The 62,648-nt window shown below is 45.9% G+C and overlaps 2 protein-coding genes across 6 annotated transcripts; both read left to right on the top strand.

The window, feature by feature from the left end:
* The first annotated feature begins 3,246 nt into the window (after positions 1-3,246).
* Positions 3,247-4,105, top strand: MTLN (mitoregulin). The gene is made up of 2 exons (XM_040994081.1): positions 3,247-3,528; positions 4,011-4,105. Exon 1 carries the CDS (start codon positions 3,279-3,281, stop codon positions 3,447-3,449), a length of 171 nt encoding a protein of 56 aa, XP_040850015.1. The 5' UTR covers positions 3,247-3,278; the 3' UTR covers positions 3,450-3,528; positions 4,011-4,105.
* A 4,041-nt stretch (positions 4,106-8,146) lies between these two features.
* Positions 8,147-60,288, top strand: NPHP1 (nephrocystin 1). 5 transcript variants are annotated; one of them, XM_040994078.1, is made up of 20 exons: positions 8,147-8,215; positions 11,666-11,739; positions 16,978-17,038; positions 18,227-18,346; positions 24,611-24,808; positions 26,036-26,141; positions 27,585-27,684; positions 28,041-28,083; positions 29,333-29,417; positions 31,475-31,569; positions 32,588-32,716; positions 40,233-40,307; positions 42,606-42,716; positions 44,265-44,347; positions 45,876-45,952; positions 47,133-47,232; positions 52,232-52,344; positions 54,977-55,050; positions 58,116-58,160; positions 59,624-60,288. In XM_040994078.1, exons 1-20 carry the CDS (start codon positions 8,147-8,149, stop codon positions 59,894-59,896), a joined length of 2,031 nt encoding a protein of 676 aa, XP_040850012.1. In that variant the 3' UTR covers positions 59,897-60,288. The 5 variants fall into 5 exon arrangements, with proteins under 5 accessions (XP_040850012.1, XP_040850011.1, XP_040850010.1 ...); XM_040994077.1 differs by having other exon boundaries at positions 29,330-29,417; XM_040994076.1 differs by having other exon boundaries at positions 18,227-18,351; positions 24,592-24,808; positions 26,036-26,137; positions 27,572-27,684.
* Positions 60,289-62,648: the final 2,360 nt, after the last annotated feature.

Here is a 62,648-nt window from a genome sequence, read left to right as displayed (position 1 = left end):
GTGACTCTCCACCAAACACCAAGATGTGGCTTCTCTGGCTGGCGCCATTTTGGGTACGGCATGTGGCCAGTACGTACAGAGGCGGCTGGCAACAGAATGTGGACTGGGTCTACAGTATGCCAGACTGCAATAGATTCCACTATCTACTGGTGCTCACAAGAGCCAGAGGGGGTGTAGGATAGGCTATGTTAGGCCCCAGCACTGGCTGAACCACGTGATAGTCAGACCAGGCAGGGCTGGTCTGTAGCACCCAGTGGTAAGAGCTGGAATGAATGTGAGCCAATCAGGCAAGGCCACTGTACCTATAGGGACAGCAAGTGGGCCAAGCCAGGTTGGGCTAAGAACCTACCAGTGTGCGTGATCTCTGATACAGTAGCCTGAGAAACTCCTCTGTTTATCATCTCACACAGGAAAATATTGCCCTCTGGCCCTGGATAGCCAGGATTTCCTTTGTTCCATTGAACACAAATCCACTGCAGCACCCAAGAAATAGAACCGATAATGCTGTTGGACCCACAGGCCCAGAGGAATGGTGAGGTTGGAAGAACAGTTACTGGGCCCCTTCTCATGTTGACACAATTGCCTTCAAAGAGAAATAATTTTCAATCAAGAAACATGACCAATACAAGGCAACCCTGAAGGCAAAGGTCTGCATTAGCGGATGTAAGAGCATCTTACATTCACTTTCCTTCCTCCTTCTAATAGCCTGAAGGGGCTCCCTCTGGATGCAACCAACCAGAAGCAGAGTACAAAGCAGCCCTGTGATGTGATCGCCTGGGTCAGCCTCCCTGGGCCGGGCAGAATGGACGCAGGTGGAGAACACACAGACAAGTTTTAGACACGTTTAACTTTAGACATTCATGTGCAAGTGTCTGGTAGGCAGCTGGATATTTTTCTTACTGCTTAAAAGAGAAGTTGGGGGAAATGTAGACTTGGAAGAACAGAGTGAAATGCACAAAGGGAGAAGAAATGGGACAGGAAACGTGATAAAGCATAGGAATGGCAGATGATGATGAGAGAGAGATAGAGATCAGAAAAGGAGAAAAGACACATGTAGGAAAGCAAAATAACAGCAACGTTCCAATCTTGTGTGCTTGTGCTCACCTCTGCCTGAAAACCAAACTGCATCCAGAAACTAAAGCTTAGAAGTTGTAAAGAACGGAGACAACGCAGGAGATTCCTGACCCCAGGAACTTTAGAAAACGGGCCCTGAGGCAGCCCAGCCATGTAGCCAACAGTAAATCTAGGGGAGGATGAAACACTTACCTGGCAAGGACTTTAGCTGCTAGGCTACCGTGCCAGGCAGAAGCATGTAGTGCATCATTCAAAAGACACTCTTGTAATCAGTTAATCCATTATACTTGATTAGTCAGTCTCAATTCAAATGCAAATCTCCCCGTTAAGATATCATTATCAGGTGCACTAAAATATGTCATTGAAGCTGTTCGTGTAGGAAAAAGATTACCAAGCTTCCTGTTGGGGCACACTGCTTCTTTAAACTTTAGACCCCTGCCTCCCCTAGCCCCTGGCAGCTCTCCTCACCCACTGGACAAGGCTTCCCCCTTAGGAGAAAGCTGTCTCCACAGTCTCTGACTGCTCTGCGTGCCTAATGAGTCCGACATTTAAGGCTCCAGCGTAGATGACCCAGCTTATTTTTAGTCCAAAGGCTAGAATTTCAAATGAGGTTCAAATTTGTGACAACGGCTGCAGCCTACGTGAACAGCCTCAGGCTGCCCTCAAAATGGCCTCTGCAGTGTCTGAGAGGTATGAAGTCAGCCCAAATCCCTTACTTAGCAGATGGGAAAACTGAGGTTACCGACGACACTTAGTCTCAGATTGTCCTAATTTTATCTGTCAAGATTCTGTGTGTCTGTCTACCCGGAAGCTTTCCCTGACTGCTCCTCACTGTTGCCAACACCGAAGATGGACCAAGTATCTGCTATACGCAGGCCTCTGTTCTGAGCACTGGGGATTCCTCGGGAAACACGGGAGACCCCAATCCCCATCCTTAAGTAGTTTACCTTCCAGCAGGCAGGGAAACTAACCAACAACGACAGCCTTGATGCTGGGGAACAGAGCAGGCCCATGGGGACTGGGGAGTCTGATGGTTGAGATGCTGGAGCCAGGCAGTAAAGCACCTGCTTCCAGGCCTGGCCTGAGCTCCTGCTTCTCACTTCCTGCCAATGCAGAGGAGGAGGCAGCTGTGACAGTTCTAGAAGCTGGGTCCTGTCAGTCGCATGGGAGTCCTGGATTCCATTCTCTGCTCCTGACTTTGCCCTGGCCTGGTCTCCACTACTGTGGGCACATAAGGGATAAACCAGTGGGTTTTTATTTCTCAAGCAATCAGATGGTCTTCCTTGAGCAAGTGAGAGTCTGGGTTGTCCATTACGGGTAGCCCCCAGTCCCACATGAGGCTGTTGTATCCAAGGGACCAAATGTTTCATTAAAAAATAATAATAATAATAATAGTAATGATAATGGGGCCTGGCATGGTAGCCTAGAGGCTGAAGTGCTCACCTTGCATGCTATGGGATCCATATGGGTGCAGGTTAGTCTCCTGTCTGCTCCACTTCCCATCCAGCTCTCTGCTTGTGGCCTGGGAAAGCAGTCGAGGATGGCCCAAAGCCTTGGGACCCTGCACCTGCATGGGAGAACTGGAAGAGCTCCGGGATCCTGGCTTTGGATTGACACAGCACCGGCGGTTGCAGTCACTTGGTGAGTGAATCATCGGATGGAAGATCTTCCTCTCTGTCTCTCCTCCTCTCTGTATATCTGACTTTACAATAAAAATAAATCTTAAAAAATCTAAAGCTGATTACACGTTGAAATAACACCCTGGAGGATATATGTTGAAGTAAGAAAAACATAGTAGAGCAGTAACAATTTCATCTGTTTCTATTTGTTTACTTTTAAAAAAAAAGTTATCAGAAAAATTTAAAGTTACACAGGCTGGCAGCCTGTTCAAAGAAATGGTAATATTGGTTAATAACAAAAGGCAATATCTGATTAACGTGAAACAACAAATACTGTTCGGTTGGAGAGAGGCGGGTGGCCCAAAGCCTTCCTCGGTCCAGCCAAAAGCTGGGAGAATTTTCAGAAGGCCGGAATGAGTCACCACCAGTGGGTTCCCAGCGGACCCGCGGGAGGCCTAGGGCGATCCCGGAGGGCCACGCCCCCTGACTTCCTCTCGGTCCGCCGCGCCCGAGAACGCCCCGCGCCTTTTGACCCCGGCGCGGCGCCGTACCCGGAACGCGCTAGCTGCTCCTCGGGCGGGCGCGATGGCGAATGTGTCCGAGAGGACGCTGCAGGTGTCGGTGCTGGTGGCCTTCGCCTCGGGAGTGCTGGTGGGCTGGCAGGCGAACCGGCTGCGGAGACGCTACCTGGACTGGAGGAAGCGGCGGCTGCAGGACAAGCTGGCGGTGATGCAGAAGAAGCTGGACCTGGCCTGACCGCTGCGTCGGAGCGCACGACCGAGCCACGCTTGCTCTCCCTCCCCACCTGCCGCGCCGGGGTCCTCCGGGAGTCTCGGTGAGCCCTTGGGCAGGGTCTGATGGAGGCTCTGGTCACACAAGGAAAGGGAAGTCTGGTGTTCCGGGGTAGCCTGTACTTGGGCTGCCGCTTAGCTCACGGCAGGTGTTCACTGGGAATGGCTTAGCATGCCCTGATATCGTTAAGCTTGGAGATGAAAATATTACGGAAGGAGTGAGATCGAATAAAACAAGCAGGGGAGGTTGTTTCTGCCTCCTCCCTCCGGTCCCCATCCTGGTTTCGGATGACGCCCTTGGCATGGAGATTTGCCAACGCGAATCCGAGTTTTTAAGTGGTAGAGGCCCGGAAAGAGCAAAGGGCAGGCGGGGGCTTGGACTCTGGGGCCTTACATCCCAGCCCGTGTTCCATCAGTTTCCAGCGCCTCCCTTTTTCTTGTCCAAGACACCAGATCTTGGAGTTCGGGACACCGTAGCGTCGTCCTGCCGTTCTAATTCTTTCCCCTTCTTCTTTGTTTCCAACAGCTTCTGCAGGTGGACATAAAGCACTGGAGGGAAAGACTTTTCTTCTTGCACTTTATGAACCCATTTTATTTTTAAAATAAAATATTTTAAGCATCCTTGAATCTACTTTCAAAGAGGGAAAGAAGTATCTTTGCCTTAGCAGTTCATTATCCTCAAGAGATCTGGAGTGCCAGAATCAGTCCTTTCTTGCTTTTTGAAAATTTCCCTCGTTTTGGAAGCTCTACTGGTTGCTTGGTTACAGCTCTCAGCCAAACTGAGGTAAGGAAGAGTGAGGGCTGATTCCAGTTCCAGAGTGTATCAGATATAACCTCACATTTGCAAAATTCTTCTTTGTGTCATGGAGTATACTAAGAAGTGGAAACCCTCCTGAGCATACCTAGAGGATGATCCCAACCATATCTACAATTTAAGAGAGAGCTTTTTCTAGCACACTGTGCTTGCTCATTCCTGTAACAGTTTTGTGACGTTGTAGCTCAGCTTCATGGTAACCAAGATTTCCCAGGAAAGCTTGTCCCCCTGCTTTCTCTAGGGCGCTCCATAAAGTTTGGGGCTTCCAGCTCCAGTTCAGAGTGGCTGTGGTATTCCAGGATCAGAGTGCTGCCTTAAGATCAGCTCAGCACTGGCTGTTGTGGCCACTTGGGGAGTGAAGTGGCAGATGGAAGATCTTTCTGTCTCTCCTTCTCTCTGTACATCTGTGGTTCCAATAAGAAGAAATAAATTTTTAAAAACAAGACTGCATCCCGTCCAGGCTGCAGTTTGAGGAGCTTCTGGGTCCCCAGGAAGAGCTGAAGGCTGACACACTGTTGGCTGTTGGCACTGCTGGCACTGTTCTTTCCCCACCCCACACATACAAGTTGTTGGAATGTACCTGGCTCATCTTAGTGATGACCAGTTCTGTGGCCCTGGGTCTGTTCCTGATCTTTCCAGCACTGATCGCCTTTTCCCCCATTCCCTGTGAGCATTGCTCTGACCCTCTCACCTCTCCTGTTCCACAGCTGGACTGCCCTTCCTTAGGGCGTGCGGGGCTCACTCCCAGTCCTGCCCACCTAGGGGCTTTTCAGGCACTAAGTGCTACTCCCAGTTCTTTCCTTGGTGGCTCTGTTTGACCTCATCTGTCACCTTTTGTCTTCCATCTTTGTCATGCCAAAAGGTGGTAGTCAAAATATTAACCTTTTGCTGCACCAAAGATCATCTCACAGGCCTGGTACAATGGCGCAGTGGCTAAATCTTCACCTTGCATGTGCTGGGATCCCATATGGGCACAGTTAGTGTCCTGGATGCTCCACTTCCCATCTATCTCTCCGCTTATGGCCTGGGAAAGCTGTAAAGGATGGCCCAAAGCCTTGGGATCCTGCACCCACATGGGAGACCCAGAAGAAGCTGGTTCTGGCTTTGGATCAGCTCAGCTTGATGGGAAATGGAGTAGCCAGGACACAAACCAGTACCCAAATGGGATGTCGGCACCGGCAGGTGGAACGTTAGCCTGTTGAGTCAACCGTGCCAGCCCAGATACTTGTTGTCCACAGCTAAGCCCTCTTGATGGCCTCATCTGCCATAGAGGTGCTCCCTGGAGGCCACAGTTGTCTTACTGCCTAGTTCACCCAACTGGCCCTCCAGCGGCAGACACTGTCTGAGTTTAGGCACTTGCCCTTCACTGCTGCTCCTGCTCTGCTGGGCCACCAAGCTCAACTTGCTTGTGTGACCTGTTCTGGTTTTTTGTTTGTTTGTTTGTTTTTTTAAGCAGTGCTTCTCTGTGTTCCTCGAACACCCAGCTGACATCTTTCTTTCCTAGTAGATTGCTGTCAGTCATATGAAAAGATGAAGGCCATTAGGTGGTTTTTCAATTTGAAGTTAGACCTACGTTTAAGTGCATGAAGATTTCATCAAATGGTGGCTTGTTTATTATGCAATCTTTTTGTTTTTATTTTACTTAACAAATGTGGTCACTTCTAAGTACTGATTTATTCATCCATTTAAAAATATAACCATTTCCTCATTTGTTGCTAAAAACATTAACATTTTTAGAAATAGCTTATTTAAAAGGCAAAGATAGGAATCGTTGCCCCTGTTGGTCCACTTCCCTCAGGTGTCTGTGACAGTTCCAGGAGTTCTGGGACTCAGTTGGGTCTGCCCTGTGGGTGGCAGGAGCCCAGTGACTTGAGTTATCACTGCTGCCTCCCATGGTGCACCTCACAGGAAGTTAGAACCAGATGTGAAGCTTGGACTTGAACCCAGGCCCCTCACTTTAGGGGACACTGGGAATCCCTCACTGGGAGCCCTACTAGCATCTTCACTGCTGCCCCAAACACACCCTTGTTGCCCATATTTTCTAATGGAAACACTATGTCTGGTAAGGCAAGTGGATTTTTTAAGTATCATGAGTTATACTAGAAAATTTGAATTAAAGACATGAGCTACAACAAAACAATTTCAACAGTTACTAAGGACACAGAATGAAAACTCGTACACTACTGATAGTAGAAACTGGTGCAGCCCCTTTTAGGACCCTGGCATTATTGATTAAAGCTGAACATAAAACACCCGGAATGAACAATCCACAGTCACAGACAACGTACACAGATTTCGCACAATGTTGTATTGCTAGTCGACTCACTGTATCCCAACAGTGAGTCGGAGGCAAACTCTTAGAAGCCTGGGAGTCTGTTCACCAGCCTGCACTGTCCTGTACTACTGCAAGTGGACGAGGGTAGCAGCCCCAAATGGAATGGCCACTGTCAGGGGTGTTTAAGCTCATGCTGGCAAGAAAAACTACCCAATCAACTAAGCTAAAATTAGCATGGGCACAAAAGACTATCCAATCAACTAGGTTAACACTGGAACAGTGTGACAAAAAGAGGAACTGTCAGGAATTCTTGTTGGGCATGCTTTGCTCCCAGGGCTGCTCTGGGAGTCTTATCAGAGGCTTGGGAACACCCAAGCTCTGAACTGGCCAACTGGCTGGTAAAGGTGACAGACTAAAGACCTGTGATTTATTCTGGCTGAGAGGGGAAACTTTGTAGCTGCATGCTAATCAGGATAAGGGGAAGGTCTGCCACCTGCAACCCAAGTGCCAGGCACCACCAGGAGAAACAATGACTGTAGATGGTGCTACTGTGTCTGTAATGTCTGCTTCTCAGGGAGGCCTGTGTCAAACAATGTGTCTTTCAGACTCTGAAAGAAATGTAAGATCCCATACTGAAATATTTTCTTGAGATACACGTTCTCATCCTTGCAAAGGGACTTCTCTAGAACTTAAGGTTGTGCCCAGCATCAAGTTATGCACACATCAGAATATTCTGGGGGGGTCCAGCTGGACTGCCAGCAGTTTCTAGCACCTGGGTTGCCAAAGGTGAATGAAGTCTGCATGCTGCATGGTTGCATCATGTGGTCCAAAACAGGCAACACAGGGTAATGCTGGTTAGGAGTCAGGTCAGGGGTGGAGGAGGGAGATGAGAGGGAGCTGAGGTCTAGAGTAGATGGAAAGGAAGATGAGGTGCAAGTACATGGTTTCTTAGTCTAGGTCCTGGTACAAGGCAGTGGTGTTTGCATGAGCGGGTGAATATTATATGTAGTTTTTTAAAAAAGGGACAAGCCGAACTAGCCGTTGGAATCCATCATTTGGAAGGGGAGCTGGGGTCATTGTCTCTCTGGTATGGTGGGGTGTGGGACTTGGGCTGACAGATGCAGTCCCACTTGGGGGAAATGCTCCAAGCTCAGGGAGACTGGATGGCAGCTTGTTACCCACGGGCCTTACGGACAGAGTTCAGGGTGGATAACGTGCGAATACAGAATGAAATAAAACTTCAGCAGTACCCCAAATGGCAATCAAAAACGGCGTTTTAAAATGAGAGTGTGCAACCCGCGAAGGCCTTGCAGTTTAAGATGCTCGAATGTTAAGTGAAGATTACTTTATAACCAAAGTGTTATCAGGAAACAGGTGCAATTACGGACGGTGTCAACGGGAAAGCCGTGGTAACGCTGATGGTGGCCCCCAATCCTTCGGAATCTGGGAGAAAAGGGGCAGCGAGCTGGAGCTGCCAGGGTCAGCTCTGGCGCGCGGCGGTGGCGTCACCTTCCCGCGCCGCCGCCTGCGTTTCCCTGGCGACCGGCGGGCGCTGGACTCGGCGGCCAGCACCATGCTGGCCAGGCGTCCGCGCGACCCCCTCCAGGCCCTGCGGCGCCGCAACCGGGAGCTGAAGCAGCAGGTATGGGTGGGCTGTGCAGAGGGGCCTGGGCCGGCCGGAGCGGGCGAGCAGGGCGGTCTCCTCACCCTACTCCCAGCTGAATTCCCGGAGACGGCCCCCATCCCACTGTCCACTTCCCGGCGCCAGACCCCGAACGTGACCCAGTCCCCAGCCCCGGGCGAAAACCGGGACCGGGCAGGATGCGGCTGCAGCGCCCTAGCGTCTCACGACTATGAACTCACGGCCCGACCTAAACTTTCCAAGTTTGCACCCCAGCTCTGCGCTCGGGGCCGCTCCACTCCTCCCGGGAGAGCTGCCGCGTTCCAAGCTAGCCAGATAGGGGGACAGGAACGGCCTCCTTGAGATCAGAGGCTGTGACCCGAAGACAAAATAGAAGTGCCTCAACAGCGCCCGAACATCCTTAACATGGGTCAGGAAAATGCAAAGGAGATAGCTAACCCAAAAGCTTTTTAAGTCACTAGATTTGGTGATGGGAAGGCAGGAACGCACGCTTGGTCACTCTTGTGGAAAGCAGTTTGACACCATGTAGCAAATATGCACACTGTAGTGTCGGGCAGTCACACACTTTGGAATCTGCTATCATAATAATTAAAAGAAAAAAAAAAGACTGAGATTGATCTAGAAAAGTATGTGTCATATTCTTATAAGCAAAAACCCAGTTACGACTTAAATGAGCAGTAAGAGGACAACAGGTGAGTAAGTGACGGGATATAGTAATATTGTGATTGAAATCTTGTTATACTTTTGTGTATTAGGGAAAGCATAATGGTACAATGTTAGGAATACAAAAATGGGCCCCTCGTGGTAGCCTAGTGGCTAAAGTCCTTGCCTTGAACGTGCCCGGATCTCATATGGACACTGGTTCTAATCCTGGCAGCTGCACTTCCCATCCAACTCCCTGCTTATGGCCTGGGAAAGCAATCGAGGACGGCCCAAAGCCTTGGGACCCTGCACCCCTGGCTTCGGATCAAGCCCCGGTTGTTGCACTCACTTGGAGAGTGAATCATCAGACGGAAGATCTTCCTCTCTGTATATCTGACTTTCCAATAAAAATAAATAAATATTTTTTGAAAATGGAATATACAGCATTTCAATAACGTTTTCTCCTACGTGTAACCATGATAACATGATATGGAAGCAGACATGCAAAAAATAATCTCTTACTGTGGCATAATGTTGATTATTATGCCTTTTGTTGTATACTTTTTAATGTCCTCAAAATTTTCAATTCACTGAATTCACATTATTTTTTAAAGATTTACTTTAAAAAATAGAAAGAGTTATAGATTGAAGAAGAGACAGAGACACCTGCTGGTTTCACTCCTCAAATGGCCACCATAGCCAGTGCTGAGCCAATCTGAAGCCAGGAGCCAGGTGCTTCTTCTGGGTCTCCAACTTGGATGCTGGGTCCCAAAGCCTTGAACCATCCTCTGCTGCTTTCCCAGTCCATAAGCAGGGAGCTGGACCAGCACCCAAATGGGATACTTGTGCTGCAATAGAGGGGGATACTTGTGCTGCAGTAGAGGTTTCACCTAGTACACCACAGTGCTGGGCCCCCATGCATATTATTTTCAAAAATCAGAAAAAGATAGACATAAACCTGTTAATTGTTGGCCTATTTACTGACATTTTAATTTCACTTTTCCTTTTTTTCTCTCTGTGTAATCTATTACCAAATATTTCTTTTTGGGAAATAAACTTACAGTCTTTGGCTGATAAGGGATTTATTGGTGCTCATGTTTTATCCAGTTTGGGGATCTTGCTTAAATTTAAATTGTAAATTAAATTATAATGGTGTCACAGAAGCAAATAGTCTTCTGGTAGAAATAAATGTAAACTTTGCTGGGGCATTGATTTATGTTGAACTCCAAATATGGTTTTGTATACAATTTTTAAAATGTGCTTTTATTTGGAAAACAGATTTATATGTAGAAAGACAGAAAGATCTTTCATCTGTTGGTTTACTCCCCAAATGGTTGCAACAGTCAGAGCTGAGCTGACCCAGGAATTTCCTCTGGCTTTCCCACTCGAATGCAGGTTCCCAAGTAGTTGAACCATCCTCCTAGGCGCTTACATCATCCTCTACTGACTGCTTTCCCGGCCCATACGCAGGGGAGCTGGATAGGAAGTGGAACTACTGGAAGTAGAATCAGTACCCCATGGGATGCTGGTGCTGCAGGCAGAAGATTAGCCTGTTGAGCCACTGTGCTGGCCCCACTTGTATGCAGTTTTTAAATTAGTGGGACACTGGAGGAACTAGGAAAAGTTTCATAAATAAGCTATAAAAGTGATTATTACCTATCCAAAATGATTCAACCTGGAGACAGGTTGGCTCTGAAGTCCTTGGATACCTGGCCTACCTGGAAAGAGCTGACTGTGAGCTGCCTCTTCCGTGACCGGCAGAGAGCCAGAGCCAGCAGCAGAACAAGCCTGCGTGACGGTGTCCAGGCCCCACGGATCCTCTGTCATCCAGACCACGCCTCTGATGGCTGGCTCTGCCACTGGGAGTGGCAATTTTTGGAATTTGTCAGTAACACATGAATGCCCAACAGTGACAGTAAGAAAGAAGTTAAGGAAACTTTATTTCTCTTTTCTTCCATTCTGATTTCAGGTAATCCATACAAAAGTGGCCTAAAAAAGTACACGAGTACTTCCAAAAGCTCATGGAAAATGGAAATAGGAATTTATTTTGTGCAAAAAATGTTTTTGAACTCCATGTGCTGCTTTTTTCCCCCGTAATATTCATGTTTTCCTAGACATTTTGGAGAGTCCTTGTATGGCTGGGTTTCAAGTACGCCTCTCCTGTGGGTGGGCTGACAGAGTGACACACAGCGCTTCTGGTAGAGTCCTAAACAGTCATGGCACATGTAACAGTGCGTACTACGCGATAATATGGAATCGACTGATGATACACGTCAGGATATGGACATTTCTCGACAAGATGCAGTAGGGAAGGGTTAGGCGAGAGAACCTGATGTGTGAGTCCATTTGTGTAAAAGCCAAAGAGCAGGCAGAACTCAGCTGTGGTGGGAAGAAGAGTCAGATAGGCTTGTCTCTGCAGGAGGAGGAGGAGGTTCCCGGAACTTTCTATGGCAATTCAGTTTTCTACATCTTGATAGGAGTGTGGGTTATACAGGTTTTGTGTTTGTCAAAATGTACACTTCAGATTTATATATTTCATTGTATGTAATTTTAATATGAAATATTGAACTCTAGTGACACTCTTGGTACATTATTTAGAGGGAAATGTATATAAAAAAATTAAGCTAAATGAATGGACAGTTGAAATAAGTGCAGTGAAAGGATAAAGTAGCATTCCGGTATTGGGAACAAGGGATTCACTGTGAAGCTCTTCCAGTTGCATTGTCTGTGTTCAGGTGTCCATTTTGTTTCCTAAGGCTATGTGGTGTTTACCGGTGTGACATTTTAAACTGTTTCTGTTTGTTGTAGGTTGATAGTTTGCTTTCTGAGAGTCAGTTGAAAGGAGCAGTAGAACCCAGTAAAAGGAGAGATATTTACCAAAGGTAAGCCGTGCTCTAGTACATGGGCTTTCTGGGGACTGCACCCACATATCCAGGAAGCGTATTTAAGGTGCAGGAATCGGGGCCTGCAGACGCGTTGCTCGCTCTAACCCTCCCGCTTTCCCTCCCTTCCTCCCCTCCTCCCCGGGCTTTTCTTTCTTTCTTGTTTTTATTAAGACAGTCTCCAAAGGGAAAAAATAGTGCTAGGTGATACTATTGAGGTTAAAGTCAATTTAGTTTTCCAAAATGTACTTTAAAATAATTCTTGCAGTTATTTGTATCTGCCTGAGGTAATTACTGGGGCTGAATAAAGACTTGTAAACATTAAAAAGGAGGGAAGGCAACTTCCCTTTATTCTGTATGTTCAAGCATTATACTCTATACTCAACTCCTTTCCTTCATTTTCAGTCACACTGTGAGCTGCTTATGCTAACACAGATGAGAGAATAAAGGCTCTCAGTGCTGTTACTAAGTCTGACATTGTTTGTTGTAGATATTAAAGTAGGAAGACAGTAAACGTATTTTTAGGCAGCTAAGATACACTGAATTTGATCGTGCAAGGGAAGGCACCTGCAGGCTTAGTGGAGGTGTGGGGTTTGGGCTGTTGGAATCAAATGGGGGTGTAACTTGGTTCTAGAGGAAAGCAGCTGAGACAGGCACCGGGGCACAGCTTAGTGTGAACACCAGTGGCTTGAGCAGGATTAACGCGTAGCTCAGGGCAATGAGCTGGCCAGAGAAGTGCCGGTAAGCAGTTAGTCCTTGCTTGCTGGGAGGAGTGACTTTTTATTCTGCTGAAATGGGGAATTATTTTCTAGACGAGGAAGTGATACTTACTGTGTTTCTATTTTCATATGTATTTTTTTTTTACATCCCTGGAAAAGTTTAAAATTAAAAAGACATAACGAGCTAAATTGAATTATACTATTCTTGCTTTTACATTAGGCTTTGTACAACTTTAAGATAATCTTGTATTTGGGATATTGAAAGAACTTATAACATAGAAAGGAATGTGAAATTTTTGATAAAAATATACTAGATTATTTGAAATTTTTTAATTTTTTAAAAGATTAATTTCTTTTTATTGGAAAGGCAGATTTACAGAGAGGAGACAGAGAGAAAGATTTTCCATCCGCCAATTCACTCCCCAAGTGGCTGTAACAGGCACAGATAAGCCGATCTGAAGCCAAGAGCCAGGAGCTTCTTTTGGGTCATCCACATGGGTGCAGGGTCCCAAGGACTTGAGCTATCCTCTGCTGCTTTTCCAGTCCATAAGCAGGGAGCTGGGTGGGAAGCAGAGCAGCTGGGACATGAACCGGTGCCCATATGGGACACAAGTGCTTGGAGGTGGAGGATTAGCCAGTTAAGCTAGCATGTCAGGCTCCAGAAAAGTTTTTGCTTCAGTCAGACATTCAAAAATGCTTAAAAGCAATATAAAATAGAAGTGAATTTTGAAATCTCAAATGGAATCCAATTTATAATTTTAGCACTTGTTGTTTAAGGAATTCTTGTTAAATGAGTCAATAAGAGAGAATGTAAAGATGGCTGCACTTGCTTTAGTAGTTTTAAAAATGGTGCAAAATTTGTGGTCTGTATTTGAAATTACATTATTTTAACTTTACAGAGAATCTTCATATTAAAAAGATTCCCTCAAGGTCATTTAAAACAAGTCACGTTGACATCTGCAAGTATGAAAATACCGTTTTGCCCTTACACTTGATTAGTAGTTAGCTGGATATAGAATTAAAAGTAGTTTGTACCAAAGCTTTTGAAGACATTGGTCATATTCTTTTCATATGGTAATCCTGATAAATCTATTGTCATTCATTTCTAATTGGCTATTTTTGGACTTTATAGCTTTTTGTTTGTTTTTGAAAAGGCTTACTTATGTATTTGAAAGGCAGAATTAAGCAGAGAGGGAGAAGACAAAAAGACAGACATCTTTCATCCATTGGTGACTCCCTAGATGGCCTGGCCGCAGCAGCCTAACTAGATGCAGGGGCGCTAGTATTTGGGCCGTCCTCTACTACTTTTCCAGGCACATTAGCAGGGAGCTGGATGCAAAGTGGAGCAGCCAGGATTCGAACCAGCCCACATACGGGTTGCTGGCACCACTGGCCACAGTCCCAGTCCCAACTTTGGTGTGTTGAAATTTCACTGCAGTATGTTTAGGTGTCATTTTTGTCTGATCTACACCCAGTGGGTTTTTTCAGTTTGAAAAGTCTCTGGGAGATCTTATTTTACTAAGGGATATATTGCTTGCTTCGACAGTGCCCTGGACTGTCCCTCTGATCTCTGAGCTTCCCCCGGGAAGGGTTGTTGTTTCTCCTTGTTCACACCTGGGGGAGCCTCTGACTTCCTCACCTGGCTTTGCTGAGGGCTGTCCTTGCTTTAGTAGCCATGTCACAGTGTCCAGCTTCTGCTTCTCCAGTGAATTGTCCTGCAGACCATCGCCTTCCTCTGATTCCTTCCTTCCTACTTGCTTGGCTGCAGTTTCGGGTGGTTTTTTGCTTCTCAGAATTATCTTGGTTTCCTCTGGACTTGGATTCTTTTTTTAAAAAGCAGAATTAGAGGGAGAGAGGGAGAGACAGAAAGATCTTCCTTCTGCTAGTTCAGCCCCCAAATCACTGTGAGGGTTTGTGCTGGGCCAAAGCCAGGAGCTAGGAACTTCATCCAGGATTTTACAAAGGTGCAAGGGCCTACATCCTTACGCCATCTTCTGCGGCTTTTCTGGAAGCAGTAGAAGGGAGCTGAATCAGAAGCAGACCAACCACGGCTTGACTGGGCACCCATATGGTCACTGGCGTAGCAAGTGGTGACTGAACTGCTGTGCCATGTCGTCCTCTCAGATTCCTTTCAATTGACTAGTGCACTTACTTATTGACTGCTTTAAATTTTGTTGTTAGTGTCAGCTGGTTCTATTTCTTGTGTATTTGGTATTTGTTTTAGAATGAGGTGTGGGCTTGATAGTTCTAGAGAGCTCTAGTGGATTCTCTTATTGTATAAATGGTGTCTTTTCTATTAGTACTACTCCAGCAATGGGAAGTTGGTTCTCTGTATGTGAGCAGGTCCTTCCAGGGGCTGGGAGCCAGCCAGCCTTCAGTCTGATGAGTCTCTGGTACCATCCTGAGAGAGGGTAGCAATTAACCTTGGTGTGTGGTTTCTCCAAAATCACTCAGTTTTCGAGTAAAAAACTATCTAGAAGAGGGCATGGAGAAGGATGAGGTGAAAGAAAAAGGAGCTAACTGGCTTAGGGTTTCTCTAAATACACTTTTTTTAAAAGGCATGAGATCTATTACAAAAGGTCTTGGGTGACTTTAGTCTGAATTCCTCTTCAAAGTTTAGATGTATGATACACAAGGCAATCAAAGACAATTGACATATAAGGGAAACTTTTAAAATTAAACTTCAAAATTAAAGTCTGGCTAGATGGACTTTAACTCTGTCCTTCTGACTGACTCAAAGTCCTGGCGCTTCCCATCGGGTGGCTCACGTCCCTCCTCTCAGTGTGTGTGTTTCCACCCTTCGTCCGTGTGGTCATCTCTCGCTGGCCGCTTGTCCTTCATGCATTCTTCTCGGTGCTCGGGGTTTATTGCCTTCTACATATTTAGTCATTGTGTGGGATTTCAGCAGACAGTGAAGATGGGTGTGTGCTTAGTTTTTATCTTGAGCCAGGAATCGTGAAATTTAGAACCATTTGATGGTTTTAATAATCGTATGAATGTATTAGCGTGTCTTGTGTTACTGTAATGAATTAGCTGAGGCTGGGTAATCCTATAAAGAAAAGTTCTGGGGATTCCAGAGCCTGCGTCAGAGGATCCCAAGAAGACAAGACATGAGGAGTGTGCATGTCGCTCTTTGGTCTCTTTCCTTCTTACGAGGTCCCCAGTATTTAGCTGTGACCTTCACTCCCAAAGACACCACCTGCAGACACCAAAGTCAGTGGAACTTTCTATCCTGTTGGTCCCTTACAACATGGGAACACATGGGGGATAGATACACAGCCTGCCCATGGCAGGGAAAGAGCTAATATGAGTTGTTTCTGTTATTTGTGTGTTATATAAACATAGTCTCCAACTCTGGCTCTTAAGTGAAATTTGCAGGTAAAGATTCTTTCAGGCAAGTATGGCTTTACCATCAGTCTCATTGGACAAGAAAGTTTGCGACTAGGTTCTCCTTGGGTGGAGGAGTGGCTCACGATGTCCCCCGAGACGAGCCCTTACTGACATCGTGCTTCACATTGTCAGCTTGTTGGCAGTGTCCCTGCTCAGTTACAGAGCCTTTAGGCATCGGAACAGAGGTGGGGGACAGATTCTGGTCAGACTCACTTTCCACCAGGCCCCCCGCCCAACCTGCTTGAGATGGAGCCTGGGAAGGTGGGTGTTGGTGGGAAGCAGAGGATCAGTTAAGAGCAAGGAAGGACAGCAGGGCTTGGCAGCTGACTGACAGGGTCAGCCACAGTTGGATGCGTCCTCTTCTCTTTTTGCTGCTTTATTTTATCCCATTCACCTCTGTAAGAGTAAAAACAAAAAAGGCATAAGTCAAATAACATTAAAAATACTTTTTAAAATAAAGCCAGGGCTGCAAATACTGAAAAAACATATTTTTTTCCATTTCATTATTAACTGTAACTCAAACCTCGTATTTGGTTGTTTTTGTACTTTTCATTGCGGTGTACTTCTCGGTTGAGCTCTCTGTGGAATAATTAAAATGCTGAACCGGTGTGGACAAGCCAAGTTCGAAAGGGGAGTATGCTGAGGGGGTAGAAGCCAGGGCCAGTCCTAAACTGCCCTGGTGCTGTTCTGCTCACCTGTGAACTTGGACAGTTTCCACAATCTTGCTCTTCTTCAGCAGAGTGAAGAGAGCTGGGAAACTTCAGTGAGGAGATGTTTGTAACCTGCTTGACATTGTCCTTGGCACGCAGCAGTTTTAGCTGTGACTGTTATTAGCTTGGTCTCTGTGGCTAGCACCTAGATTTGTAGGATTTTCCAACTAGAGCCAGGAAGCTGATACCCAGAGTTGCTGGAGATCTGTGAGTCGGGACTGTCATGTTGGGGTGTCCCTGAGGCTGGGATCACCTGAGCTAGAGCCTCCCACAGCGTTCGCATGCGAACTTCCTGCACCTAGAAACTGTGCGTGATGGCCTTGCCTGCTCAAAGACTGTGAAGGGAGTTTATAAAACAGCTTTGTGGTTCTGATAGTGGAAAAATTAATAACACATTTTCTTTGTCTTTCAAAATTTAGATGTATCCAGTTAAAACAGACGATAGATGAAAATAAAAACACACTTCAAAAATTAAGCAAAGTAAGTGTTCTAGTTCATCATGTTCTGAAGCTTTGCTCTCTGTGCAGGTATAATCACTCCATGGGAACTTCACGCCCGTGAGGCCCTGGGTTTGCGTTAGTGAGTAGGGCTGATAGCAGATGGAGTTGGCTTGCTCAGTGGACTAAGCAGGTGCATGATTTGGAAGAGGCAAGCCAGGGTAAAAAGTCAGCTCTGATGAGCTCTCTAAGAATCAAGGACTCAGAAGACCCAGAAGAGGCTATTTTCATTGTTTAAATTGTTGTTTATTTATTCTTTTATTTATTTGAAAGAGTGACAGAAAGATCTTCCACCCGCTAGTTCATTTCCCAAATGCTTGTGATAGCTGGAACTGGCCAGGCCCAAGCCCAGGAGCCAGGTACTCCATCTGGGCCCTACATGTGGATGGCAGGGACCCCAGGGGTTGATCTGATGCCTCCCAGGGTGAGCATTAGCAGGAATCCAGGTTGGAAGGGAGGTGGGGACTGGATCCCAGGCACTCTGCTGGCATCCAGAGTGGTGGCTTAACCTGCTGGGTGCCACATCACCCACCCCTGTTTTTGTTTTAGCAATGTATAAGTGAGCTAGCTGTTCTACATATTTATAAAATACTGTTTTTATTTTGGTCCCATTGCTTGTAACGCCCTCTGTGCCTGAGGGCAATGGCAGAGAAGTCTGCAGTCAGTGACTCTGCAAGCAAGCGAGGAGCAAGAATCCATGTCTTCAACACTGTCTTTAGGGTTTGAGTTTTTTTCGCCTTGCGTCTGGGCATCACTTCTGAATTTTTCCTGTGACACAGAACTTTTCAGCTCAGGAGGGAGACCTGATTATTTATGTCCCACAGAAAGGAGGCTGGGACTCTCTGAGGTGGAGCAGCCATGTCTCTCTGCCACTTAGTACCAGGACTTGGGGTTGGTGCCTCTCTTGATGTTCCTAAAGCACGTGTTCTGTAAGAGCCTGTCCCTTCCTGACCAAACCAGTGCTCTCACTTTACTTTTTTCATTTGTTTTGCATTCCAACTCAAGATTCTATATGTCTCTTAACTATTTGTTTTTCCTAAGATATGTGTAGTGTCGCATTGATATTTCTTTTGTTGTATAGCACTTCATGGAATTGTTTTCTTATTTTGAAATAATGTACCAGGTAATTAAAATTCACTTTCCAGTGAGTTGGACCTGTGTTCTCTCATAGGCCGATGAACTTGCACCTGTCGGGAGCTATAACCAGAGGAAAGAGGAGGAGCGTGATCTTTTGGATAGGCTCACCCAGCAACTGCAGGAACTTGCTGTCACCATAAGCAAAGAAAATATAGCTGAGTATGCCTCGTTCCTTTCTTTCAGATGTTGCATCAACAACAGTTATATTTGGTTCAGAAAAGGACATGTAAGAGTACAGATAGAAACAAATGACAGTAACTATAATCAGCCAACATTGACTTATTGTGTATAATAGAATGCGTTAGATCCCATCAAAGATGTAAGGAAGGAGAAGTTATTTCCCTGCAATATGTGAATTCCATCTACTGTATTAGAGCGTCTCTTCTGAATTCCTTCAGTGACACAGAACTTTCCAGGGTAGGAGGCAAATGATTAATCTAGTTGAGTAAACAAAACAGATCTGAAAAGGTAAGTAAAGAAATACATAAAACGTGGATGATGCTTTTAATGGTGCTGTTGGTGTGTAAAAGGAAAATAATTGCCTGCTGGCACAGTTTTCCCTCTCTTTAATGCTCCTTAAGTTGAAGCACTGTCTTCTAGAGAGAACCTTAGTGATAATTTATGCAGATTGCAAACAAGACTTACAGTCTGGGGGAGGTAAAAGACCAGCTCAGTAACTCAGATTCTTCAGGTACCATTTTCCAACTTCTTCACTTTCCATTTGGGAAACTTGCTAAAGAAAGAACTCCCATGCAAAGATTCCAGAATTCCCATTGATTTTCAGTACTGACAACAGGAGTGGAACTTGCTTTCCCCCCACAAACAGCTGTATAATCTGAACATAATATACAGAAGCAGCTCTTTGAAAGCATTGCATGTCAACTCAAGCAAGGCTGACGTCTTGGGTGTAGGAAGACAGATAAGGAGGTTTTTGTGTTCCCCTAGGCTTTCTCTTTCAGGATAATTCATGGCTGTGGAGCAAGATGATGGATCCAAGCAGAGTGCAGTCATCTCACTGCCTGAGGAGGCAGAATTACATTTTGGAGTTGCTAAATCCAGTGGGATTGTGGACCTAGGTGCCATAGAGAGCAGGGAGTTGCAGAGAGACGACTCCACAAGTGGACTTCCAGGTTCCAGGACATGATTTCAGGAGGCTTAGCAGAAAACAATTGCTGAAAAATGAAAGCTTAACAAATTCTGAGGCATCATAGTTCCTAGCTAGGATCTTGGTGAAGGCTTCCCGTGGTCAGTGTAGATCTCAGAAGACCTGAGACCTAAAAGTAAGGAACAATGTCTGTGATCTAGGGATAAAGATAAATTGAGGTAGATCCCCAACAGATCGTAAAGTAAGCTTTATTAAGGAACTAGGCAATGGAATTATGCGACATTAAAAATTCAACTTCAGAGAAAAATGACTTACTACTTAGTTTGATTATGTTCAGTTATATGTTTATCACATATGGAATAATTTAAAGAAGTTGCTAGTTATGTAAAAATGGGGGATGAATGATCAATAATCCAGTGCTCAGTCAACACAATACATGACTCGTATAGTGAGCTCACGGACAAGAACTTCTCAATAATATGGTTAAAATGCTGAAAAACTTAGGTGATAAAGTAAATGAATTGGAAAAGCAAAATGGAGTACCTTAGGAGAATCCAAATGTATATATAAAAAAAAATCAAAGGAGCATTCTACAACTGAAAAATATACCATTTGGTGATATCAAAGCAAAGACCTCCCCAACCTGATTCCTTCTATAGACTTGAAAAGCTGGAAAGTACCTTAGAATCAAAAGGGGAAAAAATTGTGGGAATTAGCAAATACCCAAAGCAGTTTTCAGTATGTTAAAGAAAGATGGAGAAATTGATTATTAAAGGGATATCCCAAGTTGAGAGACAGAAATGAATAAAGAACAAAACAAAAACTATAGTATGTGAAATTTAAAAACAAAATTTAACTTCAGTGAACACTAAGTATGAGAAGGAATGGAATCTATGAACATAAAAGACGAATCTTTTTTTTTTTTTCAAAAAAATGAACAAAGGAAAAAGGATACAAAGAATAAAACAGAATGTGAGAGAGGTGGGGCATGATCAAACATTATAACAAACTGTACTTGAAGTCCTGAAGAAGAAGAGAAGGAAAATGGAGCACAGAAAATATTTAGAGACAACAACTGGAAACATTTTAAAATTGAAATCTGAAAGTTGCCTACACATCGATCCAAGAAGTTGGAGAACCTCTGTTGGAATTAAAGCACCAAAGTGCTGACAACCAAACAGAAGTAGAAACCTTAAAAGCAGCCAAAGAAAACAGGACACACATATGGACAACGGAATTTTAGTTTGCATTTCATTGGAAAACGACAAGTCAGAAGACAGTGCAGTAACATCTTGGAAAGGTTGACAGAAAGAAAAAAATGCATTAATCCAGAATTCTGTATCCAGCAAAAGTATTTTTCAAAATAGGAGGGAAATAAAGACATTTCTAGACAAAAGATGAGCAAATTTGCCAACCCATCTGCAGTAAAAGAAATCCAAAGGAAATTCCTTGGAGTGGAAGGAACTAATCCCACAGGGAAGTTGGAACCTGCCAGCAGGAATGAGGAGCTGTGCTCTCAGGCGCATGTCAAGCTTTCAACTTCTGGATGGCTTTAAGGGACAGACTGTGTAAGCTGGATGTATTTTGGGAGTTTCTAACGCATGATGAGTTTTCATTTTTTTGCAGTTAAGACATGTTATCTGACACAAGCGTCTTCTCTGTGACACTCTTCACAGCCTGCTGGTGTTTAGGGGCAGTAGACAGCACTTCAGCACTGTGTGTGCAAGCCCTTTTAAGGTGCAGAAATCATCCAAAAACCCCACAGAAACCTCAGTAACTGGGATGAAAAAAGGTCCTGTTTACAGTATGACATGTGTTACCATGTGTCAGAGGCAGCTAGTTGTGACTGCTTTGTGCATGGCCACAACAAGCCTAAAAATACTGCAAGCTCAATTTGGTTTGGGGATTATACAACATTTCAGTGAGTGGGCAAGTTCCAGTTATGAAAACTACAAATAAGGCTGGTGCCAGTCAACAGGCTAATCCTGCACTCTGTGGTGCTGGCATCTCATATAGGCACCAGTTCACGTCCTGGCTCTCCACTTCAGATTGACTCAGCTCTGGCTATTGTGGCCATTTGGGGAGTGAAGCCGCAGATGGAAGATCTTCACTGTGTTCCTCCTTCTCTGTAAAGCTGCTTTTCAAATGAAAATCAGTAAATCTTTTGGGAAAACCTACAGATACGGAGGATTAACTATGTAGAATAAAAATATGCAACAGTAGCACAGCAAAAGTGCAAAGGACTGACAGCGTAAACTGAATGATAACATCTTAAAGTTGTTTCATTTTTGATGAAATGTAATCATCTAGATTAGACTGTAAGTGATGCATATGGCAACCACTGACAAGCAGAATTGGAAAAGCAACATAAACAATAAAGTGCAATGCTTAAAGTCACTGCACCTTAAAAAGGCAACAAAGGACAAAAAGGAACAGGTGATCCAATGGAAGCTAAATAACAGAGTGCTTTGAATGAAGTCATTTGAATGGTTGCATGTAAATGAAGTAACACCTAAAGAGACTGTTAAATTGAATTGAAAAACCCTCAAATATGTAAGGGAGTCTCTAAAGCTTTTTGAAAAAATGGAATTGATGTGTATTTTTCACATACTTGAAACTTTATTTCAGAGAGAGCTCGCATCTACTAGTTAATTCTCTAAATGCTTGCAACAACTGGGTCTGGGCCAGGTGGAAGCCAGGGGCTAGGAACTCAGTTCAAGTCTTACACAGGAGTGCAGGGACCCAAGGACCTGAGCCTTACCTCCTGTTTCCTATGGAAGCTAGAGTCGGAACTTACACCCAGGTCCTCTGTTGTGGGATGCGGGTGTCCCAACCCAGCATCTTACCCCAAACACCTGCCCTCCACTTCTTGAAGCTCCTGGTAAACTATTTAGAAAGATGCATTTTAATAAAAAGCTATAGACACATTGAAAATGAAAGACCGGAAAAAGATACTCTAAGACAAAAGGTGAGACAGTTGCATTAGTACCCGACAAAGTAGGCTCCAGGGTTAGAAGTAAATTAATATATAAGGAATGACACTTCATAATGATAGGGTCAGTGGGAAGAAATCATCCAAAATGTGTTAGCTCGAATAACATAGGCCCAAGTGTGTAAAGCAAGTTACTAAATGACAGCTGGATAATTCAGTGTTTAACGTTGACCTAATTATGTGTGCAGGTGTGTGTAGAACACCACACTGAACCCTGCTCCCGCATGGGAGACCCAAAAGAAGCTCCAGGCTCCTAGCTTCGGGTCAGCTCAGCTCTTGCTGCTGCAACCATGTGGGGAGGAACCAGCAGATCTGTCTTTCATTCCCTCTGTAAATTATGCTTTTCCAATCAAATACATCTTGAAAAAAAAAACCAAAAAGACAGTCCAGCTAATGCATCCACTGAGGAAGTTGAATCTGTAATTTACGACTCTCCTGTAGATGTAACTCCCAAGTGGCTCCAAAGGCTAAAATGATGCAGACACTTTAACAAGAAATATCTGCAGGATAGACAAAGAAGTAAAACTTTTCAGATCATTTTATGGGTATGAAATAAGGTGCACATCCAAACTTGATGAGAACACTGTGAAAAGATTGCAAGTCCCCAAGAGTAACCACACAGAGCCAATAGAAAGTACTGGCAAATCAGATCCAGAGGACAGCACATTATGAACAAGTAGAATGAATCTAATCCAGAATGCAAGATTAGCTTAGTCTTTAAAAATTCATAAATGGAATTCACTAAATTAACCTAATGAAGGGGAAAAGTCATATAATGTTACAGTTATTCTTGGCAACTTTTTGGAATAGCTGACTCATGTACTACATGTATAAAAATATCTAAGAAGGAAAATAAGTGTAGCATATTTCATGGATTTTTTTTTATTCTTGCAGTGCAAACATTTTAAAAAATACTTTATGTCAGTCTGGTATGCAGTGTTCTAGAGATATTTCAGACAAAATGAATCCACTGTTCCTCTTTATGCCAGAAAATAACATGTAGTTGGCTAGCTTACTGGAAAGTTAGCAGTGCTCATCTCAGTCCGTGGTCCCCATTCTAAAGAGAAGCTGTTCTAACGTAAGTTCACAGGGCTGAGGACTCTGTTGGGTTCATTGTAATGGCCCAAACACATATTGTGGGTCACATAGAGGGTGTCCCCTAAGCTGAACGCTGAATGCAGCTCAGAGGTGTGTTAACATCATCTCCAAGGGAGCACTGTTCTCCACCGCAGTCTTCATCACCTCTTTCTCTTCATCACTAATGCCGTTTCCTTGGTTACACCATTGTCCTGCACAACTTTTGAAAGCCATCCTCACCTTTAACCCTTCCCTTGCACTGTAGCCCCATGACCTTTCTAAAGATCAAATCAGACCCTACCTGCTCCCTACAACAAGGTTGCCTGAGCTACATTCTGCCCACTTCTTTGCAGCCTTGGCTCCTGGTTGTTGTCCCCAAGCGTTGCCCTACCTTTACTGAGCTTCTTCAAGTTCCCTGATCTTGTCACTCTAGCTCTTTTCCTTCTCCCTCACTTCTATTCCTTTTGCCGGATTATTTTCAACTCAACCCTCAAGACCTAACTTTAAGCTTCCTCTGACTGCTGACCTGTGCTGCCTGGCTTGGGTGTCCTGTGGATTAGTGTAATAGCTATTGAGGTATGTGATTATCCATTTCCCGGATTGTCTCACTGTAAGCTTGAGGACGGGGAGTTGTTCCTGGTTTACCTATGTGTCCACTGTGTCTGATTCACACACCTGACAAACAGCATCATCATTATCACAGCTGACCCTTATGGGGCACTTTCTGTGAGCTGGCCCTGTAGTAAACACTTTGCAAATTGTAATTCATCTAATCTCTCTGACAATGTTAGGAGACAACTTTTAAGTATCTCCACCTTACCAACAAAAGGTTAAAGGAAACCTGCCCAAAGCCATTCAGTGAGTAGGAGTCAGAACCAGATAAAAAGCCCAGAACCCATAGCAGGCTGGCAGGCTCTCCCTAATGATGATGAAGCAGTGTTTGCTCCATGAACGGACTTTTGACTTGAATACAGGTCTCCTGCCCTGAGTCCAGTCCAAGCAAGCTCTGTCATCTCGGGGGCGTTGGCTGCTGTCCACCCTCACTCTCAAGTCACATAAGTTTGGTTAGGTCATAGAAAACATTCGTTGTACTTCTCTGCCTTATTTATTTTGTTCAGCAGCTCCAGATGTGGAACAAATCTTCCATATAGAAAAGTTGCACTCACACTTGATCTGTTTTTGTGTATTATTTCTACTGACCTCAGCCATGGGAATGTTTTTGTAGGACTGAGGCACTTACAGAGAAAGAGGAAGATGCCAGTTCTGTTGAGGAAGAGGAGGAGGAGGAAGAAGAAAGTGAAGAAAGTGATGAGGAAGAAGAAGAATCAGAGAAGGAAGAGGGAGAGAAGCAGGAAAACAAACCTCGCCAACAGGCAACCAGCGAAGGATACGTTGCCATTGGAGATTTTACGGCTCAGCAAGCTGGGGATCTGACGTTCAAGGTAGGCAGGATAAGCTGGGAACTTGATCTAAGGCTCAGTGTATGTGCCCAACAGGATGAAAAGGCCTTCCTGTGCGCCTGCATTGCAAGTTTCTAATAGTAATTTTTTTAAAGACTCCAGTTTCTTTAAAATAATAATTATGATTTTACTATAAACAGCAGTAATATGAAATTATTAAGTCACCTCTTCTAATGATTTTTGAAAATGTTTTTAACGTTGCTAACTCCAAATCTAGAGGTAATATTTATGATTTAGTTTTGATTGTCATGTTGTAAATTTGTTCAGGTGAGTTCGGCAATGCTCATTGCTCAAAATAACTGGGAACCCTTTATGTTACTAAGTAGCAGTTTTTTTTGGGGGGGACGCATAAAAGGGGTTCGTATCCAAGCTTGCTTGGTTTATGCATCAATAAGTGGCAGGTTAATATGGAGGAATAAAGTTGTTTTTGTTTGTTTGGGAGGAAGAGAGCTCCCGTCTGCTAGCATATCCTGAGATGTCCACAACAGCCAAGACCGGGCTGTTCCGAGAGCTAGGAACTCAGTCCAGGTCTCTTAGGTAGGCAGCCACAATGCAATTTCTCGATCATCTCTGCTGCATCCCGGGATCCTTCTCAGCAGGAAACTAGAGTTGAGCAGCCAGAGCCCGGGATTGAGCTCAGACATTCTGATCTAGGATGTGGTCCTCTTAAGCAATGGACTAGATACCCGCCTCAATGTGCTGGGACATGAACCAGTGCCCATGTGGCATCCTGGTGCTTTGCAAGGGGAGGATTAGCCAATTCAGGCATTGCGCTGGGACTAGTAGAAATTCTTTGTACCTTGAAAATAGCCTTAAAAAAAAAAGAATGACTGTTACTCAAGACGTATCTGGTAGATTGGGTGGGCAATTATATTAGGTCAAATACCACTTTGCTTCAAAATTGAGTTTTTCAATTGATTGCTTAGAAGATCTATATGCTGCTTCTGAAAGACATCCAAAGAGATTGAGAAATGCTAAAGTATTTTATATCATGATGAAGTTGTTGAAATAAGTATGCGATTCCCCTTTGAAGATTTGGCTCAAATGTCTGTGCCGTGAGCACAAGGGATGATGCATTGAGAGCCACACTTATAATCACGTGGGCTTAAGGGTGGGTGGATAAATGCTGAGGTAACCTTAAGAAAGAAGCTGCCTGTACTCGAAGCATTCGCAGTGGAGTAATGTGTTTTTGTTTTGTTTTGCTTTAAGAAAGGAGAATTTCTCCGTGTAATTGAAGAAAAGCCTGATGGTTGGTGGGTAGCCAGGAATGCCAAGGGCAATGAAGGCCTTGTTCCCAGAACCTACCTAGAGGTTGGTCTTTGTCCCTTATGCTTTCTTTTTCTCTTTAAAACTTTTTTTCATTTTTAATGAAACATTGCTGTAGTCTTTGGTCAGTTGATTGGGGAATGACTGTTATTCAGTGTATCAAAAATATCATTGTAGCATGTAATCTATATCTTACAATGTTGAGCTCCTCTCTCTCTTGTGTATTAAGTTCAAAGCCTGCTATGTTTTTCTTTACAGCACATCTCTGTTTGGACTAATTTTGAGCTCAGTATCCATTGCATTGCCCAGGGCAAGTCTAGATCTTTTCTCATTTTAGATGAACAGTTAGGCTGGTTGCAACCTACAGTCACTATCAGTTATATTCCACACCCCCCATCAGTCTTGTTACCAAGTGAGCTACACAAGGTCCCCAGAAAGGGGCTTACTAAGGTAGGAGCATAGTTCTTGGGAAAGACAGTAGATAACTGGCTAGCGCTCTATTCTCACCTCTCCTCTGGGTGAGGTGTCTGATGACTTGATCTTTCAGTGATTCTAAGCAGGGAGAGGAAAAGGGGACGAAGGAGTCAAAGGCATTAACTGCTTCTTTTTAAAAAGGAGTCTTTGGAAGTTAAACAACTTTCAGTTGTATCTCCTTGACAACACTTCCCCCAAGGAAGGGTTGGACAGTATAGCTGGCTTCTTGCTAGAATTGGGGGTTCAGTAGGAAAAGCAGAGGTTGAGCCAGGACAGCCGCCCCTGCTGGGAAGAATCTGCACCTCCATCTTTGCAGACTCCTAGATGTTCATCCTTATATCTGGATTTATTCCAATTTGCCCTGCAGGAGAGTTAGGGCCATTTGTCCTGTCACCTGCATCATCAGAGAGTGTTTGTCTGCCTGCACATTAGCTGGTGATGTTTGTCACCAGGCTTGTAAATTTTTGCCTCTGTGACTGATTAAAAAAAAGGCATTACTGATTTCGTTGGCACTTGTTGAAGCTGAGCATCATTGTGTTCTGCGACCATTTGCATTTTTTCTTTGTGAATTGTCCTGATTTTTGAGACCATTTTTCTAATGTTTTTTTTTAAAATATCTTTGACTTTTGATATACAAGAGTTATAATATTCTAACAATAAGGATATGAATTCTTGGGCATTTACATTCGATACCCTCATTGTTGACTTTCAGTATTGCAGTTGTTTTTTAAGTGGCTAAATTTGACAGATTTTTCAATTATGGTTTTTTAAAATGTTGCTGTCATTGGAAAGGGCTTCCCCACCTCAAGATTATTTTCTTCTAATGATTTTGTATTCCTGTTATTTCCAATTGTTGGACACTTTTTGTCCGCTGATTATTTTTGAGAGAAACATTATTTGTTCACTGCCCAAATATGTCTGAAGTTTTTTTTTTTTTAATAGACTGGTGTTTTTATCGGTTGATTTTTGCTGTAGTTACCAATCATGTTTCAATGATTTTTTCAGCCTTGTAATAAAGAAGAGGAGGAGGAAGAGGAGGAAGAGTCCAGTGAGGAAGGCAGTGAGGATGATGTGGAGGCTGGGGATGAAGGAATACAGGGAGCCGAAGCCAAGCAGAGGTACGGGGGTGGGAGAGGACGCCGGAGCGGGCGTGGGGAACCGGGAGCATCCAAGAACATCTCCGCACGGAGATGCCTCACACCTTGAGAGCTGTGCATATTCTCAGCGTACTATCTTCATACTATTATCGTGATATATCGTGATCAACATATTATCACTATAATATTTTCATATTGTTTGTTTAAACAGCATGACTCCTTTTAATGGTTATTTTGAGTACATTTTGTCCAACACTGGTTTCACCTAGAGACTGCCAGGTTTTCAGAGTACAGTGTTACTTAGTTCTTTGATTCATGGAGTTTCCTGTTAGAGTGAATAACCGGTCTCTCCATTCGTTGCTGTTTTGTCTCCCCAGGACAGATTCCCACTGGAGTGCTGTTCGGAAAGCTGTCTCAGAGGTTGGTGTCACTTGTCTTATTAATAATCCCTTTTATCTGAAGCCTTATGATATGTCTGACAAATAAGACACATTTGGTATCGTATTACTGACTCTGCCTGACAGTTCTGATTGAGTTCAGGCTCAGCACAGGATGGGGACTGTGGGCCACAGCAGTGTCTCCTCAGCAGGGTGCAGGGGTCAGTGCACAGAGCCGAGACATGTGCTGCTGGTTTAGGCGGCCTGGGCTTGGCCGAGAATCCTTGTTCAGATTCTTCTGTGCCAAGTGAGGAGAGTCTCATTTGGGGTGTATTTGGAAAGCCTGCAGAGGACACCATTAATGCTACTGGAATTTTCTGTCGTGTAGATGAAAAGTGATGATAAGTTAATTATTGTTTGAAAAATTCCGAAAATCTCTGACAAGAAATGACCCATAATCTCTTTATTTAGAAAATTGTATAACATTGGGCCTAGTGCTATAGCCTAGCAGCTAATGTCCTCGCCTTGCACGCTCCCGGATCCCATGTAGTTGCCTGTTCTAATTCCAGCAGCCCCACTTCCCATCCAGCTCCCTGCTTGTGGCCTGGGAAAGCAGTCGAAGATGGCCCTAAGCCTTGGGACCCTGCACCCACATGGGAGACCTGGAAGAGCCTCCTGGCTCCTGACTTCAGACAGGCTCAGCTCCAGCCATTGTGGCCACTTGGGGAGTGAATCAACAGACAGAAGATCTTCCTCTCTGTCTCTCCTCTTATCTGTGTATCTGCCTTTCCAATAAAAATAAATCAATCTTTTAAAAAGTTGCATAACAAACATAAGTCCTCTAGTACATGCATCACTAATCACCATGAGTCATTACATAAGAGTGCTGCATAACATTCTGTTCTTACTGCTTCAGAGGGTACTGCCTGTGTGTGTGCACATGTGCACACCTGCACAAAGTCTCCGTGAGTTCCTCAGTGCTTGCCAGCCGGTGGTGGTAGCTATCTGTGTATGGCCATGCACTGTACATCTTGCTAAAACAGCTGTGGTCTGGACCACAGAACTCAGCACACTGGGACCTGTGTAGGACTTGGATCCTTGGGAAAGGCCCGGATTCAGTGGTGTCCTCTCAGGAAATCTGAGGTTAAGTTGCAGTATTCTTCCACTGATGTCTGTGATTTATATTTTTCCTTTTTTGATGGCGGTCACCGTCATATTAAAGGCAGAATACAGAGGTACGGAAACAGGAATGGCAGCAAGCAAGCCAACTTTGTTTTTCCTCTCTTCAGCAGATCACCACTGTGGATGTGTTAACCACCATGGGAGCCATCCCCTCTGGATTCAGGCCTTCCACACTCGCTCAGCTTCTGCAGGAGGGTAACTAACACATGTCCGCCAGCACTGCACTCGCCCACCAGGCAGCCAAGGTTCAAATCTAAGGTTTCCGTCCTAGGCAGAACAAGCTGGAGATGCTAAGTCTCACCTCTCTTCATCCTTTCCGAGACAATGAGGGAAGGCTCTGTCCTCCCAGAGGCTAGTGTGTGCTGTCCATGCTGGACCTGGATTCAGAGCCCAGTCCCTTCTTCCAGAAGTACACTTCCTTGATGACCAACCCTCCCCCGTGAGTCCTCAGCCCTCCCTCATGAGTCCTCAGCCCTCCCCCGTGGGTCCTTAGCCGTCCCCAGCCTGCTTTCTGGCTCATTACCCCAGCAGTAGCAGTACAAGCGCACTTAATACTCGTGGAGCAACTTCAATGTGAAATCTGAGACCGCCACAGTACTTGTATCTTCTCAGATGTCAGAGTTTTAGATGAGGGATGCACAACCCATAACATCTATGTAAATATTCCAGACTGAAAAAATCCAAATCTGAGACACTTCTGGGCTGGAGCGTTTTGAGTACGGCTGCTCAGCCTGTCTCCCATGTGGATCGGCCCTCCGGTGCTGGTCCACTCCAGCCCAGAGCTTCTGCTCTGCTCCTTTTGAGCCTTTCTGTATCCTTATCATCCTTGGAGCTCTTGAATTATCCTGAGAAAGGCAGCCTTGGGGTTGTCCCTGCTGGGAAGGTCTTCCCCTTCTCCTCTCGAGGGGCGAGGCCCTTCTCATCCTTCGGATCTTGGGGTAAACTTCACCTTCCTTGAATCATGTCATTCCCTTACTCCCATCCCGAGAGCACCTTTAGTAGCTCTGTGTCAGCTTATAGTTTGTTTCACTTACGTGATTCATTATCTGAGTTTTGCAAGCCTCTTTTTCTCCTGTGAGTTAATGAGGACAGTGGATGTATTCACTGTTGTACGTCTAGCTCCTGGCACAGATCAGGGACTTTAAAAAAATGATTTTTTGAACGAGTAAAGTATTTTGCAATAAACATCCATTTATTAAAGTGCTTTATGGGACTGGTGCAATAACAGGCTAATCCTGCACCCTGTGGCACCAGCATCCCATTTGGATGATGGCCCATGTCCCGGCTGCTTCACTTCCCTTCCAGCTCCTGGCTTATGGCCCAGGGGAGCAGTTAAGGATGGCTCAAATGCATGAGTCCCTGTGCCCATGAGAGACCTGGAAGAAGCTCCTGGCTCCTGGCTCCTGGCTTCAGCTCAGCTCAGCTCAGCTCTGGCCTCTGCAGCCTTCTGGAGATTGAACCAGAGGATCGAAGATCTGTCTGTCTCTCCTTCTCTATAAATCTCCCTTTCAAATAAAAATAAATAAATCTGTAAAATCACTCTTCATAAATGAAACTAGTGATTATATATTTTTCCTAAAATCTCCAGGAAGTACTTAAGGTAATTACATTTTACAAAAATATGTAGATGAATCATTTTCTTTAAAAAAAAAAAAAGCTCTATTTATTTGAAAGACAGAATTACAGAGCAAGAGAGAGAGAAACAGCGCTTTCCATTCACTGATTCACTTCTAAAATAGCTGAAATGGCTGGGCCGGGCCAGGCAAAGCTAGGAGCAGGAGCTTCATTCAGTCTCTCATGGGGGTAGCAGAAACCCAAATAGGTGAGTTATCCTCCACTGCTTTCCCCAGGTCCTTTAGCAGGGAGCTGGATAGCAAGTGGAGCAGCAAGGTTTCAGATCAAATGCCAGCACTGCAGGCAGCGGCTTAATGCTTGACACCATAGCATCCGGACCCTAGATGAGTCGTTTTCATCATGAGGCATGATATCGGCCTAGAAGTCTGTAAGAGCTTCCTTCAAGCTACTCTAAGAGGACCTTTGGTGTGCTTGTGTCTTCAAGTTTGGTGTTGTTTTGTGTAGAAATCTGTGTTGCACCTGTTCACCGGCAAGCAAGTCTGTAGTGAACAGCAGAGCATTTTTAAAATGTCTGTTTGCTGAGTTGGTAGCATATGCTTATGGATTTGTGGGCTTAGGTTTCTTTCTTTCTTTCTTTCTTTTTTTCTTTGTAAGGGAAAAATTATTATGTTTTACAGGGAATCAATTTCAAGCAAGTTATTTCTTACAACCAGAACTCACGTCATCACAGCTGGCCTTCAGGGATCTGATGTGGGATGCTAAAGCAGGCACTGTAAGTGGAGCTTCAGTGCACGAAGTTCTAACTGGCCTAGACTGTATCTTGTTTGTACCTGTGCTGATGACATGTCTATCAATTAATACAGCGTAGGAAACAAAAGAACTGTTTCTGTGTTGTAATACTGAGACGGTGATGTTTTCATAGCTAATACCTAGGTGGGACTGTGTGTCTCTTGCCCACTGCTCCCTTTCCCATGGTCACTAAGGATCACAGCGATATTTGTATCCCAGTCATTCTGTCCCTCCGTCTATTCATCTATGCGGAAGGAACACCAGTCACACTTCCTGCAGAGTTGGGAGAGCCCCATCTGACCTCTGGACAGCGCAGGACGGTGATAAGGGTGTTGTCCGGGGGCCATCATGAGCAGTAGGGACAGTACCGTCATTGTACCTGTGTGCCCTGAGGAAGTCAGCAGGAGTTTATCCTTACACACTTTGGGGCATGCCAAGGGTGAAGGGTTCCTGGTATACCTCTTTTTTTAGCAGGTGTAAGCCGTGTTAGAACACATCACCCTCTCTCCTACCTGGCTCCCGTCTTTCTCCCTCCCCTCTCTCTGTCTCTCCTTCTCTCTGTAAATCTGTCTTTCCAATACAAATACATACATCTTAAAAGAAAGAAAGGAGGAGTTGGGCAGAGGCTTTTGCCCCTTGGTGCCAGCCGCCGGGAGACTGTGAAAGCCTTGCTGGTTGTGCGCCCTGCAGGAGTGAGCCAGACCCTGGCCCTCGGGGATTCTGCCTCCAGGCCAAGCCTGTCGCTGGTGGTGCTCACTCCTCTTTAAGTCTTCTCAATATAGTTATGAAAAATTTCAAGAATTTTATGAAAAAGTTACTTGCAGTGAAGGATTTTAAACACAATCTCAAAATTTTCTCATGTGCCTGCTTATGTAAAATTGTTCCTTTTTTCCTTTTTGCACACTGTTTTTTAAAGCTGCATTTTGAAGACAATTTAGTGAATGGATTTGTGTTATGAAATGTTAGGAACTTAAAAAAAAAACAACGAATTTTTCTTGCAGATTAGGTCCATCCCAAGTCGTGTGTCCTTGATCCTGACGTTGTGGAGCTGCAAGATGATTCCGCTTCCGGGGACGAGCATCCAGGTGCTCAGCAGGCACGTGCGCCTCTGTGTCTTTGACGGCAGTAAGGTGAGCCTCTGACCCCAGGGCGGGGAGAAGCCACATTGCTAATGCCCCGCAGTGAGGATGCACTGTCTCTCATTTCTCTCCATGTGACTGTGTACACAGCTGTGCCGGTCACGCGATGTAGGCTTGATCCCTCGTTCTTACCGCTGTGATGTTGTTACACAGTTAACTCCTCTGAGCCTTCCATTGTTCTCTTCACTTCTGAGAAGAGAATGATGCCTGTCTTCTAGTGTCGAATGATGTCTGAACCTTCAGTTTAGAGTATTGCATTTTTGACAAATGCACATGTCAATGTGAACATGAATTGCCACTACCTTACAAAGCTACTGTGTGTTGTTTTCCAGTCAGTGCTTTTCCTGGCTCCTAAGAAAGTTATTTATTAAAAAGATTCAATAATCTTTATTCATTTGAGAAACAGAATGACAAAAAGAGGGATGTAGAGAGAGACAGATAAGCAGATCTTGCACCTGCTGGCTCACCTCCCCTGTGCCCAGAAGAGCCAGGGCTGACCAGGTTGAAACCAGAAGCTGGAGATTGCACATCTCCCACAGAGGTGGCAGGGACCCAAGAGCGGAGCCCATCCATCACCTGCTGCCCCCACCCCCGTGCACGGTGGCAGGAAGCTGGTGTGAAGTGGGGACTGAATCCTAAACATACACACACTGAACGAACTTCACAACTCCAAAGTACGTGAAGTAAAAGCTGACAGAACTGGAAAGAAAAATGGGTGAAGCCACAATTACATAGGTGGAGGTTTTAACACTCTCCTCAATCACTTAGAGAAATAGAAAATCAGTGATAGCATCAACTAGGTATATCAAATGTGTTTGTACAGCACATAAAAAAATGCCAAAGCACACAATCTTTTTTTTAAGTCTTTTTTTTAAGATTTATTTTTATTAGAAAGTTAGATTTATAGAGAAAAAGATCTTCCATTGCTGGTAGACTCGCCAAGAGGCCACAATGGCCAGAACTGAACTGGTCCAAAGCTAGCATCAGGAACTTCTTCCTGCTCTCCTACTTGGGTGCAGGGTCTTAAGCCACCCAAGGACTTAAGCCACCCTCTGCTGCCTTCCCAGGCCGTAAGCAAGGAACTGGGACAGAAGTGGAGCAACTGGGACTTGAGTTGGTGTCCATAAGGGGTGCCAATGCCACAGGTGAAGGCTGCTACACATTGTGCCAGCCCCAAACAGCGTTTCTTTCTTTCTTTCTTTTAAGTTTTATCTTTGATGATTTTTACATAGTTGAGTAGGGTGTGAAGGGTCAAGAGCTAAAGGAGAGTGGGTGAGAACATTGTTTGCACATTCTCATTTTTCCTTCCTTTATCTGGAGAAAGGGGAGAGACAAAGGGAGAAGCCATACCCAACTTACCCAGGGTCCTTGATGTGGGGCATGCTCCGAGGGTGCTACTTAGAGGCTTTAATAGTTTAGCAGTTCTGGATTGCTGTTAGTCTCACCATTCCAATCATGATGAAATCGCTCCAGAATCTGCTGGCTGACATAGTCCACCTTAGAGTCTCCGTTTGCCCAGATAGTCACTACCAGTGCTTGGATGGAGTAGTTGATCAATTTGTTCTGTCCTCCGTACTCTGCTATGGTACCAGGTGCCCTCTTCAGGCTCCAATATACTGCCAAATCCTCCATGTGCATCTGGATATGTTGTCCACTGCTCCTTCTAAGCCATTACAAAGGCTCAGCTCTGACATATGTGTTCCACGGTCAGATCAAGCATCCTGCAATTCTTTGCATGGTTGGAGTTCTGAGTCCAGTGGTTCAGTAGTGGGGAATCCCCAAAGAAACCTCATCTGAGGTGATCCCAGACCTGCTTCTCATGTGTGTTTGTCAATACAGGGTCTGGCAGAGTCCATCACCCAAATCAGCCTGTGCACACTCTGGTGGTTGCAATTGCTGGATCAGTTCTGCCTCCAGCCCTGTCTTCTACACAAACCAATGAATGTTGCAGTCCAGCCCAGTCCTTCCCACCACACATTTGGCCCTCACACAAAGCAGTGGGAGCTGCAGCCTAGTCAGAGCGACCCGTAATAACCCCCACCAAGCCCACCCCTGCCCTGGTTCCCCTGCTTGCCAGTATGTAGAGCAGACTGGTCCAGTCTGTCCCACATCCCATTCAGCTCTCATACATGTCAGTGAGCATTGAAACCTAGTTCAGCTCCACCAGCCCCACTTCCAGTCCACACTGGTGTCAGCGGGTGTCACCATCTGTCTAGTCATGCCTGCCCCTAGTCCTGGTTCTCATTCTCACCAGCAGGAGTAGCAAACCAAGAGGGAGGTGCCCACTGTTTCCCTAATGGGCCCACTCCCAGATCTTGTACTATCCAGATGGTTCTTCTGTTTAGCCTGACAAAATTTGTCCCCTGTGCAAGCCTCTGCCAGCTGGTACTGCAGCAAAGCCCAACCCACCCACACCCACTCTGACCTATGCATGCACCAGAAGGAATTCAGGCCAGCCTGGCTCTCCCCAATCCAGCTCACATGTAGGCCATCAGGTGTTGTAGCCTTGCTGGGCCTGGTCTGCCCCTGATCCCAGTTCTCAAGCTCACCAGTGGGAGTAGTGGCCCAGCAAGTGGGCCCTGCAGCACCCCTACACACACACTAGGTTTGCCTCCATCCCTCCTGAGTCTTGGATATGCTGGTTGGACACTGCGGCCTAATCTGGCATGGCCTGTTTCACCTCTGCATTTGCCAGTAGGTACTGTAACCTGGCCGGGCCCAGCCCCAGCTCCAGTTCCAGCTCATGCTGGTGGGGCCTAAGCTAGCTCAGTGCAACCAGCCCCCAGTCCTGGCCCTCATGTGAACTGGCTTGTGTTATGACCCAACCCAGCCTGACCCACATTCCTTTCTGGCTCTTGGATTTGCCAGTGGATGATATGAACTGGCCCAGCCTGGCTCACCCCAGACCTGAGCCAAAGGTATGCCAGTGGGTACCATTACCTGGCCTGATCTGGACTGCTTCCTGTCTTGATTTTTTTTTTTTTTTTTTTTTTATTGGAAAGACGGATATACAGAGGAGGACAGAGAGGAAGATTTTCAGTCCGATGGTTCATTCCCCAAGTGGCTGCAATGGCTGAAACTGAGCCAATCCAAAGCCAAGAGCCTCTTCCATGTCTCCCACATGGGTACAGGGTCCCAAGGCTTTGGGCCATCCTCAACTGCTTTCCCAGGCCACAAGCAGGGAGCTGGATGGGAAGCAGGGCTGCCGGAATTAGAACTGGCACCTATATGGGATCCTGGTGTCTGCAAGACGAGAACTTTAGCCACTACGCTATCATGCCAGGCCCATCTTGTCTTTATTCTTGTGCTCACCTGCAAGGACTGTGTCCTCTTAGGGACAGAGGAGTTCCCTAAGCTCCTCTATCAGGATGTCTCTCAATGCCAGATCTTGTGCATGGGTGGATCCATGGTGGGTCCATGGGCCAGCCCTACTTAGTCCACCTCCTGTTCTGGCAGGAACAGTGACCATCCTGAATATTCCTCACCTATTCCAGTTCTTCTTTTTGGGTGCTGCTGCCCAGCTTAGCCTGGTCTACACCCAAACACAGATCACATGTGGCTCCACAGGGACAGAGACCTAGCCCAGCCCATCCTACACCCACCCTGGTTCTCACCAACACCAGTGGGTGCTGGAGTCCAGCCCAGTCTGGCATATCCAAGACCAGGTCCACACCCATCCCGAGGGACACTGCAGCCATGTCCAGACCAGCCTGCGTCCTCCACTCTGGCTCTAATGCTCACCAATGGGAATCAGGACCCAGCCAGGGTGTCCCCATAGCTCCCCAACCAGGCCTGTTCCCCGACATAGGTCTTGTATGTGCCAGTGGTTGCTCTGACCCAGCTTAGCATAGCCCCCTCACGTCTTGGCCTTTGCCTTCAGATGCTGCAGCCTGACCTGACCCAGCCTGCCTCCAGTTCCAACTCTTGCTGGTGGGCGCTGCCGCTTGGCCCTGCTCAGTTTGCTCCCATCCCTAGCACAGTAGGTGTGATAGCCTAGCCTGGCATGACTTGCACTCCAGCCTGGTTTTTGCCCTCACCAGCAGGCTATTTGTTCGGTCCTGCCCAGTTTGCCCCCTTCCAAAACCAACCCACACACTTGCCAGTGAATGGAGCTACCTTGCCCAGCCTGCCTAACACCCAGACCTAGACCACATGCTCACCAGCAGGAGCTGTGGTCCACTGGGGGAATTTTCCCAGTTCCCCCATTAGGCCCACTCTCACACCCAGATCTCATGCATGCCGTTGGGTGCTAGGCCCTTACCTGGCATAGGCTGGCCCCTCCATCCTGGCCTTTGTATGGGCTGGTAGATGTTGCGGGCCAGCCCACCCCACACCCTGTTTGAGGGTGCCCGTGCGAGTGCTGCAGCCTGGACCTGCTCAGCTTGTTCTCAGCCCCAGCACCCATGAGTGTCCATGGGTTCTATGGTCATACCTAGCTCAGCCTATCACCACCCAACTCTTAGGCCAACTAATGGGACTTGTAGTTCTACAGGGTTAGGCCCACATATCCCCCACATAATCTACCCCTAGACCAGGTTCTCTTGCTTGCTGGTTAGTGTCATGGCCCAGGCGACCTGTCCCCTGTTCGAACACTCACTGTCAGGTGCTAGGATCTGGCCTTGCCAGGCAGGCCCCCAGCCATAGCTTTCTTGTGGGCCAGCACTCACTGGCAAATGCTGAGGTGAGGCAGACCATGCCAGACTGATGACCTTGACCATATGACCCCATTCTTTCTCAGTTTCCTTGTCTGTTCCACATAAGAACTGAAGATTGAACGCATTGTTTTAAGTACTTAAAACAATACATAGAAGGCAGTGAGTGCTGTATTTGTGTAATTGGATGAGAGAACATGATAGCAGGTTAGAGAAGACGTGAGTTGAGAGAGGCAGATAGAAAGAGACAGAAGACAGAGAATGGCGGTAAGGGGACGTGTGGAGGAGGACCCTAGCCCCTGACCTGCCCATCTGGATGACCGTGTGGAGGAGTTGAGGTAGGTTTAGTTGTGCTCCAGATGAGTCCTAACTTCTAGTGTGATGTGAGAGCCTTTCCTCCCTGTCCCCCTTCCTTCTAAATGGAAGTCAGTCAGTTAACCCGGTGTTAGCAGTGGTGCTCCTTTCTACCCTCTGCCCATGGTCACTGCCATAAATGAGCCACAAGGTGTCAGCAGTGGCCAGAAAGCGGTCAGTTGCTTTCTCTTCTGTCCCACTGCTATTTCCTCTACTTCTCCCTGTTTACGTGGGGCCATGCAACATAGGCTGCAGTGTTATTTTGCATCATATATGAAAATAATAGAACTTATTTTGTATCCAAATAATAGTTAATGAAACTAATTTGTCACCCTTGCAAACCAAGTAATGACAGAACTCACTTAACAGTTACAAATAGTCATGGCATTTACCTAACAGGAGCTCCTTAATAAATCTAAACCCGGTTACAAATAAAAGGGATTGTTATTAAAATTAATCAACAGGACACCCACTCTAGAGCTGGTGTGAGCAGGCTGGCCACATGGCTGAGACAGCAGCTGTAACCCCTGGACAGTGCACTTGGAGGCTCTGCAGAGCAGGTGGAAGCAGGCACGCTGCAGAGGCAGCACAGCCTGGAGTCAGCCACTTCAGTTTTTGTTTTCTTTTTGTTTCCTCTCTTTTTTCGTTCCTCTGTTTTCTTTTTTCCACCTCTCTGTGTGTTAGTTGAACCTTTTTCAGAACCCCAGTGTGGATTATCTCCCGTGCTGGTGAGTTGTTCTCTGTTGGTGAGTCTAAGGTGGTGTGGAGTGACATACACACATCTTCCCTGCTTCAGCTCTCTCCACCCTCCCTCCTACATTTGTCTTATTTCTTCTACCTGTGTTGAAAGCCATGCCGTGCACAATTACTCTTCACCCATCAAACAGAATTTTGAAATCTTACAACTGGCAATGTTGACTCATACTTTTAGTATTCTTAGTTCTCTCTTTCTATGTGATATTCTAAGATTCTTTATAAGTATTTTCTGTTAAGGAGAATTTCCTTATTTTAGGATGAATCTGCTGGTGGCAAAACCTGTAGCACTTTCTGTGTCTGTGAATGGCTGTGTTTCCCTTCCATTCTTAAAGGGTGTTTTCACTAGAAACAGAATTCTGGATGGACAGGCCTTTTCTTTGGAGAACTTGTAAAATGTGGGGCCCCTTCCTTCCACACCCCCATAGTTTCTGAAGAGAAAGCTGCTGCCCCTCAGCTTGTTTCCACCCCCATAGTGGTTAATCGAAGTACCCCTCACCACCCGCGGTTAATCGAGGTATCCCCCGTCACCCATGGTGAATCCAGCTATCCCCCCATCACCCACGGTTAATTGAGGTACCCCCCCCCCGCCACTCTTGGTTCGTTGAAGTATCCGCCCCCCGCCACCCGCTCACTGCCTGTTTTATTTGTGCTCATTTTTCAAACTGACTCTGAACAAGACTAGAACTTTGATAGTAATGGGCCTGGTAAACTGTTTAAGAAGAAATTTACCGATGTCTGAAAGTTGGCCGTGCATCAAAATAAAAAATGAATGGATGGATGGATGGATAGATGTGTGAATGGGTTAATGAATGGATGGATGCATGGGTGGAAAGATAGATAACTTTGTAATTAAAACACATGTAGTAAAAGGTTAGTGGTGGGAGTGAGGTGATGAGCAGTGTAGATGGGTGCTCTCTGTTCTCTAACTCTGTGGTGTGTTTGATGGGTTTCATAGTTAGCCACCATCTCATACTTTTCGCCCTTTTGAAAATTCATTGAAACTCTTAAATAATTGTTAAGAAATAGTGCATCAACTAATCTTTGCCAATAATAACATAAAACAAGAAGTCTTTTTTTTTCTGTTGGAGCATTACTATTTCCTGATTGCTGTTTATTCCTTTACTTTTATATCTATCTCGTGTCCCAGTCTGATTTTTATAGGACTTACCAACACTTTAAAAATTATGAACTATTTGAAATGCACAGGAACAGGTAGAGAGTAGTAGAACTGATGGAATGGTCTTTTGGACCAGAAGTGGACCCCAAGGCAGTAAAAGGCCCTGTGGCCAACTTGGAAATATGTACAGGCAGCCATTTCAAGGGTGCTACACTGTTGGTTTGGCCTGGGTCTTCGTATAAACATCTGAAAGGTGAGTGATAGAATGAATCCTTCTCTGTAAAGTTTGGATTTATATTGTTTTACCCCATGCACAGAACTGCCCCCTCTTCAAGTAGTTACTTCATATTAGGGACTTATAAAGGAAAAAAAAAAACATGTTTTCTTAATAATTCTTGCTTCAGTGACTTTAGGATCAGTTGCTAGATACCTGAGTCCTAATCTCTGGAAAAAAGATTTTATGGACCTACTTGCTGCAAGAAAGAAAAACCAACACAACAGAACCGCACCAAGTAAAAAGTGCCAGGTTCTCCTGCCCCATCAGGTGCACCTGTTGGGGATGCAGAAGGTGGTGGCGTTTCAAAGCGCTTTCTGTAACTTGATCTCCACTGTGAACATCTCATTTCAGGTGCTGAGCAACATTCATACAGTCAGAGCCACGTGGCAACCCAAAAAACCCAAAACGTGGACATTTTCTCCCCAGGTGAGTCACCTGGGAGCAGGATGGGGAGAGAAGATGACTTTTACCTCTTAGCTGTTATGTAATTAATTTTCTAACCTGAGGCTGTCAAAGTGTAACATGTTTGTATTTAGAAGAGAATATGTAGAACCACTTTAAGTTTTCAGATTCTTCGATGACTGAGAAAAATTGCTCATGTTTCTGACTCACCGAAGTTAACAATTGTTATGAATCATCTCATTCAGTGGATTTCAGGGTTCAGTTTCAGGAAATGCCTTTTTAATGAAAAAATGAAAACAAAAATATAAAATTTAGGAAGTAGGAATGTTTTTCAAGAATTAACTTTTCCAACTGTGCTAATTAGATCTGGGTCTTATTCAGATAAAATTGAGGGTAACACCTAAAAAACTGCTGCTTAATGACTGGTTCCTGTCAAGCCTGGGATGAGATTAAGTGCTTTCAAACCATCAAATCAGTATTACTCACATAGATGCTACTGAATTAAAGATGTCTTCATGTTCTTTGATAATATGTATATTTTAAAAATATGTATTTATGTGGGCCTAAGAGGCTTAGACTATCCCAGGCATCCTATATGGGCATTAGTTCATGTCCTGGCTGCTCCACTTGTGATCCAGTTCCCTGCTTGTGGCCTGAGAGATCAGCGGGTAGATTGCTAAAGTTGTTGGTCTCTTCCACCCACATGGAAGAAGTTCCCGGTTTGGGATCAGCTCAGCTCCAGCCACTTTGGCCATCTGGATTGAAGACCTCTCTTGTCTCTCCTCTGTTGGTGTAACTCTGCCTTTCTAATAAAAACAAATAAATCCCTTTAAAATGATGATTTTTTTTTTTGAGGAAAAGAGATGGAGAGAGAAATCTTCCACCTTCTGGTTCACTCCCCAGATGGTTGAAGTATTGGGAGCCAGGAGCTTCATCTGGGTCTCCCTCATGGATGGCAGAGGTCCATTCTCTTGGGTCATCATCTGCTGTTTTTCCCAGGCCATTAGCAGGGAGCTAGACTAGAAGTAAAACAGCCAGGACCTGAGCCAGAACCCATGAGGGATGCTGGCGTTGGCCTCTGCCTGCCACACCAAACACCAAGTTCCCATAGTTAATTTTTTCTGCCTCCAGGGTTTTATTACTTTTTTGTGTTTACTTCCCTCCCACAATTAGCGGTGTCTCTGTTACTGCATCTTAAAAGCCTTTAATCGCTCTTCCTCTATTGCATCCAAAGATCTTAAAGCAAGATTGGAAGGTCAGTGACTGGGTGTAGTCTGCAGTGGAGCCCAGCTGTGGGCAGTATGCTACAGGTGTCCATACGTGTCCAGCCCAACTCCACATGTCATGTGCCCTTTCCGGCCTCCTGCCCCCACTTGAGAAACCCTGCCTGCCTTTTGGTATAACACTTGACAATTTTAATATTGCATCTCCACGATGTGAAGTGTTTAGGCTATATTGTCTAATGATTTCCTGGGATATAGAGATGAACTGTAGGGAGCGATAAATAGTAAGCCTGTGTTACTCTGTTGAATGAAATGAAGTGGAAGACATTCTTTATGGATACATGAGAACTCATATTAGTAGGGAGGAACAGTTACATGAGTAATGACATTGTCCCCTATTTCTGAAGCTCCATCTGCTGTCCAGCTCAGTGCTGGTCCCCGTGTATCTTATCTTGCATGTGCCTTTAGAGAGCCCTGTGGGGTAGGTACTGTTGATCACGCTCACTCGGACAGGTTGCCATGGTCATGGTCACATGCTCTGGAAAGCACAGACAAGGGTGATGTAAATTCTCGTCCTCAAGCTTGGAGGAGATTGAAGAGGAAAAACTGGCTCTAGAAGCGTTGGTGGGACTTTACAAGCGAGAAAGGGTAATGTGGTTTTCTAAGGCGAGAAGTGGAATGAGGAAAAGGAAAGGGAAAGGAACACACAAGGTATACGTTGGAAAGCTGAACAAACAAATGTATTCAGTCTTTATTTTCAGTTCTGTTTACAAAGAACAACAATATAAGTATAATGTGTAAAAATCTATATATATAAAATATATATGTGTGTGTATCTGGTGAGTGTGTAGACACACACACAACTCTGGGGACCTCAATGTGGTACTTCTTTCCTACTGACTCTAAAAGTAAGTGAAGGTAAAAGATTCCCCTTAAATTTATTTCAAATCGTTCTTAGAATTGGATCTACCTCCTGCTCGGTTTCCTTGTGAGACCTCTATTGTAACGGAAGGGCTGGCCTCTGAGTCAGGACTCGGCCCCTCCTCTAACCCTCCCAATCTTTATTTCTGTCCCTGACTGGAGTTCCTTGTCATTTCAGGTGACCGGCATCCTGCCTTGCTTGCTTGATGGCGACTGTTTCATTAGGTCTAATTCTTCGTCTCCAGACATTGGCATACTATTTGAACTTGGAATTTCTTATATTCGTAATGTATGTCAATTGAAAGAGAGTGCTTCCTAATATAACAGCCAAAGGAGAAGTTGTAGAAATGTCTGTAGTCATCAGTAAAATAGGCGGGATATTCTTGTGCAATAGAAATTTAATCTCTTGAGGAAGGGGAAAGGTAGTGATTTTAACTTTATGTGTGGTGCTGCTCTCCCAGTAGCATTTAAAATGAAAGCATGTTTGTTTATAGCATGAGTAGAGGCCAGTGCTTTTAAAGAATGCAAAGCAGGAAAGGGTGGGACTTAGCAGAAAGTGAGAACAGGAGTGACCCCTGACCTGCAGGAGCAGAATACACCTGACTTTGTCACCGAGAATACTTGGTAAGCAATTTGGATGAATGATAATTTTCATAAAGGTAACACCAGAAACTTGGATCAGCTTGCATCACATGAGCCGTTGAACAGTGGGTGGGGTTTTGCAGTAATGAGCTGTCTCAGGCTTCTAGTAAGAGTGTGAGGTTTGCGCTGTGGTTTCTTGGCTTCTCAGTAATCCAGAGAGCCATCGCACTGAGGATCCGCCGACGGCATCATGTCAGCTCTTCACTTCTCTGAGGAAAATTCAGCCACACGAGGCTAGTCAGAGTTCATGGTCAGTGTAATTAAAAGATACATCTATTTTGGTGCAAAAAATTTTGAAACCCATGTATAGATTTTTTTTCTTTACAGTTTTTTTTTAATTTAAGCATGTATGCATTTGAAAGGCCACATTACAGAGAGAGAGAGGAGGAGAGAGGGAAAGAGAGAGGTCTTCTATACACAGATTCACTCCCTAAATGGCTGCAAAGGTCAGGGCTGGACCAGACGGAAGGCAGAAGGTCTCCTGTGTGGATGGCAGGGGCCCCGAGTACATAACCATCTCCTGCTGCTTTCCCGGGTATGTTGGAAGTAGTGTAGCCAGGACTCTCTAAGTACTGCAGGTGTGGAAAGCCAGTATTGCAGGTGGCAGCCTAACCCACCGCACCACACTGCTTGCCCCCACACATAGCTTTGTATAATGCATATTTTTGAGAGCTTTTTGAAGATCACTCGAATGCATAGATTTAAAAAAAAAAATTTAGCTAAAACAGATATGTCTTTTAATTCCATTTTCCGGGAAGTTTTTGAAGTACCCTCAAATATTTTGTGTGTAGGTTGGACAGGGAAGAGGAGAGGTACCACATGCGTCTCTCGTTGGCCTCTAGCAGTTGACAGTGGCAATGCCATTCCAAGCAGAGGGTCCCTCGAATGTTTAACCCCCACGCCCATCTCTCAGTGAAGCAAATCGTGCTACAAAATATGTATATCACCTGAGAGCCACACAGTGGCCACATCATCTGGTTTAAGGGTTTTTCAAAAGCAATCCCAACAAAATACAGTTTTCAGTACACAGAGTCCCTTTATCATCTGACCTACCAGTAAAACGGGACTGCGCTGGGATTCATCTAGCTGTCTCCTGAAGAACATTGTAGTGAGTTCTAAAGGTGAATGTCAACTTGGGCCTTTAAAGTTACTTGATGCATGCTGATAACGTCTTGTGACTTGTTTTGCCTCCTAGTCCACTGGTGAAAGAGGAGAGTTAAGTTGTGGCTGGGTGTTTCTGAAGCTTTTTGATGCCAGTGGTGTTCCTGTTCCAACAAAGTAAGTTGCTTTTCATTTTCTTACCAATGATAGCTTGGAAGAATTTCCTTCTGTAGAGCCCAGCTGACTCAGGTGTGTTCTGTCAGTGCTTCTGCCATTTTGGGGAAGTGGCCTTTTAGTGTCACTCTTGCTGTAATTCAAGGCAACATGTAATACCAGCATATGGAGTGTCTGCTTCGGGAGGGAGAAATGGCACACACGGGAGGGAGGTTTCCCGAGCTGCTCGCACTGGCCGGCTGCTGAGGATATTCCTTTCTGTATTTCCTGTGGTGGGCGCACATTTTGCTAGGTTGGGAAGAGCCTCCTCTGGAGACCCAGGTCCCCTGCAACTGTCTCCTTCTGAAGACGGGATGTTGAAGTCAGCGTGGTAGCCATTGCAAACAGATTCAAGTGTAAGCCCAACAGGCAGAACAGATGCACACAAGACTCAGAAGAGCATTTTCCCTAACATTAAAAGAAGATAACCCTTATTGTTGAAATGTAGGCAAAGCCCTAGGTCTGGGATACAAAAAGGACTTCAGGGGAGGGAAATGAGTGGGCAGCTGGTGGGATGGTGACTGGAATTGGGAAATTCAGGGTTGTGATCCCAGCTTGGCCCAGGAAGCTGTAGGTGGGTACTTGTGAACATTTCCATGGTCCTAGGGATTCCTACCGAAAGTCTGATTGTAGGATGAATCCAGATAACACTCCCTATGTGACCTGCTTATCACCAGGCCAAGGTGAAAGTCTGACAACCGCAGCCCTCTGGCCTCACCTGGGGCGCCTCGGGAGGGGCTCCCAGTCACCCTGTGGGTGTGGAAAATGCTGATTGGTTTTGGATTGTTGTAATATGCTCAGGAATTTTAGTTGTGCTTAATGGAAGAAAGGGGGAAAAGAACATCTACTCTAGCTTTCCAGAAAGTGAAGGGCCAGCTGTTTTTTCACGTGGTAGAGTTCGGTGTATGAACAGAAGCATTCCCAGTGTTGTACTGCAGGATCTTAGCAGCGTCTGTGGGTCTACGTAAATTGTTCTCAGAGTTGACCCTTCAGGAGCAGGACTGGGGAGGAGTGGTGCAGTGGGCTTGTCCTCTGCTTCCTGCACTAGTGTTTGTGTAAGAAAGGGCAGGAGGTCCTCCACACTAGCCAGGAAGCGACAGGGAGGGACATTTTCTTGTCATTTCAGGGCTGTTCAAACTTTTTATAATAACCTATACATGGTTTATATTTAAAAATAAGATGCTCATAATGGCATCACTTCTGTTAATGAATCAGCATATTTGAAAAATACATGGAAAACATCATTTAGTGATGTAAGTCGCTGAAGTCAAAGCACTGTAGTAACATCATTTAATCCTCCTTTTCACGTGGAAAGGTGAATTTTTCTACAGCTCACAGAAGCCAGTACTTGTTGAGAGGGTAACTCAGGGTAAGACCAGCCACGGAGATGCTCACTTACCAGTGAGACATCAGCAGAATGCCCGTGAATGTTTTGTACTACACAATATCCCAGCAGCGACTCCAGTGCTTACTGTGTGCTGTTCTCTTACAGAACCTATGAGCTCTTCTTGAACGGCGGCACTCCTTATGAGCAAGGAGTGGAAGTGGATCCTTCTGTGTCCAGGAGAGGTATGGCCATGCTGTGTCGTCGTCTTTCCTTAAAGATTAAACAAGAGATGACAGCTGTCTCCTGGGAAACATTGCATGTTTCACCTGAATTCTCATCTTCTCAAGCATTTTATTTGATACAGAAAGCTTCGTTGTTGTCATGTACATGCTTATTTCCTGGGTGGCACATATGAGACTAATATAGGAAACTGTGAAGCATGAGGACCCTGCGTTAGTGACTGGGCTGATGCACCTGGGATGGCTGTAGAACAAGGGACAGGATGGGCTCATTCAGAGATTCCCCACTGTCAGTTCAAAGGGTACAGACTTCTGAAGTAGCGATCTGCACGCCAGTTTGTCTTCCAAAAATATTGACCATCTTGTAATATGTTCCTTGACAAATTAGATCAAGGGAGGATACAAGGGTCTTCAGAAAACATGGCTTTCAAAAAAATTTTTTGTATCCAAAAAAGCTTTTACTCAATTTTCCCATAATTTTTAAAATGTTTCTTTATTTGGATTGGTCAGTAAGCACAGGCAGACAAAGTTCCCATCTCCCAATTCACTCCCCAAATGCCTGCGGCTATCAGGGCCAGGCCAGACTAAAGCCAGGCGCCAGCAGCGCAAGCCTTGGTTTCCACATGGGTTTCATTTCCACATGGGTGTACTGAAACCATCACCTGCTGCCTCTCGGGGTATGCATTAGCAAGAAGCTGCAATCAGGAGTCAAGCCAGAACTCAAACTCAGGCCCTGCAGTGTGGGCTAGGACCTTCCTGAGGGGCATCCTAACCACTGGCCCAGATATCTGGCCCTCCACCAACTTCTTCAAGTGCCCTCCTAGTGAATAAGGCAGAGGGTCTTGTGGAGCTCTGAACCTCACATTTTTGGAACTCCTCAGCCATTCGTGGTTGGGGCAAGAAGGAACTTGAGACCTGGTGTGCATTTGGTTCTACCTGGAGCCCGACACACTTTTGTAACCTCGCGTAGTAAGTCCATAATGTGTCTGATGGAGTTAGTGGCCATCCGTTACCCTCAGGGTAGCCGCAGGTGCTGGGATCACAGTCTGCCTTTCTGTCATCTCACTTAGGGTGTGGCGGTGACTATTTCCGACTCATTGCTGCTGGTTGATATAGTTTCATAAAATGCATGTGTTAGTATAATCACTGTTCCTGTCGTTTACAATTTTAATTGTTTTTGTAGCACATGGTAGTGTCTTCCATCAGATGATGATGATGAGACGGCAGCCTCAGCTCCTGGTAAAACTGAGATCCCTGAACGCAAGATCAAGAAACGTACTAAGGTTGGTGTGTGCTCTAGCTGCCCGGTGGAGCTGCAGTCACTCGGCGTGTGTAGGTCATCTCTGCTTACTCATGTTTATGCTCGTTAGCTCCGCTGCCAAAGGCCTTGAGGGAAATGGGGCAGTAGGGAGGCTCTTACTCACTTTTTACTAGTTAACCCAAATGATAGGTTTGCTTGGAAGTAATCTAGACACCTTTGGTGGAACAGAGCTTACCAGTGGATAATGCAATGCCTCTGTGAACCTTGCTTTAATAGCAAGTCTATTGAGATATAATTTACATACACTAAAATTTATCCTTTTTAGTTTACCAGGTCTTTGAATTTTGATAGTTGTATACAGTTGTGTTCAATATCATCAAATCATGAAATGGAAAGGAGGGAGGGAGGGAGAGGGAACGGGAGAGAGGGAGGAAGGCAATACCATCAAATTGAAACAGACTCTTCTCCTTGTTCTGTAAGACTCTCACATCCCTTTGGGGCCAGCTCCCCTGCCTCAATCTCAAGCAACCATTCATCTCTTCTATTTTTCCAGAGTGTTGACTTTTCTAGAGCATTTTTTTGAAGGTTATTCAGTGTGTGACCATTTCTAAAAAGTGTATTTGAAAGCCAAAATGACAGAGAGGAAAACAGAGAGGGGGCAAAGGTGGGGGTTTCTAATTACTGCTGTACTCTCCACATGCCCTCAACAGCCAAGGCTGGGCCAGACCAGAGCCAGAAGACAGAAATAAAATCTAGGTCTTCCATGTGGGTGGCGGGGAACCAGATGCATGAGCCATCCCTGGTACATTAGCAGGAAACTGGCTCAGAGCCAGGCAGCCAGGATTCAGAACTGATGGACTGATATGGGATGTGAGCACTTGAATCAATGGCTTAACCCACTGTACCACAGTGCTTGTCTCCTGTTTTAGCCATTCATCACTGAAGAGTGAAAAAGTGGTTTCCCATAGTGGTTTCAGTTTGCAATCTCATCAGAAAACTGTTACACTTGGGGAATACCAGATCTGCCAATTTCTCATTCAGTTCCCTCTTAGACAAACCATTTAACCATCTCTCCCAGGGTCTTGAGGTCTACATCTTTAAAATACGTGTGATAACAGCCCCATACTAATAAAAAGAAAGTCCATAAAATAGTTGCATGCCATTGATAATGCATGACATACAGGAAAAATACAGTAATGTGAACTATAATTATTTCCCGTTTAGTTAATTGTGTATCTATAAATGTGAATATGATGCCAGATAGAGGATATTATGTCATCAAATCTGCCCAAGTGAACATGTGCCATATAAGCAGCTGATGAGATCAGGAGGGATTCAATACTGGCTTTGAAGGATTGGTGGGATGTGGCCCTGGGAGGCTATGGGGGAAGGAGCTCCCCACTCAAGACCTGCAGGGGACAGAGTGGGGCAGGGATGAACATTGTGTTGGAAAGAGAATGCCACGGTGGAACATTCCCGACCAGGACCTGCTCCTGGCTCACAGATGATCAAGAGGCGAGCACACAGGGAGGACTTGTCCTGCTCCCAGAACAGCTGCTTTTCTCATGGCAGATCCTGGGCCCAGCATCACTATCTCTTGCTCCCATCCCCAATATTGAGATGTAATTTTGTAATTTCATTATCCACTGTTAAAGCTTTCAATAACAGTTAATAATGGGTTCCTTTGGCTATTCCTGGAACCAGTGAGTGCCCCCTTTTGGCCCACTTTTCCTTGGGAAATGGGTGTTTCTCAAGATTAGGCCAAAGCAGCACAGTAGAGTCTTTGTAAAGGGAAAGCCCAGTCCTGTTTGGCTTCATTCTTCCTCTCCTTCACTCCCATACTCTTCTGAAGCCTCCAAAAATCCAAGCTTGTCTTTCAGGCACAGCTCACAGAAGCGTGTCTTTGGCTCTGAACACCAGTTTTTGGGTACCTCTTATCTCAACATCAAGTTTGACTGCGTGGTGCAGGGGTCAGGCAGGTAGTGAATGCTCCTCTGTTCGTTAGCTTCTCCAAGGTACCCACATCTCCGTCTTCCAGGCTCCAGGAGACGTGACAGCTACTGGGTCACAGCACACCACCGCACCCAGAATTCTTTTTGAAATAACTGCAAAGCACAGCTCTGCCAGGCAGCACAGAGAACTCCTCTTCCTCCTGCTGTCCCTGGCTGCCCACTGCTCTGGCCATACTCTTCCTACCTGGAGCTCACAGGAAGTGTGAGTGAAGTCACCACTCCACTTTGCCTGTTCCTGGGTATAGCTGGGTATAACTGGGGCACCTGCTGGTGAGACCCCTCACACAGGCTTCCTCTCAGAGATCAGACATTGACACAGTGAGGCCTGAGGCTGCAAGCTTGCTGGCTTCCCTTCAGGGCTGTGGGCCGAGGTGTGAGGGTTGCGCAGTGGGACTGGGGCTAGAGGCTGAGCACCACCATAGATAGTTTAGGACAGCACTGCCTGTGCACCCTGGGGAAGTGGGGGAACTGGGTAAGACGGATCAACCTTAGCATCCTTTCTCCCCCACCTGACCTGTCCCCTGACCTGCGACCGCTCTGGATGGGATAAAAGCCGATGTCTTCCCTACTCCTTCACAGGTGTGCTTCTGACACCCAACTCTCACCTTTGTTTATCCAAATCACTCGGCTTGGAGGTGGGATGACATGGGATCTTTCCATTATCCTGAGGGACACACAGCAGTGGATTCAGGGCCAGGTTAGAGCCAACATTCATGCCCATGGTGAACCAGCACCCTTGCTAACCTCGATTTGCTTTGTGACCCACTGAACAGTCTTGTACAGCCATGCTCTTTGGGTGTTAGGAGACCAGGGAAAATGACAAGGCAACAGGACAGACCTGTCTCTCCTACCAAAGAAAGGGCACCAGAGACCACCCAGGGGCTCAGAAGTCATGTGTGGAGCAGTGGCTTGTGAACGTGGCAGCAGTTGGATGCTTCATGCTGCCTGAGGCGTGCCATCCTCGTGTTGGAGCTGCTGTCCCTTGAGGAGAGACAGCCACGCTTCTCTAGACCCACAGAGTCACAGGGCCGAGACCTGGGCTGTAGCAGTAGACAGTACATGTGTACAGATCTGCCCCCAGTACCTTTTCCTTTATGATGCATCCGTTGTCTTTGTTCTTTTACATCCATGTGTAATTGTTAAATTAGATAAGGTGTTGGTGTGCCTTGCCTGAGGCAGTCCGTTATGTTCATTGCACTTCTGCCATCACAGTTTGCTGGTCTGCATAGAAATGCAAAACGAAGTCTATTTCCACTTCTGCAGCTCAGCTGATCTTCAGTAGCCCAGAACCATGTGGTTGTCTCTGCTTCGGGAGCATCAGAGTCTTTCCCTATAGAAAATCTTGTAAAAACCCCACTGTGTTGCCTCACATTGTGGGCAGGTGCCAGAAGGAAAGGAGTGCCTGCACAGTGGGAGGACCAATGCCTGCCAGGCCTACAGCAGACAGGCCTATGAGAAAAGAAGAGGGCCACATGAAAGGAAGGAAGGTTCCACCCGTTCCGCCAGCAAAATCCGGCTCATGAGCCCTGAGCTTGGGCATGCAGCTGAGCCACTGCCCATGCAGGCCGTGGCCGAGAGCACAGGATATGAAACAACCCTGGCACAGCATGGACCTCAGTGAGGCGCGCAGCGGCACTGGGGCAGCCTCAGTGGTCCCCTGCTGCCAGCCGCTGAAATCTGGATCAGTTACATATCTAAGAGTAGAATTTTAGCAGCATTGGAAAAAGATAATTTCTACCTTTGTGTGCCAAATACTGCACCTGAGTGTAAATAGGAGAACCTGTTTTGCATTTTTTGTGTTTCTAGAAATGCAGGGGTTAGGGAGTGGTTGGCTTCCCTAAATCCCATGAAACTAATTACTCATTGTTCCTGTACAGTCAGACGGGTCGCGTTGTTTCTGCTCTGAATGTTACCTCTGTTACAATTCTTGCTCTTAAAATTCTCATCCTGGAAATTAAGATGGAAGACTAATTTATAAGAAATGAGTTTTTTTTTTTTTTTTTTTTACCTTTAAGTTGTGAGTGTCCTGAGCATGAAGTGAGTCTATTGTGAGTAGAACAGAGTTAACTCATCTGCCAGTTTGCATGTTTTGATTGGGGAACTTAATCCGTTTATATTTGAAGTAATTACTGATAGGGAAAGAATTACTTCGGCCTTTTTATTGGTTGTTGCCTGTATGTCTAATATGTCTTTGTGTCCATTATTTCCTCCCTTACTGCCTTGTTTAGTTATGTTGTTTTATAGTATACATTTTTATTCTCTTTCCATGTCATTTTTTACATATTGTAATGATGTTTTCTTTGTGGTTACCATGAAGATTAAAATGTGACATCATAAAGTTAAACCATCTATTCTAAAGTATTTGTTAAACAACTTCACTTTAGTAGTGAACCTATGTTTTTTTTTCCTTTTGAGCCCTTATAATCTACCAGAGACTGCATTAAGCACTCCGCATTCATTTCATTTTAACCCATATAGTAACCCTGTGAAGTTCAGATATTGCCATTTATAGTCCACAGACGAGGAAACCAAAGTCCAGGAGAGTGAACTCATACAAAGCCACAGAGCAGGGAAGCAGCCCAGTCACGGCTGAGCCAGGGCTGTCCCACCCTCAGGTTCCACCCAGTACTGTGGCCTCTCTGTGCTGGCATTTCCTCTGCTTTCAGCAGGTCAGGTGTGGCAGCCACATGCCCTTGCAAAAAATTTGTCACTGGCCAGTTCCTTTCTTTCCAGAACACACAATTGATGAGTCTTTTTTTAAGTTGACATTTAACATGGGCGTTTGTGTTCAAATGGAAGCACACGGATGAGTTCTTAGAGCTGTATCAGTTAAGTTATCCGGAGGTTAAATGGCCAGCTTGCTCTAGAAGCTTTCCTTTACAATGTTAACAGGTCTTTTTTTCTTCCAATATTGAACCAAAATGTGGACCTGTAATATACATGTAAAAATATATCATGGGTTGTGTTGTAGAGAAATGTGCAATGAATGCCTTTTTTCTTCCTTAATAGTTTCCTGCCAGAAACGTTGATTGGAAGTATGTGTTCCATCCACTTGTTGATATTTTATCGACAGATTCTTGGAGATGTACTGCTGAAAGACAGGATGAGCTTGCAGAGTGCTGGTAAGGAAGGTCTTTGTGTGAGCGCCAGGTGACAGCCTGCGCTCCTGATGTCACATCTGGGGCAGAGCTGGTGTCAGCACATGCCGTATGAGACTCCCGGAGGCGGACATGAGCTTTGTGAGCTCTCTGTGGAGTGGGTGCTTCCAGTGTGCACATCCGCACTTCTCAGATTCTCCAGTTTTGAGGTGCCCAAACTTCAGTTTTTTTCCCTTAATGTTATTCTATGTGTTTGATACAGTCTTCATCTTATTGGGAAGAAATAAAATTGCCCAAACAAGCTGGTTTTATCAATGGATTAGTTAAAATCAATAAATCCAAGTAAGGAGTGTTCAGATATTTTCTCTGTACCATTTTCATTCTCTCAAATTTCTTTTTCCAAGTTTGAGCATTTTCCCACCAGTATATTGTTAAAAAAAATAATTTATAAAACCAATGAATTTTCTATGCAATTGAATTTACGAAGAAAAATGCATTTGTTCTGAGAATTGTCTTCAAAAGGAAAGCCATTCACTTTGTATTGGCTAGTCTTTGATATTATTGGTAATTTATTAGATAGTCTTTGATATGACTGATAATTTGTTGGGTAATGTTAGGTATTGCTGGTGAGTGGACACCTCCTGAGGCCTGCCCTATGCCAGTCATTGTGCCAGCTCTAAGATACCAGCTCAGTCCTCCCTACCCCAGGGAGCAAGACCTGAGACACAAATTACAAGAACAGAGCTTTTCCATCTTTTAAAATAAGTGCTCCAAATCAAGATACACAATGTGAAAATACACATACTATATACACACACGTGTATATAGATAGAACACGATATACGTATGAGGAAGGCTTGGCTTAAGGTGTAGGGTGAGAAAAGCTGTCTGGGTCAGTGACCTCTAAGGCCTGAGAGAAGAATTAGACTCATAGGGAGGTAATGAGGAGGATCCTCTCTGGATAGAGGAACTAGCATGTCCAACCACCCAGGGCAAGAAAACATGTTTGAGGGCGGGAGAGGGGAGGCTCAGGGTCCGGAGATTGAAACTGAAGGCAGGTCCCTGTGGCTGGAGCAGAACAGATAAGGAGGAGACACAGCAAAAAGGGAACTCAGAGCAGAGCCCAGACATTACTCAAGGGATCCTTGTAGCTCTGAGGCGAGCAGGGTTAAGCCTGGCAGTCACCACTTGCCTTTCAAGAACTCTCCAGGAGTCCCTCAAGAGAAGACTTAGGGAAACCTGGTGAATGGCATGGCTTGTGAAAGAGCCTAAGGCTAATTCATCTATCCTGTGTAGGTAAAGATAAGGTTACCGGAGACCTGTTGATTCATTTACATGCTACCATCAGCAAACCTAATACAACCAAGAAAGGGGAGTCTTCTCTACTGAGGACTTAGAGACTTAGAGAAAGCATTGCCCTTGCCATTCCAAAAGCACCTGCCGTGGTCTGAGTGTTTCTCCCCAAAATTCAGGCATGATGGCGTTAAGACACATCAGGAGGTGCTGCCGTCACAAGGCAATCAGGACATGTGGGCTGCTGGCTCAAGAGCGGAGTCAGGTGTCCATGTAGAAGGGCCGGACTGCTGCCACACGAGCACACCTCATGCTCCACTCCAGAGAGTGCAGTGGGAAGGCCCTGCCTAGACATTAAGTGCTGGTGCCTTGATCTGAAAGTTCCCAGCTTCCAGAACTATGACGAATAGATTTCTATTGTTTGCGAATGACCCAGTCTCAGCTCTTCTGTTATAGCAGCCCAAATGGGGAAGGCACACCCTTTCCTGGTATGTGTGTGCTTTAAAATATTTACTTATTTGAAAGGCAGAGTGACAAGGAAGAAGAAACAGAAAGAGAGAAATCTTTCATCTGCTCATTCATTCCCCCAAATGCCCACAACAGACAGAGCTGGGGCCAGGCCAAAACCAGGAGCCAGGAATGCCATCTCCCTATTTGGAAGGGACCCAAGTATTTGGACCATTGTCTGCTGCCTTTCAGGATGTGCACTGGCATGAAGCTGGCTAAGAAGCTGAGTAGCCCAGACTGAAACCAGTATGGAATGTGGGCAGCCCAAGCAGCTGCTTAACCCACTGCACCTCAGCATCTTCCTCTGGGCGGCTTCTTGCGGAGGTCCTTCAAGGACCATCATTTATTGCAGAACTTCCCTATTCTACACGTATGTACTCGTGAGGCTAGAATCTACTTCCACCATGGTACAGCTGCCATCCAGTGCCCTGAAACCAAAGCTGAAATCCCTGCTTCCTCTTCCTGCCTCCTGTGCTGCCCGGCACTGCTCAGCCTTCCTGAAGCAGGGCGCCTCTCAATGGCATGCTGCCATCATAAGGAGGAAAAAAGAGGGCAAAAAAAAAAAAAACATGTTTTTTTTTTAATGAAAAGAACAAATTTTCTGGCCTTACTCTGTTCAGAGCCACCGTATCCCTGACTTATTTGGTATGGGACTCACTTGGGAATTCCCTGGAATAGAGGGTAGGGGCAGATAGAGGCCGCAGGCATAGTTTGGGACCCTCCCAGGGAAAAAATAGACAGAATGTTAACACATTCCACGAATCACTTAGCATAATAATTGTAATGTGAGTGAATATTTTGAACATATTGGGTGAAGTTTGCACAAAACTCTTTCTGTTCTTGTTTTGTATTGCAGAGCTGATTAGTCACCCAATGCTGGCCAGCTTCCCCAAGCTCTTGGAGCAGCCTGACGTGATGGACGCCCTCAGGGTGGGTAGCGCGCGGCCCACAGGAAGCCTGCTGCTTCCGAAAGCAGTAGCAGAATGGTGCCCCCAGTTCCCGTCTCGTGTCCTTCCAGTCTGAGGGGGTGTCGCTTCCCAAAGACCGCCTTCCCTCACCCAGTAAGCAGCAGGACAGGCTGCTGTGTGCACTGCTGCATTCTCTTGCTATTTGTTCTTTGGCTTAATGTGACCATTGATTGTGTCCCAAGAGGAAAACCCTAAATGAGTCTGCAACGCGAATCACATGCTGGGGTATGCATATAATTTTAAATTTAGTTAGGCATACATCATCTGCTGTCTGAAATAGCAGCTACATGTTAGGTTGAACCACTAGAAACCTCCAATACTCAGCCACTTTTAAACTTCAAAAATGGCCATTTCTTATGCTCTAACCTAATCCAACAGGGTCAACAGATATTCCAAGGCCTGTGTATGTTCAGGTGGATGCAGAGATGAGCTGACAGGTACCATGGAGAATGGCTAACCCAGGCCCTTAGAGACTTAGAGGAGCCTGTAAATGAGGATCAGGGCTGTGTTTCTCACTGAGGTCACAGGGAGGTGGCCCTGGTACAAGGCTGGAGCGGCACAGGATCTTGACCTGCTGGGGTGGCAGTGAAGACATGCCACAGGAGGGCTGGTATGAGCAAAAGTCCTGAGGCAGGAAGGAAATCGGACAGTTCTTGAGCAGATGCTCAGCATGGTGAGTTGGGTGCCGGGAAGGAAGCAGGTGGAGGAGAGACAAGGGCAGTGGGAAGAGTCGGGAAAGAGGTGGGGACCTTGTCAAGGCTTGTGCTTTAGGCAGGCTCCACTGATGGCACAGAGAGCTGGAGCAACACTCCTGCTGCGGGGAGGTGGGCTGGCAGCCAAGGGGTCACTCCTGTTGGTAAGAAGGAGGGCATATGGGCCCAGCAGCAGAACTCGAAGGAGAACTTGACCATGCACAGAGATTTATGTTGGATGTAGAAACTGAGCCAGGTTCTGCGTTAGCAGGGGTTGAGAGAGTGAACAATAACAATGAAGTTTTCCAAGATTCGAGAAGCTATTGGTGGCACACAATCGCCTAGAGTTCTGGGTGTGTTTATTTAAGGCAATGCCACACATGGCAGGCTTTCCTTTTCTTCCCCTCCAAGGTCCTCGGCATCAGACTGCTTGTTTGTTCTACATAACACACATACACTGATCCAGAGCCCTCCCTGGTGAGGCCCTGTGCTGGCCAGGTGTGCAGCATCACAGGGTCCGGGTGTCGGGAGGAGAAACCTAGGAGCTTCCTCTAGGCTGCAGTCTGCCCGCTGAGAGGACAGCCCCAAGACGTGCAGGGGCCTGGCCAGCCATGAGCTTGGCAGTGGCCACACTAGGGCTCTCACGATGAGTCAGATCCAGGTACATGCAGACACATCACAGGCCGTTCAGGAAGCAGTGCCTGGGGAAGTGGAAAAAAAAACCCATTGGAGGCATACACCTCTTGATGTATGTATTTATATTTGTAGATCTGCTGTGAGAAATTGAGAAGACGACCCTCCAGACAGGAGTCAGTGATTGCCTCTGAATTAGGGGTTATTGTATCTGTGTTTTCACTGTGAATTATTTCTATCATAAACTACAAAAAGCAGGGCTTGTTCCAACACTCCTGGGCTTTGTCTTCACAGCAGACTGCGTAACAGAATAAGCCAGACTATGTTGGGGCCCCCCTGGATTAACCTCTCACTTACACACCCCTCCGGCTTGTGCCAGTGGGAGACCCTGCACCATGGCCACCCGCGGCGGGCCAGCAGAGCTTGCATGTCTCACAGTGTTATCTGGAGCAGATTCCTAACTCTGTCTCTATCTGCCCCTGAGGGAAAAGAAAGAGAATGGCGACTTGCCCTTGGCCTTGCCACTGCCCAAGGCCCAGCGGGACCTGGATGGTTCCTGCTCACACTTCATTGACTGGAAGTAGTCATGTGGTCCACTCCTGAAGAGCTGGGAGGCATAGTCTTTATGCTTCAAAAGGAAAAGAGTAAATGAGGCTTCTTCCCGCTCGCTGGTCACTGAATGAAAAATAACCTAGGGCCTTGACATTCAGCTAACAAATGACAGGCAAATTTTGCCAGGTGGTAAATTTAAAGTTGCTAGGTAAAGCCATATACCTTTCAAAATTTACATTAGAAAGCATGTAAACCTCCCAGTATTCACTCAGCTGCTTCAGTGTGCGGTTGGTACTGTAATAATAATGGCACCTGGCATGTTTAGTGTAAGACCACGGCTCTCTGTGGATCCTCTTCAAACTCCGAAGGGCCCAGGAGCTGAGCCATGCTGGGTGAGGCTGTGAGAACCACAAACCCTGCTCACCCTTCTCCCAGGAACACTGTCCGTGGTCTCTGGGGAGAGCGCTCATGTACGCATCATTTATTTAGTGGGGAATCTGTGCTGGATGTGCCCAGGGCCTCCCTGCCGAGAGAGGCTGATGCCTTCAGGCTCCCCGTGGAATGAAGCTGCGATAGAGGATACCAGCAAACACACAGGCAACACAGGCCCTGCGCCACGCAGCCCTAGCACAGGTCACATTCCACTCCAACTCACAGGTTGCCAAAAACTGGCTCTCTGACAGCCTTCCATTCCTACTTCTGTGGGGTCAGCTGACCTCGGGGGTTTTAATTTCTTCAAAGAAGCTTTTGTGAAGCCTCGTGGACAGACTGGAAACGCTTACTCATCAGCCTGCACTTAAAGCTCTCTCCCCAACCTCTGCTCCCATGTGGTAGGCAGAATCCTGGAGAGGTGTTGTGTCTGGGGTTGCTCACGTGCCGCGTCTGTGCAGCTTGCTCACATGTGTTCGTGTTCCTGGGAGTCTCTTCTTAAATAAACGTGATGGACAGCAACCATGGGCTTCATGAAAGATGCCTAGTTGGTGTGGGTCATCGGTCAGACCCCTGATCACAGAGTCACTTCTTGCATGTGTAGATTCTGTTCAGCATTTGTAACCCTGTCAGTAAGTTTGATTACAAAGTGAAGTTGCAAAAATGATATCAGTACTTGCAAGTGCTAGGACTAATTTAATATTCCTGTTTGCTTTTTTAGAGTTCGTGGGCTGAAAAAGAAAATACACTTAAAAGATCAGAGAAGGTAATGGGATTTTCCATGCTGAGTTTCCTATTGACAGTGCTGTGTTTGCTCACACATTCTGCTGATGCCTCTTAGCAAAAGGGGCCATGGCCAGCCTTCCCCTGGACCAAGTAAACCGTGTCGTCATGGTCACAAGGACACATTCCACGAAGCCCTTGCCTGGTGTCCCTCCTAAAGTGAAAAGAGACCCTTGGTCAAAACACCTTGTTGTATCACTGAATTTTTTTTTTTTTAATGTGGGGAAAATTTCTGAATCAGTATTCTTCCAGTTGGCAAATATATTTCCCTTATTGAAAAATAGAAAACTCCAACTCTCACAGTCTACCTCAGGTAAGGAGAAGAGAGAGGAAAATTGGCCTGAGTGGTCTCCTAGCTTGCAGAGGAAGCCTGGCCACAGCCTCCCTTGAGGAGGCACTGCCATCTCCCAGCCAGGCCTGCACACACCGGGGAGCAGGGCCTGGCCCTCTCGTCCAGGACAGAGCCTTTTTCTTTCACCCTGTAAGAGACCATATCATAGATATTCCTGGCTTTGCAGGCCTTCAAGGTCTCCATCACCACTAGTCTTGGTGCCGCTGCCGTGCCAGGCAGCCCAGACAGGGTGTAAGCCACCACATGTGCTGTGTGTCTGTACCACTTCATTGAAAAAAAGGTACTTTTTGAGCCCACAGTCTGCAGTGTGCTGGTTCATGACCTAAACATGCAACACGGAGAATAAACAAGACAAAAAGCCCTCAGAATTAAAACAAAAACCAAAAGCAGTCTCTTCTTGATTCCACCTGTGAGCTTCTGTTTGCCTGGTGCTGTCAGCACATGACCCTTGCCGAAACTGGCAGGGCGGGAGCTAGGCCCCCGTGAATGGGGTGCTGGAGGCCAGTTTCCATGGGCAGAGCCTGCTGCGTGTGGATCTGTTCCACAGCCAGCCTGTGTGCCCTCTGAGCTGCTCCGTCGCCTGGGGACAGGAGGGGTTGACCAACACAGTTGGTGTTGCTGTCTAGGGACCAAAGGACCCCCACTGCCACCTCTGGCGTTGCTGGAGGTCAGTGCAGTGGGGGTCTCCTGCAGAATGCCTGCCACCCCTCCTCTCTCACCATAACCTGATAATTATCCCTCATCTGCCATCATCCGGCTAAGCACATAAAGCTGACTTCACATTGGGTCTTTGTTATGTTTACCTGGAACTACACCCTTGTCACCAGAAGGAAGCTGCCATAGCCAAGCGACTTGACAGCATCTGTCACTCTCAGGGCAGTTTAGGAAACACCCTGAGCTCAAGGAGACACTTGCAGATGCCCGGTGGGGCGCGGAGCCCCACCCTGGAGTCACTGACTCAGAGCCCCTCACCTGCCAGGCGCAGCAACACCTCCCACCCTGCCCCTCCGGGGGTGCTCAGCTCGCAGAGTTTCTCCTCTGAGGTGGTGCTCTGTGTCCACTCATCCTTGTCTGTGGCGATGCTGTCTTCCCAGAGAGACAAGGAGTTCCTGAAGGCCATGTTCCTGCTGGTCTACCATGACTGCGCGCTCCCTCTGCTCCATTCGACCCTCCTGCCCCCGTTCAAGTGGGCGGAGGAGGAGACCGAGGCCGCCCGCTGGAAGTTCATCGCCGATTTCCTGAAGCAGAACCAAGAAAACGAGGGTGCCCTCCAAGCCCTGCTGGCTCCAGCTGGAGTGCACGAACCCTTTGACCTCTCGGAGCAGACCTACGACTTCCTGGGTGAAGTAAGGAAGAATGTGACGTGACCTGGTTTCCCGCAGGATGCTTTGCGTCCTCCAGGATGAAGCGTGGAGGCGAAAGGAGCTGAGTGTTGTTTTGTTTTGTTTGTATAGGCCATATGTTACAAGAAATAATATCCAGGAACTTGAATATATTTTAAAACAGTGAAGATTAATTTTCACATGAAGAATACTGTTATATCTAAATGTTAGTTTTTTCTTTAGAAACAGTACTTCAGCTTTAAGTTGCTGATGTTGATTTCTGTAAAAACCAGATCTTATCAAAAGCTGCATTTATAATTATTCAAGAAAGTAAAAAGGTAACCTGCAAACTGGGAGAAGTATTTGTAATTCACAGATTAGATTGGATTGATGTCAATATGTACATTTGTAAATGTTGCTAATAAAATCTATCTTGTGAAATGCAGGGGAGATGGAATGATCCTTTTGAGAAATTTGTGCTGATCATTTGAATCAGTCTAACATTGCAATGTGATAGCTACAAAAGCAGCATTTAGAGAGAAAGATCTTCCATCTGCTGGCTTACTCCCCAAGTGGCCCCAACAGCTGGAGCTGATCTGATCCAAAGCCAAGGAAGCAGGAGCCTCTTCCAGGTCTCCCACGCGGGTGCAGGGTCCCAAGGCTTTGGGCCGTCCTCGACTGCTTTCCCAGGCCACAAACAGGAAGCTGGAAGGGAAGCGGGGCTGCCAGGATTAGAGCCGGCACCTATATGGGGTCCTGGGGCATGTAAGACAAGGACTTTAACCACTAGGCTACTGTGTTAGGCCCGCACTTGTGCTTTTTCAGATCACTTGAAGCACTCTGATAGAAAAGCAGGAATGTGTCCAGGCGGCGCTGGGGAGTGGGATTGACACAGCTGCCTGAGCTGTCTCCTTGCAGAGAGCTGGGCAGGTTTAGTGGCGTGGTGGGTAGAGACACTGCCTGCCCATGAAAGTCTCTCCCAAGGCGTCCCAGAAGCAGCGGCTCCTTGCACCTGGCTGCTCCTGTGCGTCTGGCTGCTGAGCCTTCAGAGCCAACGCAGCCCTCCCAATAGCTGAGAGTGCTTCAGCATGTTCTTAGAAACGTTTTAATTTTTGGTATAAATTTTGGAAATTCGTACATCTAAAGCATCTTTGCAAAGTGATCAAAACACGTATTGTGAAAAAAAAAAAAAAGAAAAAAAGACCTGCGGTTTCAACTTGACCTTTAATTCTGTTCTGAAGTGCCCTCGCACCATAGCAGGCAGGTGCTGGTTTGGTTTTTGTATCCTTCCTGATGAAGCAGGCCTGGCAGCCCTAAGTGGTTAGCCTGTGGTCAGAGCTGATAAGTGGCACAACCAATGGACCAAGTAGAAAATGCCGAATGCCATGTATCATTTTTTTATTTAAATGTGTATGTATGTATTTGAAAGGTACAGTGACACAGAGGGAGAGGCAAAGATTTTCCACACACTGGTTCACTCCCCAAATGCCCTTAACAGTCTAGAGCTGGGCTGGACTGAAACCAGGAGCCGAGAAGGCCATCTGGGTCTCCCACATGGGTAGAAAGGACCCAAGCTCTCTGGCCACAGCCCTCTCCCTCCCAGGCACATTAGAAGGAAGCTGGATGGGAACTGTGGAGTAGCCGGGACTCCAGCAAGTGTTCTAATATAGTGTGGGTATCCCACTGTACCACCATGCCTGCCTGCTACATACCATCTTCTAAAAGATTCTGCCTCGTCCATGCAAGGTTTTAGAAAGAGTTTTATTATTAGAGTCCTATCAGAGATGCTCTCTTTTGACCACATGCTGTCTCAAGAGGCATTTATTTTTTCAAAATCTGTCGTATTGGGACCAGTGCATGGTATAGTGGGCTTAGCTCTTGCCTTCAGCATCAGCATCACATATGGGCGCCAGTTCATGTCTCGCTGCCTCACCTCTGATCCACCTCCCTGCTTGAGGATGGCTCAAGTCCTTAAGCCCCTGTACCCACAAAGGAGACTCAGAGGACACACCTCACACCTAGTTCTATGGGGGCCATTTGGGAAGTGGTCCAGTGGATGGAGGATCTTTCTGTTTCTCCTTCTCTCTGTAAATCTTCCTTAAAAATAAAATAAAAGGAATCTTTTTAAAAAGGAGAAGAAAAAAAGAAATCTGACTGTGAAACGTCTGGGCTACATCTTAGATAACTTACCCTAAGCCTTAACATGAAGTTAATGTGGTTCTGGTATTAGTTTATTTTCCATTACAATAAGGAAATAGCCAAGACTCCTAACTTACAAAGAAAAGAGCCTTTTGCAGCTCGTTGTTGAGGGCATGGTGTTGGCCTTGGCATCCACTCAGCACTGGTAAAGGTACAGCAGGTGGTGTCACAGGGTGGCAGGGTGGGGGCACGAGTGCATATGGAGAGAGGTGACCAAGCATGCTGGATTCCAGAGAGTGGGGGAGGAACCCCTTCTTGCAAGTCATTTCGCTAGAACTATGGCAGAGTCCCATGAGAACTGCCCTCATCCCTTCCAAGAGCAAGGCCCCCAGAACCCCGTGGCCCCCACTTGGCCCCATTGGTCACCACCACCACACTGAGGACCAAGTTTCCAACCCATGAGCCTTTGAGGAACACACTGCAGTCATGGCCCTGCCGGAGACAGAAGCCGAAGCTTGGCATTTACTGTGTGAAATGATTTTAGAGAGAGACCTTGGCCTTGGATAAGAGATTTCATTAAATCCCCCAGGACTGCTTTCAGCATTCCTCCCCAGCATGGCAGAGGCAACTCCCACTGACCACAGCATAGCCCTGTGGG

Source organism: Ochotona curzoniae, unplaced genomic scaffold, assembly GCF_017591425.1.
Source record: "Ochotona curzoniae isolate NIBS_2020 unplaced genomic scaffold, NIBS_Ocur_1.0 contig_883, whole genome shotgun sequence".
In the NCBI taxonomy this organism is placed as follows: domain Eukaryota; kingdom Metazoa; phylum Chordata; class Mammalia; order Lagomorpha; family Ochotonidae; genus Ochotona; species Ochotona curzoniae.
The sequence above is the reverse complement of the archived record's forward strand: the minus strand, read 5'-3'. Positions and strand labels throughout refer to the sequence as shown.

Coding starts and splice junctions, on each gene's coding strand:
- NPHP1 (XM_040994075.1), top strand. CDS start 8,147: ATGCTGGCCAGGCGTCCGCGCGACCCCCTCCAGGCCCTGCGGCGCCGC. Junction 8,216..11,665: donor ACCGGGAGCTGAAGCAGCAG/GTATGGGTGGGC, acceptor TGTTTGTTGTAG/GTTGATAGTTTGCTTTCTGA. Junction 29,418..31,474: donor CGCTCAGCTTCTGCAGGAGG/GTAACTAACACA, acceptor TATGTTTTACAG/GGAATCAATTTCAAGCAAGT.
- MTLN (XM_040994081.1), top strand. CDS start 3,279: ATGGCGAATGTGTCCGAGAGGACGCTGCAGGTGTCGGTGCTGGTGGCC.